Source organism: Triticum aestivum, chromosome 6B (assembly GCF_018294505.1).
Source record: "Triticum aestivum cultivar Chinese Spring chromosome 6B, IWGSC CS RefSeq v2.1, whole genome shotgun sequence".
Lineage (NCBI taxonomy): Eukaryota > Viridiplantae > Streptophyta > Magnoliopsida > Poales > Poaceae > Triticum > Triticum aestivum.
The window spans coordinates 564,851,738-564,923,826 of NC_057810.1; the positions used below are offsets into that span (position 1 = coordinate 564,851,738).

The 72,089-nt window shown below is 45.5% G+C and overlaps 2 protein-coding genes across 34 annotated transcripts; both read left to right on the top strand.

The window, feature by feature from the left end:
- Positions 1 to 4,778: 4,778 nt before the first annotated feature.
- On the top strand, positions 4,779 to 9,669 carry LOC123138025 (fimbrin-4). The gene is made up of 15 exons (XM_044557915.1): positions 4,779 to 4,964; positions 5,065 to 5,192; positions 5,314 to 5,484; positions 5,610 to 5,878; positions 5,987 to 6,158; positions 6,559 to 6,597; positions 6,709 to 6,777; positions 6,860 to 6,976; positions 7,288 to 7,499; positions 7,658 to 7,816; positions 7,899 to 8,098; positions 8,197 to 8,363; positions 8,446 to 8,542; positions 8,664 to 8,755; positions 8,976 to 9,669. The coding sequence occupies exons 2-15, from the start codon at positions 5,106 to 5,108 to the stop codon at positions 9,360 to 9,362; spliced, it is 2,238 nt and encodes a 745-aa protein (XP_044413850.1). The 5' UTR covers positions 4,779 to 4,964; positions 5,065 to 5,105; the 3' UTR covers positions 9,363 to 9,669.
- A 5,161-nt stretch (positions 9,670 to 14,830) lies between these two features.
- On the top strand, positions 14,831 to 22,905 carry LOC123138026 (uncharacterized). Of its 33 annotated transcripts, none has more exons than XM_044557916.1 (10): positions 14,832 to 15,608; positions 15,715 to 15,822; positions 16,250 to 16,628; positions 16,712 to 18,093; positions 18,223 to 18,245; positions 18,314 to 18,350; positions 18,984 to 19,070; positions 20,311 to 20,374; positions 21,774 to 21,846; positions 22,416 to 22,905. In XM_044557916.1, exons 4-10 carry the CDS (start codon positions 18,062 to 18,064, stop codon positions 22,439 to 22,441), a joined length of 342 nt encoding a protein of 113 aa, XP_044413851.1. In that variant the 5' UTR covers positions 14,832 to 15,608; positions 15,715 to 15,822; positions 16,250 to 16,628; positions 16,712 to 18,061; the 3' UTR covers positions 22,442 to 22,905. The 33 variants fall into 33 exon arrangements, 3 of the variants coding, with proteins under 3 accessions (XP_044413853.1, XP_044413851.1, XP_044413852.1); XR_006468764.1 differs by having other exon boundaries at positions 14,833 to 15,608; positions 18,314 to 18,383; positions 20,311 to 20,420; XR_006468761.1 differs by having other exon boundaries at positions 14,833 to 15,608; positions 18,979 to 19,070; positions 20,311 to 20,420.
- The last annotated feature ends 49,184 nt before the right edge of the window (positions 22,906 to 72,089 follow it).

The following is a 72,089-nucleotide window of genomic DNA, read 5'->3' on the forward strand; positions in this document are numbered from 1 at the left end:
TGTCTACTTGCGGGTCAAGACGAGCAGTAGGCTGTTGCTAGGCATCTCCTAATAACCTATGGTATATAGACTAACCTAAAATACTAGGGTGGGCGGCAGCTACCCTGCCCACCCTAGATCCGCCCTTGAGTACATGCATGCTTTGTGAACAATAAATTGAGGTAGAGGACCAAGGGATGCTTCGCGGACTGGCCCAATACACATCTTAGAGGCGTGTGACCGTTTGGCATTGGGCCGTCAAGGACGCGCGAAAGTAGTGCTCTTACAAAAAGGCCAGTGAGGTTCTTTTAAGAAAAAAGAGGTGATTGCAAGGAGCTTCTATTCAGCGGTTAAGGTGCAAAACAACCACTATAGTGTACACATGGACGAGCTCTTTTGCGCATTGGCTCAATCATCTGCGTGCTCGCTCGACTATTCTAACCACCTTGCTCTCTCAGTCACTATTCAGGAAAATCCAATAGTGATGGTTTATGAAAAAAAATGACCCTGGTTTGTATAGATTAAACAATTATAATTTGAAAAGCTATTTGTGAATTCAAAAAAATACAGTTTGAGTAAAACTTAAGATTTAAAAAAATCACAAATTCAAACATGTTCATGAAAATGAAAAGGTTCATGATTTTTTAAAGATAAACAAGAATTAAGAAAGAAGCGAAAACATGAAAAGAAAAACTGCTCCCTCCGATCTGAATTAATTGATGTAGTCTCTATACAATGTAAGTAAGACATTGTATAGAGGTTGCGTTAATTAATTCGGAACAGGGTGATAAAAAACTGTATAAAAGAAAGAAAAAAAGATAACGAGCCAAAAGAATCTAGAAGCTTCCCAAAAGCATGAGGGGCTGGAAGCTTGCATGGGCCAGCCCATATAAAACATGTGTGGGAAGGTTTGGGCTCTGTCTACCAACAAGGTAGTATTTGGCACCTTAAGCGCCAAATAGGATATTCCATGTCTCCACGGCTTAAAGTGAGCATAGTTCCCCTAAATCCCCCTGAAAAAATTCCTCTAAATAAAAAAAGAATTAAAAGTGCACGCGAGAAAAGTCACGAGATCCAGGTTTAAAGGAAAAAAGTAGCGAGCACGTTGAGGTTGCCTCCTCCATGTCGTCGGTCGCACGTGCTCGGAGTAGCATACCATCGAACAATTTTACAACCCCTTTGGATCCTTTGCCCTCGCATCACATGGCATATAAATAAGTCCCCGCTTAATAGTAAGCCAACGGATGTACTGCGATTCATTCAGCCGTGCCCGGTCGGCGCAAGGGTCCGCGTACTCCGTAGTACATCTTCCATTCGTCATTTCGTCCCATACTCGTGGGCCGGCGTTTTGTTTCGTGCGGCCGTATGACGCCACGGCACCGCACTTGGGTGGACTGCATGCCCGGTCATGCGACCCGCGCTGCAAACTTCAGTTCGACCAGTCGTTCCGGATAGACGCGTCCTTGTCCTTGGCAATGAATTCAGGCAAATATGAGGTTCTCCCGTGGCGGCGGATGAACACATCGGCGCCATACGCGTGCGCACCGGCCGCTGGGTCACGCGTGTCCGCGCGGTGACGGGCGCGTGGGCGGTGGGAGGATGGACCGGGGGACATGTGTCTGTACAGGTACGCGCTGTTGGTGTGTTCCGGCGGCAATGGCACCAGGTAGCAACGCGCCAAGCCGAAGGCCGGTGACGTGTTTTGTATCTTCCTCTTCTTTTGGAAGCGGCGGTGACGCTTTCGTCTCGCCGATAGAAACATGGCGAGGACGCATCGTGGACCGAACAGGATTGTCGGCTCCTCTTGCACGGGAAGAAGACGCACACTGCCCCTCGCCGTATTACCACCCATCAATACCGGTGCAATTATCCTGATTTTCGCAGGGCACGCCGGTGCGGGAGCAACTGCAAGCACCTAAATTTTAAGTTTTAATCTTTGAAATTTATGATTTTGCATACGAGACTTTTAAGAGATATTTTTCCGGTCGCAATTACTAAAGTTGTGCTCGTACTAAGTTTCAAAAGCTAAAACTTCACATAAATTTTAAAAACTCATCAAAACGTATTCAAAATGAATCTGATGTGAAAACCCTTGTAAGGGGAAACATGAATAGGTAACTGCCTCCTCCCCAAGAAAAGCTTAGGATTTCTCTGCCTCCCACCAGCGCCGCCGCCGGTCCGCCTCGTCTTCAGTGGTCTTAGGGCCATGATGGTGCAGTGGATCCCGGCCCTTGCCGGCGAGAGGGCTACGTTTTTAGATGTTTCTTTAAGTTTTGTTAGGGGTTGTGTCCTGCTCAAGAAGACGAGACGGTGACGGCTCCATGAAGGTAGAATAAGGTTCTTCCTACCTAGCCCCCGTTCCGGTGGTGTGTCTAGCATTGTCGGTGGGCGTGTGGAGGTGTGTCTCCGGTGGATCTGTCCTTGGTGGATTTGCTCGGATCTGGTCGTAGTTCGTCTACATTTGTGTTTCTTCAGGTTGGATTCTTCTGAAATATGCTATTCTTCATCGGCGGCGGCTGTTGTTCTGTTGCGCTGGTCCTGTGGGGCCTTAACACGACGACTTTTCCACTGCCTACTACAACAAGTTTTGCGCAGCTCCGACGAGGAAGGGGCGATGGCAGCGGTGCGCCTTCGGCTCACTTTAATGTTTGTAGTCGTCGCTAGGTGGTCTACGGACCTTGATGTATTTTATTATTAGTTTTGGTGTTCGTTATATTGCCATGATTGAACATGAATAGAGTGAAAGTTTTCTAAAAAGAGAAAAGAAACACGAGTAGGGAAACACAACTTAATTTGGACTTTCCGTTCAAAATATACGAAGATTAAAATTCAAAAGCCAAAAGAAAAAACACGCGCGAGAGGCTCGGTGCCCCGCACATGTATGCCACAAATCCTCTCCCCTTATTTTACCCCCTTTTTTGGCAGTATGTGCGTTTAACACTGTAATATATCCAATGAAACAATTGTTCTTTAAAAACAATAGTAAAAAGTACGCTAACATTTTTTAATAGAGATAAGGGGCTCAAAGGCCCAGCCTACCATTTCATATGAAAATTAATACAACACTACATAGAGGACCTAAAAATAAAATAAGATTTTACAACATGGTCCTCTCTTTTTGCAAATAGAACCCCAACCCATATAAGAGGAGCGCAATTGAGCGTTATCGCACGTAGCAATATCGTTGAAGACTCCATGACCATCATCTTTGCTAACAAGCATTGGCAATGACGAGCAAGGGGATAAGGCCTCACGTCGAGGTTGAAAATGGCACACCACAAGCATACCTATAATCTGCATCTTTTTGTGACAGATGTTGATGCAAATGAGATGAAGGGAACACTAGATCCATAAGGCAGCTTGCAATCCCCAAAGAACCCCATCTCGGCGAAGGCTGCCACCGGATCCACCTATTACCATTCGCCCGCCATCACACCGGCGAAGAAGAAGAAGAAGAAGAAGAAGAAGAAGAAGAAGAAGAAAGGGTGATCCAATATCCGGCCGGCCAGGGGCTCTCCCGAGCTTATTGAAAGTCCTTCAGCCAAAACCACCACCCGCTGTTGTCGTCCATCATGCAAGTGGGCCAGAGGAGGAGGAAGGTGGGATCCATACACCATTCGTTGGCAACGGAGCAAAAGCACACCAATGTCATGCCACCAAACCACGACATAACGCCAAGACTACCGAGGACTACTACTACCGCTCTAATATACACAAGGAAGCCATGCACGCCTCTCGGCAGCCATCGATGTTGGATTAAGCGTTGGATCGAGCAGGGAAGTTCTGGTAGAGTTTCAAAATGGGGGCCGACGCAAGAGGGGAAGGGTGAGGGAAAATAAAGTGAGTCACTCCCGATAATTCTCTAACTATAATATGTGCATGTGGGGAAACAACAGAGTACACGGCTTACTAGAATCTATATTTAAACTTCTTCAACTTTGACAATATATTCACTGAAACTTATTGCAAACATCATTAGTACTCTCTTTGTCCGAGTTTATTACGCTCCCTCGCATTTTAAGTCAAAGTTTGACAATACATTTGTGTAATAAATATATGAGTTATATGTTGGAAAATAGTATATCTAATAATTTCATTAGTATATCTGATAAATTTCATTTGAATATGAATCCAACAATTTTTTATGACATGTCACTTATATTCTGCAAATCAATTATACGGTCAAAGTTTAAACCAAAATATAAGATAAAGCTGGACGGAGGTAGTAGACCCAAAATGAATAATATTTTTGTGGTCTCCCTTTTCCTTTATAATTTTGTACAACACATAAACACACACTAAAAATGTTTGCCGGTAATAAAACTAATCCGCTAAAAAGAAACAAGGAAACCCCACAAAACCCCTTGTGACAATGTAAATATTTTTTAAGAGAAACTTTTGATTTATTTATAATCAATTATGACGGTACAAAGAGCATAGAGCTAACAAAAATTACATCAGATACATGTAAACCTTAAGCCGCCCTAATGCGAGGATTCGGCCGTCACACGTGTTAGATAAAACAGGTCTTCGATGACTCTTTTCGGCGGTTGTGAGCATGCGGCAACTAAACACATCATCAATCTCTCCCCATCAAGAAAAAAATCAAACAAAAAAAATCATCTTCGTATTTTTTTTGTCAAAATTTTGCTCCATTGTTTATTGAAGTCCATTTTGCTTGCTTGCTTGTTTTTTTTTTTTTTTGGTGGCTTGCTAGCTTGCTTGCTTTTACCCTTTCCATCCAGTGCCTTAACCCCGAGGAAACCTAAAGCGAAGACACAATAAACTAACGAAACAAGCAGACCCCACCCTTACCTCCTCTCCTCGTCTCCGCCACTTCCCCCTTCCCTCCCTCCCGCCCCCACCAAATCTGGGAGTTCCCAGACGCCATTGCCCACCTTTTTCCCCGAGCACAAGGAAAGCACGCCAGCAAGAGAAGGAGCAGCAGAGGCTGCACGGCAGAATTACCGTGAGCAATTCGGAAGGTATCTCGATCTTCCTCCCCGCAGCCCCCCACCCGCGCGCGGACGATCTGTTCCTTCTTTTTCCCGGCTCCCTTGTCCCTGATCTGAAATCTCCCCGCAGCCGCGCCGGAGCCCGGTCGAATCGGGCCGCGGCGAGGGGAAATGTCCGGCTTCGTCGGGGTCGTCGTCTCCGACCCCTCCCTGCAGGGCCAGTTCACGCAGGTGGAGCTCCGATCGCTCAAGGCCAAGGTGACGACCCGAATCCACGGCTTCCTTGCTCCTCTGCGCCGAAAACCTCAGTTTATTGTTAAGAGTCTCCTCCGTCGCATCCGCTCCAACTCGAGGTTTATGTCTCGTTGTGGTTTTGCAGTTCGTGTCTCTGAAGAGGGACTCCGGCCATGTCACCACCAAGAACCTCCCGGGGCTGATGAAGAAGCTCAGGGGACTTCACGAAGTGGTCCCTGAGGAGGAGATCGCCGCCTTCTTGTCGGAGTCGTACCCTGACAGCGACCAGGAGATTGAGTTCGAGTCCTTCCTCCGGGTACATCTCGGTGATCCTCATAGTTCCTGACTACTAGTATTACTAGTATTACAGTGGAGGGGAAGAGTGTGTCATTGTCTTACAGATTCGGTTCGAATGGGGAATTTGCTGTGGTGTTTTTGCAGGAGTACCTGAATCTGCAAGCAAGGGTGAGCGCCAAGGAAGGAAGCGCCGCTGCCGGCGGCGGCGGGGCTGGCGGCCGCAAGAACTCGTCGTCGTTCCTCAAATCCACCATCACTACGCTGCTGCACAATCTCAACCAGGCGGAGAAGTCTTCTTACGTGGCGCATATTAACACTTACCTTGGTGAAGACCCATTCTTGAAGAAGTACTTGCCAATCGACCCATCCGGCAACCAGCTATTCGATCTTATTCGGGATGGTGTCCTGCTCTGGTGAGAAGGCTTTCTAGCTAGCTACACGGCGCATGCCAATTTACTCTTTCAACAGAAACTGCCTGCTAGTTGTAGCTGATGTTAATTCTTTGCTGGATCTTTTGTCAGTAAGTTGATCAATGTAGCTGTACCTGGGACCATTGATGAGAGAGCAATAAATAAGAAAAGAGTTCTTAACCCATGGGAGAGGAATGAAAACCACACACTGTGCCTCAACTCTGCAAAGGCCATTGGATGTACTGTTGTCAACATTGGCACCCAGGATTTAGTGGAAGGAAGGGTATGCCTTGTGTTCCCTACTTGTTATCCTTTCTTGTAGCTCATGATGCACTGTCACTATATAAAAATGTTGCAGCGCTCTAAATTATCCTTCTTCTTCTGCAATGAGATAAATCATTCGTCTCCCTTTAATTCTTCCATGTCCTGTATAGTGATATATAATTTTTTCTTTGATGAATTTGTTGGTAAATTTAGGTATAAATACTGTTATCATTATTAACTGCTGCCTGTCCTTTGTCCCTGTTCATTTTATCACTTAATAGTAGGTAGGACATCTCATATTTCTTTGTTTATTTTCACCTAATGGAAAAATGCTCCCAATTCCCATATTCAGTTCTATAAATTCCCTTTAAATAAATCAAGTGGGGACTTACACATACTTCTATTGTTTTGTTTGGCAGCCTCATTTAGTTCTTGGATTGATATCTCAAATCATAAAGGTAAGTATTGAAATGAGATTCACATTTTTTTATGCAATTCAATGGACACACTATGGTTGAACACTTGAACTCCTGCTTCATCACCTAAAGAGTTGCTTCACTTATTACCAGATTCAACTTTTGGCTGATCTTAATCTTAAGAAGACACCCCAGCTTGTGGAATTGTTTGATGACAGTAAGGTAAGTAGAAGTGTTTTGCCTTTGTTTCAACTCCCAGTGTACATCGTTGCTCAAAACAAAATCTATTTTATTGATTGTACAGGATATAGATGAAGTGTTGAGCTTGTCACCAGAAAAGATGCTGCTTCGATGGATGAACCATCATCTGAAAAAGGCTGGCTACAAGAAAACTGTCAACAATTTCTCTTCGGATGTGAAGGTGCATATGACAGAACATGTCACAACACTTACTAATCACTTAATTATATGCAATTTTGATACACCTGCAATGATACAAAAATCTGCCTGTCACACATTTGGTTGATCTTGTTGAATTTGAGTCTTGTGGGCAAAGCAACAGCTAGCTTTTCAACATTGTTTATCCAACACTTTATGTTATTTTCTTCCTTTTATGTAATAAAGCGTACGTTATGTCGCCCTGTACTTGATCCATCATTATGTTGTTCTTTGACATGCTTCTGTTCCTGCTCTGTTCAACTTCCGATGGTCACATAAGTTAATTACTTACAGGATGGTGAAGCCTATGCTTATCTTCTAAAAGCTCTTGCTCCAGAGACTTCCCCTGAAACCACACTGGTGACCAAGGATCCTGATGAAAGGGCAAAAATGGTACTTGAACAAGCAGAGAAGTTGGACTGCAAAAGATACCTTACACCAAAGGATATCACTGAGGGTTCTGCCAACTTGAATCTTGCATTTGTTGCACAAATATTCCAGCATCGGTAAGTGCCGAATTTCCTGCTCTCAAAAAGGACCAGAAATTTAAGATATGATCAAAGTCATACGAGCTATTTTAAATTGAAAGTTTCTTGGGTTGATTTTAACGATTTTTCCATGCTGACCATTGATCACTTCAATGATATTATTCCATGATGTGCAGGAATGGTCTAACTAGTGACATTAAACAAGTTACACTCACACAGACAGCATCACGTGATGATGTTCTAGTATCCAGAGAAGAAAGGGCCTTCCGAATGTGGATCAACAGCCTTGGGGTCGAGTCATACGTGAATAATGTTTTTGAAGATGTTCGCAATGGGTAACAAGAATATTTTCATAATGTCTTGTGTTATTGTGTTATATCAATTGCTGAGTTGATGATTTAGTTTATGATCTTGCAGATGGGTACTTCTTGAAGTACTTGACAAAGTTTCTCCTGGATCTGTCAATTGGAAGTTGGCATCAAAACCTCCAATTAAGTTGCCATTTAGGAAACTGGAGAACTGCAATCAAGTTGTAAAAATTGGGAAGGAGTTAAAGTTTTCATTAGTAAATTTAGCTGGGAATGATATTGTTCAGGGAAATAAGAAATTGATAGTTGGTGAGTTTGATCACATCTAACTTTGCAGTGAATGCTAATGCGCTGTTCTTGATAACTTAGTGGACATATAATTTGAGTTTCTCTGTGTTGTCTTTCAGCACTTCTGTGGCAATTGATGAGATTTAATATCCTTCAATTGCTAAACAGACTGAGATCCCACTCCAAAGGATCCCAAGGAAAGCAAATTACTGATGCAGATATACTGAACTGGGCAAACAGCAAAGTGAAAGCATCAGGAAGAACATCTCGAATGGAAAGCTTCAAGGTGACTTTAATATCCATAGCTTTCGCGTGACCATATCAGAAACTCCAGCTGTTAATGTTTTTCTTGCCATTTTCCCCTTCAGGATAAGAGTTTATCAAATGGAGTGTTCTTCCTCGAACTTCTTAGTGCAGTTCAGCCAAGGGTTGTGAACTGGAAAGTAGTTACAAAGGGAGAAGCTGGTCTGTTCTTGGTCCACATGTGCTATTTAATTGGTTTCTGATTAATTAATTATGTGCTTTCTTTACAAATAGTAGAAGAACCATAGTACTGGCTGATAGCTAATTTCTTTTGATTTTGCAGACGAGGAAAAGAAGCTAAATGCTACCTACATCATTAGTGTTGCAAGAAAGCTCGGATGTTCTGTGTTTCTACTGCCAGAGGACATTATAGAGGTAAAGGGCCATTGTTACGAATATGGAACTGAGCCTGTAATATTTCCATTTTTCATTGAATTAAACTGGATCGGAGCTAAATTCTAGTATAGCATATTCCTCTACTGTTTTGAATATTTTCCTTTTAGAAATGTTGATGATGCTTGTTGATTGAGAATTGGAACTGTGCTGTGCAAATTGTTGGTTTTATACCCTCTTTTTGCTCATGTTGATTGAACAGGTGAACCAGAAGATGATCCTAACTCTTACAGCTAGCATCATGTATTGGAGCCTGCTGAGACAACCACAGCCTGAAATATCTGAAGCATCAGAGCCATCTAGCATGGCTTCGGACGCAACTTCTGACATTGGCTCGGAGGATGGTGCCTCAACAGCAGCACCGTCCGAGAGCGAAGAGGCAAACTCACTGTCCGATAGTCTATCCACCCTGACCACAGACGACGCCACCTCAAATGCTCCAGCTGCAGAAAACGGGAGCGACACCACCTCGAATGCTCCAGCTGCAGAAAACGGGACCGGCGCCACCCCAGATGCTCCACCTGCAGAAAACGGGAACAACGCCACCCCAGATGCTCCACCTGCAGAAAACGGGAACGACGCCACATGATCCTGATGGTTATATTTTCATCCGTAGCACTGTCCATCAATTAGCTTTATATACAAGGGTTGGTACCAAAAGTTGCTGCTGCTACCAGAAGTGATTTTTTCTCTTTTCAGGTAGCATAATAGGTACACACCATCATACAGATAGATCGTAGCCGCCGTTTGTTCATTAAGTTAAATTTTGCTGAATAGTAAGTACTATACGGGAGAAAGAGAGAGAAATACAGACACATACATATAGTAGGCCGCCGGTTGGTTTGGTTGGCTGGCCATTTCCTGTACACTCTTTAGTGCACAGCTCCATTGCTCAACTCGTGCCTTGTCGGTCCGTCCATGTGCTCCGTATTTTTTTTCCTTCCAGTTTGCTGTACTGCTTGGACCATTATCGTTTTTGTACCAAACTGTCGTCGCTGCTGTGGAGTGTGGACCATGCATGGTGAGCTGTACATAAACATGTTGATTTCTGGCATGCCAAGGTATCGTTGTACACATTATGGTAGCACAGTAGTACTCCCTCTTTAAACTAATATTAGAGCTTTTAGACTACTAAGACTAGCCATAGTGGAGTAACTTCGATAGTAACATCGAGTCTAACTTAGCAAATTTTCTTATGTGGCAATGAGTTAATGAGGAGAGATGTAGTACTGGTAACTTAGTTAGTTACTGTAACATCACATGTCTCAATGCTATATGAGTCTATAACCTAATAAATGAAGCTTTGCATGTTATCACACTTATGTTACTACCCACTATTAAGGTAGTAACATAGTCTAGGGGTATGTGTATGTTACTCTTCATTGTGACTGGTCTAAAGTAGTGATCTAAACGCTCTTACATTAGTCTACCGAGGGAGTAGTATTCTTGGGGCATTCTTGTTCCTTTGCGTGCAATGTGACGTGTCGGATAGCGATTTGTAAATGAGTGAGCGCGAGGTGCACCGGGAATTATTATAAGTAGCTGTTTCAAATGGATCAATCACGCATGCCTGGGAATTAATTAGCTGTTTTTCTTCTTCTTGACAGTAATGGATTTGCACCGCACTATTCGTTGGTCTGCATGAATGAGACCCAGGACGTGCATTCCGCATGAGCAATACGAGTACTATTAGCTGTTGGAAAATTACTGGCGTTCTTTTTCTTGGAAGAGAAAGACAACGGCGCTGCGGAACATGGCACCGAGATGACGAGTCGCGGGACTGCACTGCGTGTGCGTCTTCCGATGAGCCTGCGTTGCGCAGGCAGCAGGCTACATAAATTCGCGGGCACACACACAGCGGCCGAGGTCACCACCGGGCCGGCCGGAGACAGCAGCATAACCATGCAGGGCTGGGCTCCATGCCATTTCCTCCTCTTGCCCTCCCCTCCTTGATACGCACCGCACTGCTCCCTCCCTTGCTTGCTCCCCGAAGTCAAGTTGTAGTAAAGCCGGGGTGAGGCCACACCGCCACCACCACCACCCCCCGCCCCACCACTGCACACCATCGATGGTTCCATCCGTTCCCTGCCGTGCACACGCACGCCGTCTTCAAGCTGGAACCCGATGCATCGTCGTCCAGGTCGCTCCCGGGTGGCACCGGCCATTGCCGCCGGCTTCCTCCTCCGTGCACGTCCCCCGGCGGTGGAGGATAGCTGCTGCTGACACGGCGGTGACGTGGCGGTCGAGGAATTGAGCCGGCCAGCTTTACCACCATTCCTATCATCCGCGGCGACATGGCATACATGGGGCACGCCAGGCATTTCATCTCCTACCTTCTCTACCTAGCTAGTTACTATACTAGTTAGTAAGTACTCAGTAGGAGTTATATTAGCAGTAGTTAGTTTCTTGCTCTTCGCTCTCGTTTTAGCTTTTCTCTGCAGCCGACCACGATTGCTGTTGCTGTGAATAACCTTGGCTATTGATTTGTATCTGTTTTCGGGGAAGAGAAATCAGCCGATGGGTTTCGATCCTAGTGATGAACTGCTAGATGATGATGGTGATTCTAATTCCTCCTCCTCCTCGTCTGTTTGTCTGTTTGTTGGTTTGTTTGCGCGTGAATGAATGAATGAATGAAATCTTCTCTTCTTCGAGGAGCTTGTATGTTGTGGCTGTACTTGCATTGCACCTCCAGCTGACGCAGGACGGCGGCAGGCACAGTAAGCTAGCTCGGTGTCGAACCGAGTTCTTCTTCAGCTTGCTCTGCCGAAACAGTACGCGGCATAGTGCGTCACTGCATGCGGCCGGCTACAGTGCGCCTCTTGGTGCAGGCGGCCGTGATGGAAAAACTAGGGGACATGTTTGCGGACAGGGAGAACCTTTGCTCCGCCTCTGTCCCTCTTCCTTTCGCTCCCACGGAGGAAGGCCAACATATGCACTGGCATAGTAAGAACAAGGAACGTCGCATCCCGCGGGCATAGCGCCAAAATCAACCATCGATTTATTGCTTGCTGTATAGTACGGTTTGATTGATCATACAAGCTCGATATCCGCGACCTGTCAAATCTTCAACGGAGGTGCCGTATCATATCATATGCAATAATACTGCCGTTTTGAATTTTGATCGTGCGTCTGTTCGGAGTTCAGACCGTTCTGTAATGGTGGTCGATAACACACGCGTAGTGTGTGTGTGTGTGTGTGTCTCGGAATCAGTCACACTCGCCGCGTGCATGCCGGCGAGATGGCATGGCAAGATCATTTTCTGCCGGCCGGTAGGCTGCTACACTAGCTAACTACTGTACTATAAGTGCTTAGATTAATCTAGATCACTTTGCCTGCGTCCCAACCCAGATACTACATCATGGCCGCCGTTACTTGCATACAAGTCCTTTGCGCGGCCAGGACTAGCTAGCTAGGAGGACCATGGTCTGCACTGCATCTGCATGCCATGCCCCCAGTCAACAGTGCACACAGCATCATCAGCAGCGGCAGCGGCAGCCTAGACAGGAGGAGGACTCCAGTGTCCAGTCTACGCTGCGCGCGCGGCCGGGAAGACGACGAGCCGCTCGGCGCGCGCGGGCACAACCTACGAGCAACCTGGCCCTCTTGCAGTTGCAGTCTTGCCAGCCAGGGCCACACCTTGTCCGGTTCTGCGTGCATGTGCCCTAAATCCTGGGTGTCGCCTCGTTTCATGGTTTCACTAGATAGATATGGGTGATTTGATCTGGTTCACGCGTGTGTGATCACTGGTACGTGCTTGGCATTCGATCGTACTGTTAAGGTTCTACAGGTAGTAAATCATGCTAACCTTGTTTAGAGGTGTGGTGGAAGAGACGGCTTGAGGAACGAGCACCGGCTGCTGACTGTTCCTTCCTGAGCTGCGCGTGTTGTTTTCTAGGCCGGGTACGTGAACGGATGTGGAGTTGTGCCATGCCTCTCTTGTCTCGGATCTCGCGGCTTGCATCGCTGCCGAGAGAAGGGTACATGGACCACCTAAAACTTGGCAATGACCCGAGGGGGATGCGACCATCCAAGCGCCAAGACTGGCTTACTCGTGTTCCTTGTTCTAATCCTACTCGTGTTCTTAGAGGTGTACTACTAATAAAACATTCCATTTTTGAGGCAAAAACCGGCCTGACAATTTGCAGTAATAAATTAGACAAACAAAGTTATTTACAACCTCAAGAAACCGATCAAAAGGAGAAATACAAACTGAAAACTGAAAACTAATTGTATAAGTTGCAGAAAAACTATACGGGCACAATCCGTCGGAGAACTCTCTGACCAGGATTGTCGGAAGATGGATTTGATGCCTTTATTTTAGTTGTTTATTAAAATCTTAGTCGAGGCCTCGAGGGTTGCGTCATTTTCATAGATTTTAGAGGATGGAGATTAGTTTACACCGAAGGAAGAATTGAGGTGTGCTATCCCATAGAACGCAGTTTTTTTCTCTTTTCTTCTTCTTTGAAACACATAGATCGCGAAATTCTGCACCACCGAGTACTCAGAGTGAAGTAACATCAAGCAAAAATTGTTGAACCGGTAATGCACAAGGACGTACTTTCACTTAACTAAGCCCTATATGTGGATGGAGGAGTAGCGTCTCCCAAAGAGTGCATAACGAGCTTGCATGGAGGACAACTCTTCTAAAGAGCCACGGGTTTGCGAACAACCGCTCACGGTCTGCAAGCCAGAAGAACATGCGACAATGATCCGTCGAGCAATTTCTTCAAATCGGCTGGGAAAGGAACAAGATGTCTCCGGGAATTCGAGGGGGCCGTGAGGAGATGAAAATAGGGCATATTTTCTTTATAATTCATATAACAGAGAAAATAATATAGAAAAATATAATCAAAGCATACTTTCACTTAGTTATATCACTTCAAATATGTTATTCCACATAATATTTAAAAATATACTGAATTTTTAATTGTTAGTGATTAAACAAAATGCGACTAGTAGACATGATGATGACTGAGGAATAAAACAAAATAAACAATAAGCAATTAAATAGAATATTATTAGTTTTAAATACTAACTATCGCAAGATCATTCAAACATATGGAAAAAATATATTAAAAAATAGCACACATATGACCTTAGGGCATCTCCAACGATGTTCCTCAAACAAACGACAGTCGGCCATGAGATGCCCTTAGGGCATCTCAAACGGCGTTCCTCACGACACATACATCCAGTGGTGGACCCAGGAATTGAAGTTAGCCGGGGCGAACATTTACGGTCTAAAAAAATTTCGGTACAAAAGCAACTCTATTCAACCAAAACTCACGATATTCAATAACAAAAGTATAAAACATGTCTTAAACACTAGTAAACTAACATATCGTGTGCAATCCAAAGATTTTTTCAACCTGTAAAAAAATTCAGTGTCCTGCTGCGAGTCTACTGTTCCTATCCAACTAACATATCCAGTACTGAACATATCAAAGAAGACCAGAAGAACTGAAGAGGATACATGCTGGTGATCGTTGTTCTTGGAATCATGTGGTCGCTTCCGGTTGGTTGATCTGCCTGTACCATCCGTTGCCACCGCTGGCACCAAAGCTAGAGCCCCAGCCTCAGCTTCAGCTTCTTCAGCAGCTAGCCAAGCTGCCTCTTCATCAGAAATTTCGAAATCCATCACTGCAGGCGGCAGACACTGAGACAGGAGACAACAGCAGCATGGAGCCGGCAGCACGGAGCAGCGGGGGGTGGCGCCGCGGCGGTACCGCACAGAGTGGTGACGGAGCGGCGGGGACGTCCGACACTGGCGGAGGTCGCGAGGCAGCGGGGCGCCGGGCGTCGACGGAGGCGCGGAGCAGCGTCAGGCGGTGGCGCAGCACCGCTGCAGTGGCTAGGTCGTAAGGGGAATTGGGGAACGACAGGGGGTCGATTGGGGATTTTTTTTGTTTGACGAGGAGACCAGTCGATTGGGCATTTGGGCTTGCAGTAACGCAGCCCAGTTCTGCAGTCCAGCCCAAATCTCTTCCTCCCTCAAACTGCTGACGTACCCCTTCGATAGAGTCACGCATTGAACATATAAATGATGATAGGGTGGCAGCCATTCTCAAGCTATCCACGCGTCCAACCTTTGGAAATCCCGTCCGTTTTCACCTCGCTCCTTGCCTAGCCTGTGTCGCTGATGGGCGGGCCTGTGGCCGAGGGTCCGTGCGATGGAGAGAATGAAATAGTGCGTAGCCTCTTTCCTGGATCCCTTGCCTTCTCTTTCCCTCGACCTCCCCAATCCCCGCCTCCTCCCCGACCCCCTCATTCCTTCTGGCCGCCGCCGCCTCCTTCTCGGCGATGCCGGCGAGCGTGTCCATCGGGGGCACCTCGTGTTGGAGGAAGTCCTGGCCGTCCTCGGGCGAGGAGCAGGACGTGGGCGGCGGCGGCGGCGATGACGGGGGCACCCGCTCCGGCAGCCGCCTACTTCTCGGCGATGCCGGCGAGCGTGTCCATCGGGGGCATCTCGTGCTGGAGGAAGTCCTGACCGTCCTCGGGCGAGGAGCACAACGTGGGCGGCGGCGGCGGCGAGGACGGGGGCGCCCGCTCCGGCAAACAACTGCAGCGCGCTGCCCACCCCGGGTCAAATCGCACAGGGGAGGCAGATCCCGGCGGCTGGGTGCCGCTCATCTCGTAGGCCCTCGCTCCAGGTCACCGAGGAGGGGATGTAGCCGAGTCTGTGTAGTTGAGGGTAAGGAGGGCTGAGGTGGGAGGGGAAGGAGATGGTCATGGATCTGCTCGAGAGGTGAGAGGACGAAGACAGGGGGTGCTCGAGGTGGTCAAGGCAAGGCGGAGCAGCAGAGGACGGATGGTCCACGAGCTCAAGTTTAAGGCGGTGAGATCCATTCCACATCTCTCATTATCTCTGTTTTTTTTTTCACACCAAAACACTCAGCCTCCTGTGTGCGCTTCACCTTTTCCTCCTTGCCATCGCCTAACAGGATGGCGGCCTCAACGGGTGGGTGACGACATCTGCACCTGGTTCCTCCTTGCTGTGGCAAAATAGGAGGCAATTCGCGCAGTCATGCAGCGGATGGAGGCCTCGGCAGGTGGGTGACGGCGGCTATAGATGGTGCACGATGACGACTCCCAGCGAGTATCCTTCTCTCTGTACTAGATTTGATTCTTTACGTTTTGGGTTTGCATATGCTGGGATTGCCTTCTATTTGCGCTGAATCGGCATATGTATGTGTGATGGTAGAAGTGGGACCAACAACTTCGTTAGGAGCAGTCTATTTTAACTCGCACATTCCTTGAACTGAACAAATACATTTGAGTTCTTCGATTTCTGAATTTATGCTTCTGTAATGTCATACCTTCAGTTTGGATCAGTAATGACCGGCTCACCAATCGATTAGGTTCAGAACAAAGTGTACTAGATCTTTGTTAGGCATCGTCCTTTATATGCATCCAACTATAGCCTATGCCTGACCTTCATGTTTATCTTTTCATGGTCATGGAAAAATTAATGCTCAGCGGATTCGTCAAGGCCACGTCCGCGGCACGGCGAGACGCCCGCGAAGCATTGCTTGCTTCCATGCCGACGCGAGCTGCCAGTCCACCCAGCTCACGAATAGCCTCACGGGTCTCCGATCCAGCACCCTCCCTATGGCACAGCTCCACCATGCTAACTGATGCTGCCTACGCCATGGAAAGGGCAAGTATCTTCTTACCCTTTTATCTCAGTATGTGTCCTAATGTGGTGGATGGACTTGGTAACATTGTTTGCTACGATCGAGGACCCAGCACAGCTTGTTGTCGAGAGACGTGAAGAAAGTCTGATAGTAGTTGCTGCATTCGAGTTGATTTCTATCCCCAAAGCATCAATCTTGGCACACTCTTTGAGAAGCAAACAGTATGCTCAACATCTCAAATTGTTCATGCATTAAGATTTTACCATGATTACTTTTCCTTAATTTGGAATATTTCTATTAATAGGGTTTTGTTAAACGTGAACACGTTTGTGTCAAGGCTTTCTTGATGGTGGAAGAAGAAATCGAGGTCGCGAAAACTCGGGTGCTGCTGAATTGCTAGATTACTCCACTGCTGAATTGCTAAACTACTAGCCGTTTTCCTCTCCTTTGTCGTTCTTTGATTTGTCCATGGTCACAGACCAAGACGACAGGCAGCAGTGAGTCAGTGACTGGTTGGTTGGGAGATAACACTCGTTCTTTTCTTGTTCTCGGTTTAGAAAAAAGAGGTCGGAGGTTCTTTTTTATATGCAGAGAAAATACCATGTTTTTGGGAAAACTGCAGTATTAATGCTACAGTTCTTTGTGGTTGTCAAACAGGTCACAGTAATTAAAACCATGGTATTCCTAAAAACTATAGTATATTTAAAATACATAGAAAATACTGAGCTACCAAACAGGGCCTAACTTCTTTACCAAGTACAAATAACACTGCATAGTACTTTGGCTGTTGCCTGTTGGTATCAACCGTTTAACACGTGCTAGCTTCATACATGTGACATCTCATGTTCCTTATTTAGTTTTAGCTCATATCGTTCCAGCTTTTAGTTTACAATTTAAATCTGAGTATACACACTTTCCTTGGTTTGTATTAACAGGAATATTAAAAATACATATATAGTACAACTCACAATAAAATAGTTGTCGGGTTCAGTTTTCACTGCTGATAGATACCTTCTTCATGACCCCTCTTTGCATTATTTCTAGACCAGTATATTCTCTTAACCGTCCTTGTAGCTCTGGTAGATGACATATGGAGAACTGCTCTCAATTGTGAGACTCATTCTTGCTATCTTCCGAGTGTGTGGTTCATCGACCAGACTGCTGCTTTGCTGTAGGGAAAACTGTTTTGAAACCAAGTCTGAATTACAATGGTAAGATATAGTGCCGCCAAGCATATTGTAGTATCATTTGGTTGCATTGTATATTTAATAGTATTTTGATCTCTGTAATATGGATAGCTGCTTTTAGGTGTAACACATACATATATATTGTCTGTTTGAACCAGCACAACAGCCCAATCTTATGCTTCTGATGCTACAGGATTTTCCGGGCTACGAAAGAAAAATAGTTGCTATGATTCTTCATGATTTTAAATATAAAAAATTCTTTCCTGGGTTAGTGCCATCTTGCAGCATGTTTGTGCTTATACGATGATACCTTTGCTCCACTTATATCTTGCAATGTGTACTTCCTTTCTAAATGCCGCCATAAGTTGCAAGGGGCAGGGGAGATAGGTGCCGAGGACAGGGAGCAACGGGTTGGTCGCGGTGGGCTTGAGCTGCTGGGGAGATGGAGGAGGCCGTCGTGATTCGTGATGGAGGCGGCGCCGCCGGCAAGCTGGTTGAGGTACGTGTCAGATCCGTTGGTCCTTCATGACTGTAGTTGTTCGTTCTCCTCACAGACCATGTGTTTCTCCTTTCCTCCCTCAATGTGCCCGGGAATACATCGTTGCTACCTATATTACTGGATTGCAAGCTTTAAGAAGGAGATTTTAATAGGTTGGTCATTCATATCTCTGGCCATGTGTGATGAATTTTTTTTGTTAATTGCTAATGCTTTATTTCAGAGAACCAAATCTGCACCATGCCTCCTCACCCTCTCAGGTTATTGTTTCACCCCTTTTGATAGTTTTTTAGGTTTGTCCTTGTCCTTCTTCCCTAAGCGCTGCAATTTTCTACCCTATTTGTTTACTGCTTATTATCGCGTTAATTCCTTTGTATTCCTGGTTTTTCCGGGTGTCGTGTTTGTTTTTGTGGTGCTGCTTATACGTGTGACTACCGTATGATCGTATATATATGCTCGAAAGTAAAATGATTTTTCCTTGGCACAATACATAATTTGCAATGAGATGGTAGTACATCAGTGTATTTACAGGAAAAATCAATGGTTATATATATGCTGAAAAGAATTAAGGCTGAAAAGAATATTCATCTACTATTTCTTGATGTATGCTATCGTATATTGCTTCTCTACTTGCTCAAAATCAAATTTCCATCTATGAAAAGGTAAGAAATTAAGGCCAGCGAGATGGCAGTAGATTGGCATGTTTACAGAAAAAACAAATAGCTGTGCAAGTTTGAAAGAACATCTGTTTACTATTCCTTGCTATATGCATATTTCCCATCTTCTTCCTTCGGAATCAATCAATCAAATGTGCATCTACTAAAGGGTAATACATTAAGGCTGCAATCTAAGAATACTTTTATTTGTCATTCTGAATTTCTATCACAGCACAGAGGAACGAGGAATGGATACATGAGGCATAGCGTAAGCGTAGGGGTCAGCCAGAGCACGACGCAAGAGTCTGCCCATCTCCTCTCAAAGTTAGTTCTTGCTCTTGTCCCTACTACCTCGCGTGCCATCTCTCTGATAGAGTATTTTATTTCTGCAATGTATTATATTCTTCGGAGCAATTGCAATTTTTTCATAGATTCTTGGCATACTATGGATTGAATTCTTTGCGATAACAAGCAAAACATGGTAGCAGTCTCTTTCAGATACGATTTCTGAAAGGTTTGCCGACTAAACGTACCAAATATGAGCAAAAAGGACCAATCCTCCCCTTCCTCGAGTAAAGTTATACATATTTTGATTGCAAGTTATTTTGTCCAGCACGAAAGGCACTAATGCGTCCCGAAAACCTAGCGCACAAAGGACCAATCCTCCCCTTCCTCGAGCCCCATTCGAGTCTGCGCCGTTTAGCATCTCCAGTCTCCACTGCTCGTCAACTCTTCGTTGTACGGCCTCTCGCGCCGCCGCCTTCTTCCCTAGACGTCTTCCCCGACACTCGTGGTACAGCAGCAGCCATTGCAGTAGGTTAGACTAAGCTTGCTTGCCTAACCTGCTATGGATGAATGGTGTGTCTCACCAGGAAACATTAGGTTGTTGAATTACTTGGCCTTTACAAATTCCGAAATATTGGTTCGGCATATATTAATTTCCACTCCTTATTGTTCATGGCATAAACGAGCACTATAAAAGGTCAAGAGTAGAAACTTAGGTCAAGTTATTGCTGGATGTAGCCTGCTTTGTTCAATTGAAATATATTTGCAACATGAGCTGGTTGTTGATCGTTACTCTCGATGTTGAAGATGCTATTGATTGAGGAACGGGAAAAAATCTCACATCTTGTGGTGTTTACTACTTTTTGCATTGTCAAATTGAAAATTTTCTGCAAAAAAATAGTAGGTTTCCCTTTCAATAGTTCATTTCGTCAGTCCAGTCGTATTGACAGTTCATTTTTTGTTGGTCTGGGCATAGCAAGGGAGGTCCCCTATATGTGATGAGTGGCTTGAAGCTGAACATCTGTATTTACCTGTGCTTCCTATGCATCTAATATGACCTGTAAATTTAAATAAAATTTGATGAGTTGCAAGTTGCAGCTTATTTTCTTGTACAGTCTTGCTATTTGATTATTCTCCTTCTGCCTCCACCTTGTAATATTCTCCCAATGGCCGATCCATGAACTCACAGAAAAACATTAGGTTCTATGCCAAGCTGTTGGCACCGTATATATACTGAAAGTGGAGTGGTAATAGTTGAACGTTTTTCTTCCCCTTGTAGGAACACAGACGTCGGTAGCAGGAGAAAGTATGTGACTTGGTTGAGTCAGCCAAGAAATATGGTGGTATAATGCACATATTTCCTTCAATGCATGTCTCCGGCGACCCTGAGTATACATAGTGCTTTCATTTCTTACTGCACACTCTTTATTCATAGATGCTCTGAATTACAACTCCCCATTGGCATATCTGCAATTCCATGCTATACATCCCCCCAAATGACCAATATTAAGTTCAGGGGCATTTTTTTATATGCTTGACTTAACTGGAGCTTAAATTTGTCATTTGTTTAATTACCAATTTGATTTATTCTTGACTCTTGATTGCTGCCGCTGGAACTGAGGGATATTGACACGGGTAACAAAATAGTTGAAAGATTTCATACTGATCAGGCTCTCGAGACTACAGTTCCATGCTATACATCCCCCCAAATGACGAAAGGATTCTAGGACTAAGTTATAGGATTTTATATTTTAGTCTGATTTTCCTTCTGTTAATATGTGCTGCTATGCAATTTTTCATAGGCTTCTTTTTCCTTTTTATGGTTACGATTTACAAAGCTGAGCAATAGTTTCTCTACTAATATAGCTTGCGTGAAAAACATCCGTCTTTAGTATGCTTTTGCGGCATGTGTAACTGCCTCACATTAGCCTATGCTTCTATCCGAGTTGCTTACTACTAAGACCATAATGGATCATGCTTTTTAACTGGTATATAAGCTGCCGAGACCAGATGTATTGAAATTTTTTAAAATATACCAACGGTAGGAGTTGACCAATAATGCTGAATTGATTCAGTCTTCAGCATAGTTCAAAAAAGCGTTAGGCGTTAATTGTGCATTTTGCCACCGCCTTGTGCTTTACTCCACCAAAGCGCATGCTTATGCGCAGTTATGCATAGATTAAACGTAGTTATGCGCAATGCGTTTTTCCAACGCCTGGAGCCTAGGCGCGCTTAAGCGCTCACTTAGGCGCGCCTTTTTTAACTATGGTCTTCAGGCCTTATGCGCAATTTCCACAATGTTAAAATAATATATGCTTTAATGCTCCTGTCAACTGCTTTAATGCTTCTGCTTGTTTGTCTGAATCTTGTTGTTGTTCATTAATTTCGTGTTGCCTGCTGTTGCCCGTGAGGGGGAGTCGGATCCATCTTGGATAACCATCCCTGATGAGCTTTTAATACACACTAATGGTGACAAAATCGATGCCATTGTTCAGGCTGTATACAAAGATGTTCCTACTAGACATTCTGACGTTGATTATCTAAAAGAAAGAGCAATTCTAACACCAACGAACCAAGTAGCTGAAAAATATACGAGCGTGTTCTATCTATAGTGCGTACCAGTGAGAGAGTACCTAAGCTGTGTCAAGTGTCCATGCCTATGTTTTATATGCAAATAACTTTCCTCTTTTGCACAAACCATGCTTCCTGTACAATGATATTTAATAGCAGCAAACTAAACAGGTTGGTCAGGAAACTGAAGCTGCAGCTACGAAGAGCCAAAGAACATTCTTGCTGAACAGGCTAAAGCCAAGAGGTAAAGACTCATAGTCTGTTACATCCAACCAGTTCAACATAAGATATGGCGTGCCACCTCTTGTTCATCCTTTACCTTGTCTTCTTTGACAACCAAAGCATCCTTCTCTGTGGCTCTCAAAAATGCTTTCTTCTTCACACGATGCATGTTATGCCATTTGATCAAACTATCTTTTCTGCCACAGCTATATTCAAATTGATCATAGGCCCAATAAAACATCATTTTACCTTCAAAATCTAATATACATTTTATTTTTTTCCTGTTAGCATATACAGGCAACTCTTCCTGTTGCATCAAAAGTAACTTGCTTCGTACATGCAAACTAATTAGCCATATAGTTAAATTAGCTACGTATTAAGATTTGGTATATCTACTGCTTATTTATGTTGTGTTCTATTTGCTGTTCCAATCTTATGTGCTTGTTATTTTTATCACACTGTAACCAAGCTTCTGTTCTTATAGCAATAAAAAACCTTGTGCAATCAAGCTTCTTTTCTTATAGCAATTACAGTTTTGATACCTCTGTTTCTTTATATCATCTTGTTGGGTTTCTGTTTCTCTTCATATAGGAGGCAGATATGTGATTCTCATGTGATCCTTTTGCTGGAAACTTGCTAATCTTAGGGGTGCTGCTACTGGTGTAAAAACCATTTTATCAAAAGAACTAAAGTAGTAGCTAATGCAAGCATTGAAGAACTGACGCAGAGGTTACGCTATATTGGCATGAAGTCAGAGCAGTGCCTGAATACTACATAAGATAGTTTCTGGTGACCTTGAGTCTATATGTCCTAACCAACAGCAGCCACCTTTTATTTCGTATCAATCGATCCAGTATCTTTCCCCTTTTGGCATTGCTCTGAGCAAGATATGTATAGCCTTTACATTTCCACTCGTGTACACTTTAGACCTCATTACTGTCTCTGTGGGGAAGTTTGTGATCACTTGTTCTATATAAGTAATCAACTGCCCTTCTACTAATATTTTCAGAAGACTATTTATGTATGTTTATACTGGTTAGAGAGAATCATGACATTGCCAGCAACAATTTTTATTTCCACATGTTTCAATCTGTCTCTAAATATTTTTGTGTGTACTCTTTCAATATTTGGCTTGCTCTTGTCCTTTGCGCCATTGGCGCAATGGGTCATCTAGTAAACAGAGAACAACGCCAACGCCTCCGCTACCATGAATCGCTCACCGGAGGAAACGAGGAGGAATGATATGTAACGGGGGTTCGATTTTTCGCCACCGGCGACCCGGGGCGGCCGCCCCAGCTCGCCCCAATGGTGTATCCGCCACTGCATACATCCACCACCTTGAGTATGTGGCAGCAGAGGATGTCGACACGATTGAATTTGCATGCACATGTAGACCCTATTTGCAATGTCAACCCTGACGGCGTAGTTCATGCCATTTTCCGGCTCTCGCTTTACGAGTCCAGGCCCTGACTTTGTACATTCATTCGTCTAGCCATGAGAAGTAGTATGATATACTCCCTCTGTAAACTAATATAAGATCTTTTAGATTACTAATTATCTAAAAGATATTATATTAATGTACAGAGGGAGTAGCAGATAGCTTGAGCTCATGCTTGAATCTCTTCGGTTTTTAACATGAATAATTGTGTACAGGAGATAGTGCAACCATTTTCATTCTTTTTTGCTACACTAGCATTAGCTGGCAAATAATACACACACAACCTTGCAACTTCTTTTTTGAGAATCACCGGGGGAGGAGTCCCTCCACCTGAATATATTATTCAAAGTGGCCATTATGCCAAAGAGAGATTCAGTTTATAAGGGAAACCGGATCGAAAACCTAAACAAATTGACCTGTTTATCTGAAAACCGTACAACAAGGTTACAAGGAGAAGAGAAGAACAAGACACCCTACAAGGGTGGGAGCTAGCTAGCAGACTAAAAGGACCATCACCATGAAAGACACAAGTAGTTGTGGGGTGTCGTCGAGGGATCACAATACTTAGACTTTGCGAGGAACCTAACGCACCGCATTGCATGCATACCGAGCCCCACGGCACAACTCAGGAGCATCCACAATCAACGAGTGCAAAAAACACGAACCTTGACTGGGTGCCCCGCCACGAAAGATCGGAACGATTAACAATTTGGGGAGGCATATGGCGCCATCAAAGTGCAAAGATGAACCAAGACATCACCAAGAGCACGACACTCGCCGCAACACATCGGCCGCCAAAGGAGACTCTTGAGCATGCATAGCGAGACACCTTCACGAGGGGGAAACAGATGGCTGCCCTGCGGCACCAAAGGCACCGTCACCAAACCCCAGAGAACACCACCAAACAACCACTGTCCAAGCAAGTCACACAACCACCACCACCATTGGACCCTTCGACTGATCCCAAGTTGGCCACACCACCAAACGCGGCACCCTCAACCACACGCAGGCACAAAAGCCGTCGTTTGGGTCTCCAGTATGACGCCTCCAAGGAGGTAGTGCTGACAAGGACACAAGACCGTCATCTGATCCAACAAGCTGGATCTTAGGTTTTCACCTGGAAACCACAAAACAAAGTACTGCAGGTGCTGGAGCTCCAAAGCGACACCTCCTACGAGGAAAACAATGTCCACAGACACCATTGCCGCCGACATCGACATAGTCGATGCAAGGTTCTCACCCGGAGTTTGAGCACATCCCTACAACAAGATAACAGCTGACCACCACCACCATCGGGCCCCTCCGAGACGAAGAGGCATGACGAACCGTCGCAGCCAACCGCACCCCGCGGAGACCGCAGACAGCCAAACATCAGCACTAGGCACTGGATCCACTAATGGTCGTCCGAACGCAGGGTCACTAGAAGCAGCGCGAGCCGCCGAACCTAACGGAGCACCATGCGGCGAGGAGCAGAGGAGCGCTGCCCGAGGCTAGGAACGACCATGGTCCCGGGCTGCAGCCCAACATCAGGAGCACCAACACTCCACGCGCGCCATCGTGCACCTGCCGGAGACCAGATCCGAAGCGCCACAACACCAACCAAAGGCGGGGGGGATCCAAAACCGGATGCAGCAGTCCCACCTCGCACCACCAGAAACACCCACCGCCACCAGCCTCCACCACTCCCGCCTCCACCACCCCAGCGAAGCACCACATATGCACCTCAAGCTCCATCAGCGCGAGCACGGGCATGACGCACGTTGCAAGGGACCCAGATCCGACCCCCTGCCAGCACAGAGAGGCCCTCGCCGCGAGCTACGGCCCCCGACGCCAGTTGCCACCCCGTCCGGGCCAGCCTGCCGCCCCTGGTCTGCGAGGAAGCCAACACCAAGGGAGCCCCGCCGCCACCATTAACATGTGGCAACTTTATTCATTAACATGTGGCAAATTAGGCAAAATAGGTTTGGCAAGTTTTTCCGTTCTTCATTTTTGAAGTTAGAAACACATCTCCTCGTGCCAATACAAATCACCTCAAAACACCCTCCCACATGGCAAATTTCCCCAGCATGTGGGTCAACCTGTACCCAATTGATTTATCATGGCAATTAGTACACACATTTTGAGGTAATATCATCGGTGGTGCTTAAACTTGCCACCAATGTTCACTTTAGTACATGAACTTGAAAAATACACTGAACTGATTCTAGAACTTGGCATGAATATGCAAATACGGTCATAATCTCATTCATAAATGTATAATGCGCTGACATGACATTGTATCTCTACTACTATTAAACAATCGAGTTGTGACAGAAACATTACATCTCAGCCACACATCCGCCATCTCTCAATGGACCAGATTGCCTCAATGTTGTATCACATCATTTACCATAATTAATTAGCTATAATTACCATGATCTACGCCATCATAATTACGCAATAATTACCACGATCTCGCTCCAACCTGAGCCTATTTTAATCATATCAATTATGCAAGAATTACCATGATCTATGCCATATTTTTTTTAAAACCCAGCCTTGTGTGCTGCATACATAGAAGGAAAATATCAATTAGCAATAATTACCATGATCTACGCCATCGCCATGTTCGCATGTAGGCAGAGAATAACGTGGAAACCAAATCGCTCTTTTTTTTCAAACTCAGCCTTGTGTACTGCGTACATAGAAGGAAAAAAGAAAAAGGCCTGGCAATGTTCACATGTAGGCAGAGAATAACGTGGAAACCAAATCGCTCGTTTCCTGTTTGTTCGGATCAATGGATCGATCAGCCCCTGACCTTGATTCCGATCGTTCTTGACTTCCGTCACTTCCTTCTTTTCGTTTACCTGTTTGAGTGTTCGTCGTCTTCGACGGCTCGACTTTGGTTTGACTCTCTTGTCTTCTCGTCCCGAGGAACAACGTCGACGTGGGCCTGCAGCGCTACGCGGCCACGACAGGTACGAGCACGTCTCCTTATGCAGTCGCGCCCAGCGCCCTATGCCTTCGCATGTACTGTTAATTACTCAAACTTGTCTAGAACTGGGGTTCAGAGATCGACCATCAATTCATCGTCGATCAAATCCATTTTCGAGGAACAAAATGACTAATCAGCGCTAGGCAACTAATTAAAGCCTGGTCCCATTGCAACTCCACTTAAACGCCTGCTCGCTCTGGGGAGATTGGACGTACCTCCCGCTAAGGATCCACCCGATCGATCCGGGCCTGCAAATTCGTACGCCACGCACGTAATCTCCATCCAGTTAAGATGGGAATCCCTTCGCAGCAAGCGGAATAATAGTAATTAAGCCCGGTGTAGCTGGTTCGTATGTTGTACTGTGGTACGAGCAGAGCCCCATACTTAGCATCAATCCCTACTGCCTGCCTGCTGCCAAACTTGATGATAATCCTAATTAAACTGCTCGTACATGCTGATTTCCTGTAGCATATGCTTAATCAGCTCGCTCAGTATGCATTGAGGTGTTTGCTTTTATTTGTGTGTTTATTAAATAAACCTTCTTTCCCCTCTCATTGTTAGATCTCAAGCACGTCTCTTACGTATGTTAATTACTATTACACATTTATATTAAGAGCCTCGAAGGGCCCTGGGCCCTGAATTATCAGTTCGGGCCCTGTCTATAATATATCAATTAACCCGCCTCTCTGCTTGTTTGAGCGAAGCTTTGCGTACGTGTGCTTCCGCTCCTTTGTGAATTGGTTCTGAATCCAACATATTTTGTATATTGATCTTTTGCCAGATGTTTTGACAGCCCTGAGCGGCTACATCGACGAGCGAGCGGGCAAGCGGACGTGTTACGTAAGATATGCAGTCGGGGATCAAATCCACTGGTTTCCGATCAACATAATTCGAAGGTGCGGGTATTGACCAAATAAATTCAAACCGAATTGTCACTGTCATTGTTAGCTCCCTCAAATTGTTAGATCTTTCGGAATGTGCTGTACTGATTATTAAAGGTTTTGGAGTGTGCTAACCGGAAGCAGGTGATTACTAATAATAGTTTGAAAATATTAATTAAAAAGGTAGTAGTGTGATAATTTAATCTACCTAACAAACTGACATAACGTCTATGAACAGTACATGAGATTTTTTTTTCAATTCAGAAGTGCTACTTTATGTTCTCCATTGCAGAAAACCAGTGATAATTTTTTGTGCACTATCAATTTTTTTAACTTTGCAAAATCCATCCATGAGAGCATTATTCAAACCTGAATCCGAGTGGGCTCACAGCCAACTAACGTCCTATATGTTCCCTTCTTCAGTGCTTTTCGGTGATAACTATTCTCTGTTTGCTAATCAAGATTCAAAATCCATTTGTTGTAGAATTCGGAGTCATGTGGTGATCGGATTGGTAAAAGGATTGTGCTCCCAAGGACATTTCTTGGTGGTGATAGAAATATGCAGAGAAGGTTCCTAGATGCAATTGCTATAGTGCAGCGATGGGGTAAACCAGATTACTTCATCACAATGACATGCAACCCATACTGGGAGGAGATAACAACAGAGTTGATGCCTGGACAGCTACCACAGGATCGACCAGACCTGGTTGCAAGAGTGTACAAAGCAAAGCAGTGAGATTTGATGGACTTACTCATCAAGAAGAAGCATTTTGGCGAGGTTGTGACCTATGTTCATGTGACCGAGTTTCAGAAAATAGGGCTCCCACACGAACATATCCTTCTAATCATGAAGGCAGGTAGCAAGTTAAAGACTCCAGATGACTATGACAGAGTCATATCAGCAGAAATACCTGATAAAGATAAATACCCTTTCCTGCATGCTCTGGTCATAAAACACATGTTGCACGGGCCATGTGGTGTCCTCAATAAAAAATGTGCTTGCATGATTGAGGAGCAGTGTCATTTTCACTATCCTCGGGAGTTTTGCCCTGCTACACAACAGGGAAATGACTCATATCCCATATATAGGAGGAGGGATGATGGACGTCGAGTAAAAGTGAGAGGAGCAGAGTTGGACAATAGGTGGGTGGTGCCTTATAACCCCTTTCTTCTCATGAAGTACAACTGCCACATCAATGTAGAAGCTTGCTCGAGCATCAAGGCAGTGAAGTATTTGTTCAAGTACATTTACAAGGGACATGACCGAACATCATTTTCATTTGAGCAGGATATCATCGACAATGGGGGGGGGGGGTCATTAATGAGACCCGCCAATACCGAGATGCACGATATGTATCACCTCCAGAGGCTATCAACAGGATTTTACGCTTTAAAATGTTTGGAATTAGTCCTTCAGTCTTGTAGTTGCAACTTCATTTGCCAGACATGCACATGGTTGCATTTAAAGCCGATGATAATCTAAAAGATATTGTTGATAAGCCATCTTCTTCGAGAACCATGCTTACTGAGTACTTTGAAATGAATCGAAAGAATCCTTATGCATGACAATGGTTGTACAGAGATTTTCCGGAACACTTTAGATGGGATGCATCAAAGAAGAGATGGTATAAAAGAAAACAAAGGCCATAGATTGGTAGAATTGTGTATGCACACCCTGCTGAGGAGGAGAGGTACTATTTGCGGGTGCTCTTGAATCATGTCCGAGGTGCGACATCATATGATGATTTGAAAAAGGTGCGAGGCATTATGTGCTCTACTTTCAGAGAGGCATGTGAACAATTAGGATTAATTGAGCATGAAAAATCACTTGATCACTGCCTGACTGAAGCTGCCACATTTCAGATGCCTTGTGCTCTTAGACGCTTCTTTGCCACTATCTTAGTATTTTGTGAGGTTACAAAAATCCGAGACTTGTGGGACAAACACCTGGAGTCGATGTCTGAGGATTACCGATGTTCCCAGCCCAACGAGGCAATACTTGAACAGATGGTCCTTAGAGACATCAGGGATTTGCTGCATTCCATGGGGAAGGATATTAAAACCTATGGCCTTCCGAAGCTGGTTGATACAAATACTTTTCTAGGCAATGAGTGCATGGAGGTTAGAGAGGAGAGGGAGGTCGGTGTGGACCAAGAACAGATTGATCTTATCAACTCTTTAAACAGTGAGCAACTAGCTGGGTTCAATGACATCATGGACCATATCATGAACAAAAGAAGTCAAGTCTTCTTTCTCGATGCTCCAGGAGGCACTGGGAAGACATACTTGTTCAAGGCATTGCTTGCTAAGGTGCGTTCGATGGGTGAGATAGCCATTGCCACCGCTACATCAGGTATAGCAGCCTCGATATTACCTGGAGGGCGTACTGTGCACTCTAGGTTCAAAATACCCATCAAACTTACCGACAACAGCATGTGTGGTTTCACAAAGCAAAGTGGTACGACAGAATTGTTGAAAGAGGCGGCCTTGATAATTTGGAATGAAGTTGCCATGGCAAAGCGTCAAGCCGTGGAGGCGCTTGATAGGTCACTCCAAGACATAATGGGATGTGCTTTGCCGTTTGGGGGGAAGATTGTCATTTTTGGTGGAGATTTTAGGCAGGTCCTTCCAGTGGTTCCAAAAGGGACAAGAGCATAGATCACAGATGCTACAATACAGAGATCCTATATATGGTAGAAGATTCATAAGATACACCTTGCACGTAACATGAGATCACAAGTTGACCCTTTGTTCTCTGAGTATCTCTTAAGGATTGACAATGGCCGAAGAAACGATAGGTGATGACTATGTGCGTCTCCCTGAGGACATTGTGATCGGTCATACTGATGATGAAACCGCAATCAATAGGCTAACCAAAGAAGTTTTCCCCTCTCTTAGTGATAATGCTAAATCGGGAGAGTACATGAGCTCGCGTGCTATTCTCTCCATGAAGAATGACTATGTTGATGAGCTGAATTCCAAGATGATTGACATGTTTCCTGGCCAAGAAAAGGTATACCATAGCTTCGACTCTATTGAGGATGACTACTCGAACAATTACCCGATTGACTTTGTGAGTTTGCTCACCCCAGATGGATTGCCACCACATGTGTTGAAAGTGAAGGTCAATTGCCCCGTCATTCTGCTACGGAACCTCGACCCTCACAATGGCCTCTGCAATGGAACAAGGCTAATGATTAGAGCCTTTCAAGATAATGCAATTGATGCAGAGATTGTTGGTGGGCAACATGTTGGGAAGATGGTCTTTATACCGAGGATCCCTTTGTCACCATTGGAGGACATCTCGCTTTCCTTCAAGCTTAAGAGGAAACAATTCCCCATCCGCCTAAGTTTTGCGATGACCATTAACAAGGCGCGGGGCCAGACCATCCCAAATGTTGGCATTTATCTTCCCGAGCCGGTGTTCTCCCATGGTCAGCTGTGTGTTGCCTTGTCAAGGGGTGTATCAAGGCGGACGACGCGAATTTTGGCCAAGCCGAACAAACAGATTGATAAATCAGGAAAAAGCACCAAGAATATTGTCTATAGAGATGTTTTAGAGGGTTGATGCAGGTTCGTTCTTCTTTGATTGATATTCATTCAAGGTATTTTTTTAGTCAACCATACTTTGTTAGCTTTTGTATTTTTTATTTGAATCATCATTTTATTTAAATCCATATGGGCACGCCAACAAATTCTGAAGTGTTTTTAGATGGTTTTTGATTTATGAAATGTCTTTACAAGTCTGAAATGGTTTCATGTTATGAATTATGAAGTAGTTACCTACCGCTTATGGAGATATGACCTTCCTAACTACTGATTAGCCACATACATGACTTTCCTAACTTACTACTGCTATTAATCGATTTATATTCCAAAAATAATCTGTGGGGTCAGGTATGTCTTTCACTCCTAAATAATATCAGTGTTTTCCTAAGAAATAAATTTGGATTCTATAGTTAATGGCTTGGTAGAACTCTTGCTAAATTACATATAAATACTACAATATGATCCAACTTTACACAATGCATATATGAAAGGGAAAATCCAAATTGATGTGATATGGCATTCACATTGACGTTTCATGACCTTTGGTCCCTGTAATACTGGAAGCAATCCAATCGCTTGTTCAGGTGTCAAATAAGAAGATGTGCATGTTTCCAACACTTATCTTCAGGAGTGAAATTGTTTTGCCACTGAAAAGGAGCATGTGTCATTTGTCTTCCCTGTCATGTAAAAAACATGTTTTTTCCCCTTAAATTAGAGTGAAAAACAGGGTAGACTGTTGGTTAATGTGATATTCTATTTTTGTCAGATGGCTTGAAATTTCTTTAACATTACTTTTAATGTTAATGCCATGTACCATCATATTTATTTCCAAACGGTGGCGTGAGGTTATATTGCCAGTTTATGTCATGTTCGGTTCACAAATATATATTGTCAGTCTGTGCCTTTAAGCTTTGTTGGTAGATTCTGTCATTTACAGTGCATAAAATCTATTTCTACTTTTAGTGTAAAATTGACTTGTACACAGTTTGATATTTTAAGACATTGTGCTTGCTTTTTCGCTATATTTATTATAGATGGTGTTCTGAGAGATTGTATAAAGTATGTCGATAGTTGGACCATTTATCCTTAACTTGATAGACAAGTTCAAAGATTTACATTCTTCATAGTGCATAACTGACACGCTAGATCCTAACTTCAACTGCTTGCATAACCAACATTCAGTTCAAGGAAGCTTCAGGTCTTACCTTGAAAATTTCTTTTACCTCTTCCATGCTTTTTCAATTATTGATTATTAATTTTACACAAAAAATTTCCAAATAATCTTTTCCACAATAGTCCAACATAATCAAAGGAGTCACCAAAATTAGCTTGGAAATACCAAGGAAACCTGCAGGCATGGCCACCGCAATAATCAATCCTCCTCCCTCGACACTTATGCCACCGCTCCCCGTCCTGCGATCCAATTTTCTCTCTATTTCCTAACTATATGATACGTGTGTTGCACGTGCATACTTACTAGTTTTAATTAGCATGCACATGTGGCGCGGGACCCACTTCCAACAGAGGGCTTGCTTTATATACGTCTCTATGACCAGTGAGCCCCACATATCATAGTAAATGAAATCAACGGAAAAATTGGCGACGCTGGGAATCAAACTTGGGATGTCGTGGGTGCAAACGACCAGCGCTAACTAGAAAAACACGATAATGACGTACTACATTGCACGGGAACACGCCCGTGTGGTTTAAATGGGCCGGTGTATGTGCGGCCCATATTGCACATGTTAGCATTCATTTATTTTTTAAGAATTTATTTAAAATACGTAAATTACAACGATAGTAATGTAAATAAATCGCGAGCATTCGTCTATTGTGGATACTAGTATAACGCCCGTGCGTTGCCACGGGCTCTTCAAAATTTATAATCAGCATTTTTCATTTATCATTCCCTCATATTGGGTGATTATGGGGTGCTCTAATTAGAAACATAACAATCAAATATTAGGAAATTTCACCGAACGAACAACAACGAATAATACGATATCTATCAAACGAATAAAATGAGGTCATATTTTTGGTCCGTCATGCACTTCTGTAGAAAAGTGCCTATCCCTTTTAGAATCAACCAACTGTTTGCTCGCACGCAAAAAAATACATCTCTAAAGTGGGGAACCGATCGGTGCCAAAAAGAACTCAAACTCCTATCCAATCTCGACTTCGTGCTCTTCCACTTCCATTGATAAAGATGGTGTTGGAAATATGCCCTAGAGGCAATAATAAAAGTATTATTATATTTCAATGTTCATGATAAATGTCTTTTATTCATGCTATAACTGTATTATCCGGAAATCGTAATACACGTGTGAATACTTAGACTACAATATGTCCCTGGTGAGCCTCTAGTTGACTAGCTCGTTGTGATCAACAGATAGTCATGTTTCCTGACTATGGACATTGGATGTCGTTGATAACGGGATCACATCATTAGGAGAATGATGTGATGGACAAGACCCAATCCTAAGCATAGCATAAAAGATCGTGTAGTTCGTTTTGCTAGAGCTTTGCCAATGTCAAGTATCTCTTCCTTCGACCATGAGATCGTGTAACTCCCGGATATCGTAAGAGTGCCTTGGGTGTATCAAACGTCACAACGTAACTGGGTGACTATAAAGGTGCATTACAGGTATCTCCGAAAGTATCTGTTGGGTTGACACGGATCGAGATTGGGATTTGTCACTCCGTATGACGGAGAGGTATCTCTGGGCCCACTCGGTAATGCATCATCATAATGAGCTCAATGTGACCAAGGTGTTGGACACGGGATCATGCATTACGGTACGAGTAAAGTGACTTGCCGGTAACGAGACTGAACAAGGTATTGGAATACCGACGATCGAGTCTCGGGCAAGTAACGTACCGATTGACAAAGGGAATTGCATACAGGGTTTGATCGAATCCTCGACATAGTGGTTCATCCGATGACAACATCGAGGAGCATGTGGGAGCCATCATGGGTATCCAGATCCCGCTGTTGGTTATTGACCTGAGAGCGTCTTGGTCATGTCTGCATGTCTCCCGAACCCGTAGGGTATACACACTTAAGGTTCGGTGACGCTAGGGTTATTAGGAAGACTAGTATGTGACTACCGAATGTTGTTCGGAGTCCCGGATGGGATCCTGGACGTCACGAGGAGCTCCAGAAGGGTCCGGAGGTAAAGATTTATATATGGGAAGTTGTCAAACGGACACCGGGAAGTTTCGGGGTCATACCGGTATTGTACCGGGGCCACCGGAAGGGTTCCGGGGGTCCACCGGGAGGGGCCACCCCTCCCGGGGGGCCACATGGGCTGCGTGGGGCAGGGAGCCAGCCCCTGGTGGGCTGGCCGCACCCCCTCCCTTGGGCCCATGCGCCTAGGGTTGAGGGGGGGGAACCCTAGAGGGGGCGCCCCCTTGGCTTGGGGGGCAAGCCACCCTCTCCCCCTCTCCCCTTGGCCGCCGCACCCCCCCTAGATGGGTTCTAGGGGGCCGTCCCCCTTCTCCCTTCCCCCTATAAATAGAGGGGTGAGGGGAGGGCAGCCGCACCACCCTCCAAGGCGCAGCCCTCCCCTCCCCAACACCTCTCCTCCTCCGTTGTGTGCTTGGCGAAGCCCTGTCGGAGTACTGCCTCTCCACCATCACCACGCCGTCATGCTGCCGGTGGAGCTGTCTTCCTCAACCTCTCCTTCCCCCTTGCTGGATCAAGAAGGAGGAGACGTCTCCCGTCCCGTACGTGTGTTGAGCGCGGAGGTGCTGTCCGTTCAGCACTTGGTCATCGGTGATTCGAATCACGTCGAGTACGACTCCATCATCACCTTGCAAGCTTCCGCACGCGATCTACAAGTGGTATGTAGATGCAAACTCTCTCCCTTGACTCGTTGCTTAGATGAACTCATAGATGGATCTTGGTGAAACCGTAGGAAAAATTTTAATTTTCTGCAACGTTCCCCAACAGTGGTATCAGAGCTAGGTCTATGCGTAGTTCTCTTTGCACGAGTAGAACACAATTTTGTTGTGGGCGTGGATTTTGTCATCTTACTTGCCTCTACTAGTCTTTTCTTGCTCAACGGTATTGTGGGATGAAGTGGGCCGGACCAACCTTACACGTACGCTTACGTGAGACCGGTTCCACCGACTGACATGCACTAGTTGCATAAGGTGGCTAGCGGGTGTCTGTCTCTCCCACTTTAGTTGGAGCGGAATCGATGAACAGGGCCCTTATGAACGGTAAATAGAAGTTGACAAAATCACGTTGTGGGTATTCGTAGGTAAGAAAACGTTCTTGCTAGAACCCAATTGCAGCCAGTAAAAGATGCAACAACAATTAGAGGACGTCTAACTTGTTTTTGCAGCGATTGATCATGTGATGTGATATGGCCAGAAGTTGTGATGAATGATGAATTGTGATGTATGAGATCATGTTCTTTGTAATAGGATTCACGACTTGCATGTCGATGAGTATGACAACCGGCAGGAGCCATAGGAGTTGTCTTTATTTTTTGTATGACCTGCGTGTCATTGAAGAACACCATGTAAACTACTTTACTTTATTGCTAAACGTTAGTCATAGAAGTAGAAGTAGTCGTTGGCGTGACAACTTCATGAAGACACGATGATGGAGATCATGATGATGGAGATCATGGTGTCAAGCCGGTGACAAGATGATCATGGAGCCCCGAAGATGAAGATCAATGGAGCTATATGATATTGGCCATATCATGTCACAACTATATAATTGCATGTGATGTTTATTATGTTTATGCATCTTATTTACTTAGGACGACGGTAGTAAATAAGATGATCCCTTACAAAAATTTCAAGAAGTGTTCTCCCCTAACTGTGCACCGTTGCTACAGTTCGTCGCTTCTAAGCACCACGTGATGATCGGGTGTGATGGATTCTTACGTTCACATACAACGGGTGTAAGACAGTTTTACACAACGAAAACACTTAGGGTTAACTTGACGAGCCTAGCATGTGCAGACATGGCCTCGGAACACGGAGACCGAAAGGTCGAACACGAATCGTATGGAAGATACGATCAACATGAGAATGTTCACCGACGATGACTAGTCCGTCTCACGTGATGATCGGACACGGGCTAGTCGACTCGGATCGTGTAACACTTAGATGACTAAAGGGATGTCTGATCTGAGTGGGAGTTCATAATTTGATTAGAACTTTATTATCATGAACTTAGTCTAAAACCTTTGCAAATATGTATTGTAGATCAATGGCCAACGCTAATGTCAACATGAACTTCAACGCGTTCCTAGAGAAAACCAAGCTGAAAGATGATGGCAGCAACTATACGGACTGGGTCCGAAACCTGAGGATCATCCTCATAGCTGCCAGGAAACAATATGTCCTAGAAGGACCGCTAGGTGACGCTCCCGTCCCAGAGAACCAAGACATTATGAATGCTTGGCAAACTCGCGCTGATGATTACTCACTCGTTCAGTGCGGCATGCTTTACAGCTTAGAACCGGGGCTCCAAAAGCGTTTTGAGCATCACGGAGCATATGAGATGTTCGAAGAGGTGAAACTAGTTTTCCAAGCTCATGCCCGGGTCGAGAGATATGATGTCTCCGACAAGTTCTACAGTTGTAAGATGGAGGAAAACAGTTCTGTCAGTGAGCACATCCTGAAGATGTCTGGGTTGCACAACCGTATGACCCAGCTGAACATTAACCTCCCAGATGAGGCGGTCATTGACAGAATCCTCCAGTCGCTCCCACCAAGCTACAAGAGCTTTGTGATGAACTACAATATGCAGGGGATGGAAAAGACCATTCCTGAAGTGTTCTCGATGCTGAAGTCAGCAGAGGCTGAAATCAAGAAAGAACATCAAGTGTTGATGGTCAATAAGACCACTAAGTTCAAGAAGGGCAAGGGCAAGAAGAACTTCAAGAAGGACGACAAAGATGTTGCCGCGCCTGGTAAGCCAGTTACCGGGAAGAAGTCAAAGAATGGACCCAAGCCTGAGACTGAGTGCTTTTATTGCAAGGGGAAGGGTCACTGGAAGCGGAACTGCCCCAAATACTTAGCGGATAAGAAGGCCGGCAACACCAAAGGTATATTTGATATACATGTGATTGATGTGTACCTTACCAGTACTCGTAGTAACTCCTGGGTATTTGATACCGGTGCCGTTGCTCATATTTGTAACTCACAGCAGGAGCTGCGGAATAAACGGAGACTGGCGAAGGACGAGGTGACGATGCGCGTCGGGAATGGTTCCAAAGTCGATGTGATCGCCGTCGGCACGCTGCCTCTACATTTACCTACGGGATTAGTTTTGAACCTTAATAATTGTTATTTAGTGCCAAGTTTGAGCATGAACATTGTATCTGGATCTCGTTTGATACGAGATGGCTACTCATTTAAGTCTGAGAATAATGGTTGTTCGATTTATATGAGAGATATGTTTTATGGTCATGCTCCGATGGTCAATGGTTTATTCTTAATGAATCTCGAGCGTAATATTACACATGTTCATAGTGTAGATGCCAAAAGATTTAAAGTTGATAACGATAGTCCCACATACTTGTGGCACTGCCGCCTTGGTCACATTGGTGTCAAGCGCATGAAGAAGCTCCATGCTGATGGACTTTTGGAGTCTCTTGATTATGAATCGTTTCACACATGCGAACCATGCCTCTTGGGCAAAATGACCAAGACTCCGTTCTCCGGAACAATGGAGCGAGCAACCAACTTGTTGGAAATCATACATACCGATGTGTGCGGTCCAATGAGCGTTGAGGCTCGCGGAGGATATCGTTATGTTCTCACTCTCACTGATGACTTGAGTAGATATGGGTATGTCTACTTAATGAAACACAAGTCTGAGACCTTTGAAAAGTTCAAGGAATTTCAGAATGAGGTAGAGAATCAACGTGACCGAAAGATAAAATTCTTACGATCAGATCGTGGAGGAGAATACTTAAGTCACGAATTTGGTACACACTTAAGGAAATGTGGAATCGTTTCACAACTCACGCCGCCTGGAACACCTCAGCGAAACGGTGTGTCCGAACGTCGTAATCGCACTCTATTGGATATGGTGCGGTCTATGATGTCTCTTACTGATTTACCGCTATCATTTTGGGGATACGCTCTAGAGACAGCTACATTCACTTTAAATAGGGCACCGTCTAAATCCGTTGAGACGACACCGTATGAATTATGGTTTGGAAAGAAACCTAAGCTGTCGTTTCTAAAAGTTTGGGGATGCGATGCTTATGTCAAGAAACTTCAACCTGAAAAGCTCGAACCCAAGTCGGAAAAATGCGTCTTCATAGGATACCCTAAGGAAACTGTCGGGTATACCTTCTACTTAAGATCCGAAGGCAAGATCTTTGTTGCCAAGAACGGATGCTTTCTGGAAAAAGAGTTTCTCTCGAAAGAAGTAAGTGGGAGGAAAGTAGAACTCGATGAAGTACTACCTCTCGAACGGGAAAGTGGTGCAGCTCAGGAAAATGTTCCTGATGATGATCAAGGTACTTCGGATCAAGTTACTACTGAACTTCGTAGGTCCACAAGGACACGTTCCGCACCAGAGTGGTACGGCAACCCTGTCCTGGAAATCATGTTGTTAGACAACAATGAACCTTCGAACTATGAAGAAGCGATGGCGGGACCGGATTCCAACAAATGGCTTGAAGCCATGAAATCCGAGATAGAATCCATGTATGAAAACAAAGTATGGACTTTGACAGACTTGCCCGATGATCGGCGAGCGATAGAAAACAAATGGATTTTTAAGAAGAAGACGGACGCGGATGGTAATGTTACCATCTATAAGGCTCGACTTGTCGCTAAGGGTTATCGACAAGTTCAAGGGATTGACTACGACGAGACTTTCTCTCCCGTAGCGAAGCTGAAATCCGTCCGAATCATGTTAGCAATTGCCGCATACTATGATTATGAGATATGGCAAATGGACGTCAAAACGGCATTCCTTGACGGACATCTTAAGGAAGAGCTGTATATGATGCAGCCGGAAGGTTTTGTCGATCCTCGGAACGCTAACAAAGTATGCAAGCTCCAGCGATCCATTTATGGACTGGTGCAAGCATCTCGGAGTTGGAACATTCGCTTTGATGAGATGATCAAAGCGTTTGGGTTTATGCAGACTTATGGAGAAGCCTGCGTTTACAAGAAAGTGAGTGGGAGCTCTGTAGCATTTCTCATATTATATGTAGATGACATACTCTTGATGGGAAATAATATAGAATTTCTGGACAGCATTAAGGCCTACTTGAATAAGTGTTTTTCAATGAAGGACCTTGGAGAAGCTGCTTATATATTAGGCATCAAGATCTATAGAGATAGATCGAGACGCCTCATAGGTCTTTCACAAAGCACATACCTTGATAAGATTTTGAAGAGGTTCAAAATGGATCAGTCCAAGAAGGGGTTCTTGCCTATGTTACAAGGTGTGAGACTGAGCTCGGCTCAGTCACCGACCACGGCAAAAGATAAAGAAGAGATGAGTGTCATCCCCTATGCTTCAGCCATAGGATCTGTTATGTATGCCATGCTGTGTACCAGACCCGATGTAAACCTTGCCGTAAGTTTGGTAGCAAGATACCAAAGTAATCCCGGCAAGGAACACTGGACAACAGTCAAGAATATCCTGAAGTACCTGAAAAGGACGAAGGACATGTTTCTCGTTTATGGAGGAGACGAAGAGCTCGTCGTAAAGGGTTACGTCGACGCTAGCTTCGACTCAGATCTGGATGACTCTAAGTCACAAACCGGATACGTGTATATGTTGAATGGTGGAGCAGTAAGCTGGTGCAGCTGCAAGCAGAGCGTCGTGGCGGGATCTACATGTGAAGCGGAGTACATGGCAGCCTCGGAGGCAGCGCATGAAGCGATTTGGGTGAAGGAGTTCATCACCGACCTAGGAGTCATACCCAATGCGTCGGGGCCGATCAAACTCTTCTGTGACAACACTGGAGCTATTGCCCTCGCCAAGGAGCCCAGGTTTCACAAGAAGACCAGGCACATCAAGTGTCGTTTCAACTCCATCCGTGAAAATGTTCAAGATGGAGACATAGAGATTTGCAAAGTGCACACGGATCTGAATGTCGCAGATCCGCTGACTAAACCTCTCTCGCGTGCAAAACATGATCAACACCAGAACTCTATGGGTGTTCGATTCATCACAATGTAACTAGATTGGTGACTCTAGTGCAAGTGGGAGACTGTTGGAAATATGCCCTAGAGGCAATAATAAAAGTATTATTATATTTCAATGTTCATGATAAATGTCTTTTATTCATGCTATAACTGTATTATCCGGAAATCGTAATACACGTGTGAATACTTAGACTACAATATGTCCCTGGTGAGCCTCTAGTTGACTAGCTCGTTGTGATCAACAGATAGTCATGTTTCCTGACTATGGACATTGGATGTCGTTGATAATGGAATCACATCATTAGGAGAATGATGTGATGGACAAGACCCAATCCTAAGCATAGCATAAAAGATCGTGTAGTTCGTTTTGCTAGAGCTTTGCCAATGTCAAGTATCTCTTCCTTCGACCATGAGATCGTGTAACTCCCGGATATCGTAAGAGTGCCTTGGGTGTATCAAACGTCACAACGTAACTGGGTGACTATAAAGGTGCATTACAGGTATCTCCGAAAGTATCTGTTGGGTTGACACGGATCGAGATTGGGATTTGTCACTCCGTATGACGGAGAGGTATCTCTGGGCCCACTCGGTAATGCATCATCATAATGAGCTCAATGTGACCAAGGTGTTGGACACGGGATCATGCATTACGGTACGAGTAAAGTGACTTGCCAGTAACGAGACTGAACAAGGTATTGGGATACCGACGATCGAGTCTCGGGCAAGTAACGTACCGATTGACAAAGGGAATTGCATACAGGGTTTGATCGAATCCTCGACATAGTGGTTCATCCGATGACAACATCGAGGAGCATGTGGGAGCCATCATGGGTATCCAGATCCCGCTGTTGGTTATTGACCTGAGAGCGTCTCGGTCATGTCTGCATGTCTCCCGAACCCGTAGGGTATACACACTTAAGGTTCGGTGACGCTAGGGTTATTAGGAAGACTAGTATGTGACTAGCGAATGTTGTTTGGAGTCCCGGATGGGATCCTGGACGTCACGAGGAGCTCCGGAAGGGTCCGGAGGTAAAGATTTATATATGGGAAGTTGTCAAACGGACACCGGGAAGTTTCGGGGTCATACCGGTATTGTACCGGGGCCACCGGAAGGGTTCCGGGGGTCCACCGGGAGGGGCCACCCCTCCCGGGGGGCCACATGGGCTGCGTGGGGCAGGGAGCCAGCCCCTGGTCGGCTGGCCGCACCCCCTCCCTTGGGCCCATGCGCCTAGGGTTGAGGGGGGGAACCCTAGAGGGGGCGCCCCCTTGGCTTGGGGGGCAAGCCACCCTCTCCCCCTCTCCCCTTGGCCGCCGCACCCCCCCTAGATGGGTTCTAGGGGGCCGGCCCCCTTCTCCCTTCCCCCTATAAATAGAGGGGTGAGGGGAGGGCAGCCGCACCACCCTCCAAGGCGCAGCCCTCCCCTCCCCAACACCTCTCCTCCTCCGTTGTGTGCTTGGCGAAGCCCTGTCGGAGTACTGCCTCTCCACCATCACCACGCCGTCGTGCTGCCGGTGGAGCTGTCTTCCTCAACCTCTCCTTCCCCCTTGCTGGATCAAGAAGGAGGAGACGTCTCCTGTCCCGTACGTGTGTTGAACGCGGAGGTGCTGTCCGTTCAGCACTTGGTCATCGGTGATTCGAATCACGTCGAGTACGACTCCATCATCACCTTGCAAGCTTCCGCACGCGATCTACAAGTGGTATGTAGATGCAAACTCTCTCCCTTGACTCGTTGCTTAGATGAACTCATAGATGGATCTTGGTGAAACCGTAGGAAAAATTTTAATTTTCTGCAACGTTCCCCAACAGATGGGACGTCAAGGGTTTCATCATGATGACCTCGAGCAGCCGCCGACATCCCTCCCTACATTTACCCCTACCCCCTGCTGCCGCTTGCACTGTCCTTGCTCCTCGAGAGAGCTAGGGACACAATGTTCTCTAGGATGGGCATGACCAGATCCACGAGGAGGCCACATTCTTCCATGGGAACCCAACCAAGCACACCACCCTCCGCAACCATCCAATCCCAGCCTAACAAAGTCAAGACCCGCCATCGATCCACAAATCAGGCTCGCCGCATCCAGGTTCACTGCAAGTCTGCGACGAGTCTGTAGTCGACATCTTGACTTTGGCTATCCCCACGGAAGAATCATCAGATCCTGCTTACTTTTACCATCACTTCGTCTCTTTCCAAGGCAGCGACACCACCCAGCCAATCACCACCACCGCTTGCGGCTTGCCTACATAAAATCATATGAGAAATCCCCACGGCGGTGCTGTAAGATCACCTTGGCAACCTCGACAGTGACCGACTGGTCTAAGATATAAGCTAGCCGCTCTTTGTAGAAACCAATAGAAGTAGGCATGTGACTCAGATTTGTTCTTTGGTGTGCATGCGTTTCTTGCTGCCCACCAGCTCTTGTCTACAACTCGCCTATATCTGTACCAGCTCTTGGTCTACAACTCGCCTATCTCCATGCTCGAGAATCTGGAGTGTAGTAGTTAAAAAAAAGACCAACTTTATACTCATTTGATAATTCAACGTGCATGGGCATGCACCGGATGGAATTCACGCTCTATGTAAAATCTGGAGTGTAATGACCGTGGTTGATGAATGAAAGTCTTATTTCCGCAAAAAAAGAAGTTAAAGGTGAATATATTCCTCATGTGTAGAGTACAAACAGAGCATATAGTGATTGAGGTGAATACATGCCAGTACTAAAATCTTCTAATTTCTTTTGATTAAATCCAAGTTGTCTCTTTTCTTTCGATTCAGCAAAGCTAGTTCGAATAAATAGGATTGTCTATATCTTAACTCCTTTGCCAATTAAGCTTCAAAATTGCAGTCTGATTCAGAAACAATCGAACGATTGTGTCGTTAACTCCAGGAGATTCTCGTTAGATCTTAGGAACGCTGCAAGCCATCATATCATATAAGAATAAGATCGACAATTGATATGGACATATCTTACTACAATCATATTACTACTACTCGCACACTGATATGGACAGATCATACAAGATCGAAGGTACGTAAGACAAGATCCTCTAGATTACGAAAAACTGTTTTCTTCGCCTCATGTGAGACGGACCCCGAGCTATTCTTCAATGGCGCACCGCGCGCACATATTTGGCGGCGAAGTAACTCGTTATCCTAAGGACGTCCCCGTCAAGCCCGTCGACAGCGTCACCCTTTTCCATCTCCCCGGCTGGACCTCGCCGAGTTTCCACCGTCGACGGCCTGCCGCTGCCGCATTCTGCTGCACGAAGGAGATCAATGACGATTTAGACGTGCACGGGTGCAGCAAAGCAGATCGACCGACGGATCGGTTGACAACACGTACCGTCGCAGGCCGCGTGGCCGTGGTGGGGGGCGGCGGCGCTCGAGGTGCCCTGCGCCTCGCATTCGCAGGGCGAGACGGTGCTCGTGGCGCTGGTGCCGATCTCCTCCTCCGGACGAACGAGGAGCCAGCCGTCCAAGCTGGGCGAGGGAGCCAACGGTGGCCTGCAGCGCTGCCGGCTCGACTCCTTGCAGTAGGCGATTGCGCTCGCGACGGCCTCCTCCCTCGCTCGGGCGGTGCCGTCCTTGCCGGCGGCGACCCTCCCGTCCGGCTTCGTCGCCCGGCCCTTCCGTCTCCCGCGCCCGTCTGACCGCTCGTCCGCAGCACCGGCGCGCTGCAGATTTCTGGCGAACCTGTGCAGGCACCGCCTTAGCGCGTGGCCCTTCCGTGCGGCCGTGTCACCGCCCTCCCTCACCGGTGAGCGCGCGCTGTTCGACGAGCTGCTTCAGGCGCCGAGCAAGGAGGAGGAGGTGGAGGACCTCGACGCCGGGGAGGAGCCCGGGTTAGAGGCCACCTTAGCGTCGCCAGGGCCGAACGCCGGCGACGTGGAGCTGCCCTGCTCAATGCTCGAAGCGCCGTCCGTGGTCGCTGCCGTCGCCACGGCCGGCGCCATCGCCGCCCACACGGCGCACGGGAACATCCACGCCATGACGACCTGGAAGAAATGCATGGTGATCAGGAGCACTGGGGTTTTCTTGCAGGCCCTTGTGCACGTAGTACGTCCTTGTATATATATACACGTCGCGATTGCGATCGCGTTCGCCTCCGACTCCGGCGGTGGTTGCAGGGGGGGGGGGCACGGCGGCGTCTGCGGGCGCGTGATTTCCGAAATTCGAGATGCCACAGCGAGATTGCCAAAATCCTGTGGCTAATCTATGGAATACTCCGGTGGTTCCTTCCATATACGGAGGGAGTACTAATTACTGCACGGTTTAATTACTCGATCGCTGATTTATCGGATGAGCTAGTAATGCGGACGAATCACTGATTTATTACCATATTCGATATTTCCTGAGTTATGGCCTTACCATACCTGGATTGATTTATTACTATACGTGGATTAATTATGATTTATTACTATACGTGGATAGCCTTACCATATCTAGTGGTAATTTAAATTTATTACCATATTCGATATTTCCCGAGTTATGGCCTTACCATACCTGGATTGGTAGCCTTTGGGATAATTTAAATTTATTACCATATTCGATATTTCCCGATTTTTGGCCTTACCATACCTGGATTGATAGCCTTTGGGGTAATTTAAATTTATTACCATATTCAAAATTTCCTGAGTTATGACCTTAACATACCTGGATTGATTTATTACTATACGTGGATTAATTATGATTTATTACTATATGATTTATTACTATACGTGGATAGCCTTACCATACCTAGTGGTAATTTAAATTTATTATCATATTCAATATTTCCCGAGTTATGGCCTTACCATATCTGGATTGATAGCCTTTGGGGTAATTTAAATTTATTACCATATAATTGCCATATTCAAAATTTCCTGAGTTATGACCTTACCATACCTGGATTGATAATTAATATACGTGGATTAATTATGATTGATTACCATAAATACGTTGGGTATTGCCGGTCAGACGAGAAAAGAGAAAAACCGGTGGGAGGGGCTGGTGGGAGGTGGGACGAAGAAAAACCGGTTGAAAATAAACCGGTTGAAAATAAACCGGTTGAAAGTGGGGGGGACTATTCAACCAATTCGTCCATTAGGAGTAGAGATTATATAGACAAAAAAGTAAATTATTTAGCAAAATGTTCAAGTAGTTTTAAAAAGTATTGATGTATTATTTTTGGAAAAATCATATAAATAAAATAGTATTTATGATTTTAGAAATATTTATACGTTAGAATACTACAAATGTTTTCCAAGATTAATTCATAAATATTATTGTAGAAGTTAATATTCATATGCACATTTTTATAGTTCATAAGTTTATTTTTTATGAAACTGTGTAATCTAAAAATATTCATAATTATGCAAAACTTAAAATTTAAATTGTTTTTACAAATATATACATCTGGCTATATTTCCATCATAGAGAAATTAACAATATATGCCATGAGTGAAAGTTATAACAAGTGAATATTAATAAAAATGTCTGTCTTTATAATTTTGTATAATTTAAATATAATCCATGAGCTATATTTTTTACATTTACTACAATTTATACTTTTGTATTTACTAAATGTTTTAAATTTGATCCACATGTATATAAGTAAATACTTTTAAAAATTACATGTATGTTTTTTAAATAAGTTATTTTATTTGCACGTATCATGTTTATGACACACAAATATTTTAATTTACTTTCATTACTGCATTTATAATTTACAAACTTCTTACAAATTTCTAAAAAAGAAGCTAACATGTGCAAGTGGGCTGCACGGACTGCACGCCATGTGAAACCCACGAACGGGTTCCTAAATAAAATATCAAATTTTGTTGTCATTCCTGGACATGAAAATACGAATGGCTCTATGGATACGGCAGGTTGTTCGCTATAGCGACGTCCCAAGTAAAAGTCTTTATTGCGAATCAACCTGTGATTGGATGGTTAGAGGGACTGTGGTATCCCCAGCCCACCAGGGTTCAAATCCTGGTGCTCGTATTTATTCCTGGATTTATTTCAAGATTTCCGGCGATGCGCATTCAGTGGGAGGAGACGTTCCCGTCGATGACGAGGTGCCTACGGCGACTTCGTAAATTTCAAGATGATATGCCGGCTCAGTCTTTCGGAGGTGCTCATAGGGGTAGGGTGTGCGTGTGTGCGTCCATAGGCATGAGTGTATGCGCGTGTATATAAGCGCTTGTGTCTGTACTGATGTTCAAAAAAAGTAAAAGTCCTTATTCAATTTAGTGGGTCTCATTTTTTTTGCGGGTGAATTTAGTGGGTCTCATGCCATGTGTGCATGCTAATTAAAATATGGTACACATGCTAATTAAAATATGGTGTCACATCAACACATTATATGTCAACGGATGAGATTAACACCGTATTTACACGCTGGTGCCGAGTTCTAGAACCAGTTCAACATATTTTTCAAGTTTAGGCACTAAAGTGAATATCAGTGACAAGTTTAAGCATCACTGGTGATATTACCTTCATCTTTTTTTATTAGCACGTTCGCTCAACTAACAAACCAAACTTTATGTGATGGCAAATAAATCGATTAATGCATGGCAACTTTTTCCCCTTATCACGACAACCCTTACAGCCTTGTTCGGTTGCATATGAATCCGAGTGGATTGAAAAGGTTTGAGGGGGATTTAAACCTCTTCTAAATCCAAATACAAACCAATCCTTGCCAATCCCCTCCAATCCTTTTGGGGAGAGGATTAACCAAACAAAGCCTACATGTTCAATGTACGCCTAATATACATACGGATAATTTTTCTTCTCTTGATGAGAGGGACTCGACTTGGTCACACTCGCGCGCCAATCATGCGCTCACGCTCCTCGCGCTGGGCAAGGTACTTTTTTTTTGCATGGTAATACGTGTCTCATTTATATCATAAGGATCATATTACAAGCCACGTACATACCGACCTGACAATACTGAAAAGACAGCAGAACACTAGCCTTTGCACATAGGAGCACCAGCCAAGAAGTAAAATTACAAACAAGACTGAAGAATCCTCTGAGCTTGACACCAACATCCGTCACCTGCCTCTGGCACCACCATAACAGCCACCAAAGGAGAAAATGACGGATCACCTTCACACCCGAGCTCGACGCGGCTCCATCGCTGATATGCAGCTTTGCGGACCTCCAAGGTGGCTCGCCAATAAAGGCGAAGCCATTGCCGTTGAACGAATCAGACCGGGGCAACACCCCGGACACGCCATCGAACTCCAGATCTGGCACCCCTGCCCAACTAAGATGTTGGAGAAGAAAACCATACCTACCTACCACAAACCACGAATCCAGATCCACCATCTTCCAGATGCCGTCGATGCAGACCACAGTCTGCATCCGCTCCTGGACTACCTCACAAACTCCGCGTCGACGCTGGAGCAAACGTCGTCGCAGCGGCGGAGCCCGAGGACAAAGGTCCACCACAAGGATGCCGCCGCCGCCGCGCCATCCTTGCTTGAACAATCTGGTTTCCAAATCCACCCCAAAAACGGATCGCCTCATTGAGGAAGGATCTGAAGATTTATTAGTCGGCGTCGTCATCACCATCGCCGAAGCCATGACGATAAACAACCCAAAACCCTAAGAAACTAATGCCTAAAACAAACCACACGCATGGATCCGGCGACTCCCCTCACCACCGACAACCGAGGTCGTCGGCGGAGGGGAGCCGCCGGAGGACGGCGGCGGAGTAAGGCGCCCTGGCGGCGGAGGCGAGATCGCCTTTCTTTCTTCTCCTGGAAGAAAGGAAGCGACCGACCAAGGATACGATGAGTTGACCAGTTCCGCTGGGCAAGGTACTCGCGCGCACGACGTCAGACGTTGGGTTGATCCTGACGACGTGTACGGTTGTACGTGCCATGGATGCCTGTGAGCGAACGAACGCGCCGTATTCACGTCTATAAAGAAACCAAAGAATCCATACAGGATGCAAAGCATGCTCGGAAAATGAAATCGCGAGAACTAAAAATAAATGCAGTAGCAACAACTTATTATAGCTGCAGTCCATCAACTAAGACATCGGAGAGACAACAGAAACACAAATACAACAACGACTGGTTTGGCGAGCATGGCAGCTCAAGCTGGGTGACCGGGCTGGGCATATAGAGCTTCGGGTTCCACAAGCCCAAGCACCTCGGTGGTGTCGCAGGTGCAGAGTATTGTGCGTCCGACGTTCCTGATCGGAGCCATGAGAGGGTGATGTACAGCAAATGTCGAACGAAGCGTATGGATGTTGGGTGAAGTGGATGATGAAGACTGGCAATGGTACCGAGGCCCCAAGGCTGCCCACAGACATCTAGCCAGTGTTAGTAGACAAACACCGAGACTCAAAAAAGAAGAAGACAAACAACGGGTTGTCTAAAAGAAACTAGACAGACATGGGTAAAAATATGAGTTACCTTATCATGCATAAGACGTGAAATCCTATTTAGCGCCGGTTGCCTTTCCTAGATTTAGTTGACTGGCCCATCTACGCAAACATGTTTCTATGAAACTCTCAAACAGTTTTGGGAAGCTTCCGGTCTTGGTTTTTTCGATACTGGTTTTTTGGCCCGGTTTTCTTCTTTCTCTTTTCATTTTTTTCCTTTTGTTTTTCTTTCAAATGCATAAAAAAAATCAAAATCGTGAATTTTCAAATTTGTGAAAATTTTCAAATTTTACGTATTTTATAAAGTTGGGAATTTCTAAAACTTAATGAACATTCCTCAAATTCTTGAACTTCTTTCAAATATATGAACATTTCCGAATTCTGATTTTTTTTAAAATCCATGAATTCCCTTCAAATTCATGAACTTTTTAAAAAGTCAGAAACATTTTTAAAATTCATTAACTTATTCCAAATTTGTGAACTTTTTCAAACTAACAAACTTTCTTCAAATTTACGAACATTTTTATACGAAAAAGTATATATTTCAAACTTAATGAACATTATGTTCTGGGTTTTTTCCATACTATTTTTAGCCCACTTTTTTTTTCTTTCATTGTTTCATTTCTTATTTTGTTTTTCTTTCAAATGCATGATTTTTTTATCAAATCCACAAACTTTTTGACATTTCCGAACTATTTTCAATTTTTGTGTTTTTTTAAATCATGCACTTCTTCCATATTCTTGAATTTACAAAATTTAACGAACAATTCCCAAGTACTTGAACCTTTTCATATTTATTCCCTTTTCCAAAATTCTTGAACTTCTTTCAAATTCATGAACTTCTTTCAAATACAAAACTTTTTAAATATTTATGAAGTTATTCCAATTTTTTGAAAATTTATCAAACTCAAGTTTTTAAAAAAAAATTATGATCATTTTTAAAACCCGCATAAAAATGTATTTTGAGAAATTTAACAATTTTTAAAATTTTGTTTTTGTAGAAAATTGGGTGCCTCTTTTATTCCAGAATGAACACCAACAGTTTTTTTAACGGTGAGCTAGTGAGCGAGGTGGCCGACAAGCGGGGCGAGCAGAGCCGAGTGATGATCCTAGCGGGCCAGCCCAAGTGTTGTCATGAACAAGCACCGGTTGCCGAACAAGAAGGCATTGGGAGGAGGTCACGACAAATCTTATGCGGTGCCCGTTATAAGTGCGCAAACAGGCGCACACTCTCGCTCCATCGATGTAGCATGGGCCGGCCCATTAGAAGGCGTATGAGGGAGTTCCATTGCTGGTTGAGGAAAGTATCCTCCCCCCCCCCCCGAAATCCTCTCTAATAGACCAATTTCCCCCTCAACTCTAATATCGGAGCAATCAACCCCTCAAATCTCTAAAACCGGATCAATTCCCGCCTTTGGTGGTTTCAGACTTTATTTTAAGTGGTTTTGACCCATACTGTGCATTTCTCTGGGTTGACCATGAAGGAAATATGCCCTAGAGGCAATAATAAAGTTATTATTTATTTCCTCATATCATGATAAATGTTTATTATTCATGCTAGAATTGTATTAACCGGAAACATGATACATGTGTGAATACATAGACAAACATATAGTCACTAGTACGCCTCTACTTGACTAGCTCGTTAATCAAAGATGGTTATGTTTCCTAACCATAGACATGTGTTGTCATTTGATTAATGGGATCACATCATTAGGAGAATGATGTGATTGACACGACCCATTCCGTTAGCCTAGAACTTGATCGTTTAGTATATTGCTATTGCTTTCTTCATGACTTATACATGTTCCTGAAACTATGAGATTATGCAACTCCCGTTTACCGGAGGAACACTTTGGGTGCTACCAAACGTCACAACGTAACTGGGTGATTATAAAGGAGTACTACAGGTGTCTCCAAAGGTAGATGTTGGGTTGACGTATTTCGAGATTAGGTTTTGTCACTCTGATTGTCGGAGAGGTACCTCTGGGCCCTCTCGGTAATGCACATCACTACAAGCCTTGCAAGCAATGTAACTAATGAGTTAGTTACGGAATGATGCATTACGTAACGAGTAAAGAGACTTGCCGGTAACGAGATTGAACTAGGTATTGGATACCGACGATCGAATCTCGGGCAAGTAACATACCGATGACAAAGGGGACAACGTATGTTGTTATGCGGTTTGACCGATAAAGATCTTCGTAGAATATGTAGGAACCAATATGGGCATCTAGGTTCCGCTATTGGTTATTGACCGAGAATAGTTCTAGGTCATGTCTACATAGTTCTCGAACCCGTAGGGTCCGCACGCTTAACGTTACGATGACAGTTTTATTATGGGTTTACAAGTTTTGATGTACCGAAGTTTGTTTGGAGTCCCGGATGTGATCATGGACATGACGAGGAGTCTCGAAATGGTCGAGACATAAAGATTGATATATTGGACGACTATATTCGGACACCGGAAGTGTTCCGGACGTTTTCGGAGAAAACCGGAGTGCCGGAGGGTTATCGGAACCCCCCCGGGAGAGTTAATGGGCCACATGGGCCTTTGTGGGAAGAGAGAGGGGCGGCCAGGGTGGGCCGCACGCCCCCTCTCCCTCTGGTCTGAATTGGACTAGGAGGGGGGGGGGGGGGCGGCGCCCCCCTCTCTCCTTCCCCCTCTCCCCCTTCCTTCCCCCTCCTAGTAGGAGTAGGAAAGGAGGAGTCCTACTCCTACTAGGAGGAGGACTCCTCCTCCTTGGCGCGCCCACAAGGGCCGGCCGGCCTCCCCCCTTGCTCCTTTATATACGGGGGCAGGGGGGCACCCCATAGAGACACAAGTTGATCTACAGATCGTTCCTTAGCCGTGTGCGGTGCCCCCTCCACCATATTCCACCTCGGTCATATCATCGCGGAGTTTAGGCGAAGCCCTGCGCCGATAGAACATCATCATCGTCACCACGCCGTCGTGCTGACGGAACTCATCCCCGAAGCTTTGCTGGATCGGAGCCCGGGGATCGTCATCGAGCTGAACGTGTGCTGAACTCGGAGGTGTCGTACGTTCGGTACTTGGATCAGTCGGATCGTGAAGACGTACGACTACATCAACCGCGTTGTGCTAACGCTTCCGGTAACGGTCTACGAGGGTACGTGGACAACACTCTCCCCTCTCGTTGCTATATCATCACCATGATCTTGCATGTGCGTAGGAATTTTTTTGAAATTACTACGTTCCCCAACAGTGGCATCCGAGCCAGGTTTTATGCGTTGATGTTATATGCACAAGTAGAACACAAGTGAGTTGTGGGCGATACAAGTCATACTGCTTACCAGTATGTCATACTTTGGTTCGGCGGTATTGTGAGATGAAGCGGCCCGGACCGACATTACGCGTACGCTTACGCGAGACTGGTTTCACCGTTACGAGCACTTGTGCTTAAAGGTGACTGGCGGGTGTCTGTCTCTCTCACTTTAGCTGAATCGAGTGTGGCTACGCCCGGTCCTTGCGAAGGTTAAAACAGCACTAACTTGACGAACTATCATTGTGGTTTTGATGCGTAGGTAAGAACGGTTCTTGCTAAGCCCGTAGCAGCCACGTAAAACTTGCAACAACAAAGTAGAGGACGTCTAACTTGTTTTTGCAGGGCATGTTGTGATGTGATATGGTCAAGACGTGATGCTATATTTTATTGTATGAGATGATCATGTTTTGTAACCGAAGTTATCGGCAACTGGCAGGAGCCATATGGTTGTCGCTTTATTGTATGAAATGCAAACGCCCTGTAATTGCTTTACTTTATCACTAAGAGGTAGCGATAGTCGTAGAAGCAATAGATGGCGTAACGACAACGATGCTACGATGGAGATCAAGGTGTCACGCCGGTGACGATGGTGATCACGACGATGCTTCAAAGATGGAGATCATAAGCACAAGATGATGATGGCCATATCATATCACTTATATTGATTGCATGTGATGTTTATCCTTTATGCATCTTATCTTGCTTTGATTGACGGTAGCATTTTAAGATGATCTCTCACTAAAAATTATCAAGAAGTGTTCTCCCTGAGTATGCACCGTTGCCAAAGTTCATCGTGCCCAGACACCACGTGATGATCAGATGTGATAAGCTCTACGTCCATCTACAACAGGTGCAAGCCAGTTTTGCACACGCAGAATACTCAGGTTAAACTTGACGAGCCTAGCATATGCAGATATGGCCTCGGAACACGGAGACCGAAAGGTCGAGCGTGAATCATATAGTAGATATGATCAACATAGTGATGTTCACCATTGAAAACTACTCCATCTCACGTGATGATCGATTATGGTTTAGTTGATTTGGATCACGTGATCACTTAGATGACTAGAGAGATGTCTGTCTAAGTGGGAGTTCTTAAGTAATATGATTAATTAAACTTAAATTTATCATGAACTTAGTACCTGATAGTATTTTGCTTGTCTATGTTTGTTGTAGATAGATGGCTCGTGCTGTTGTTCCATTGAATTTTAATGCGTTCTTTGAGAAAGCAAAGTTGAAAGACGATGGTAGCAATTACACGGACTGGGTCCGTAACTTGAGGATTATCCTCATTGCTACACAGAAGAATTACGTCCTGGAAGCACCGCTGGGTGCCAGGCCTGCTGCCGATGCAACTGACGACGTTAAGAACGTCTGGCAGAGCAAAGCTGATGACTACTCGATAGGTCAATGTGCCATGCTTTACGGCTTAGAACCGGGTCTTCAACGATGTTTTGAACGTCATGGAGCATATGAGATGTTCCAGGAGTTGAAGTTAATATTTCAAGCAAATGCCCAGATTGAAAGATATGAGGTCTCCAATAAGTTCTACAGCTGCAAGATGGAGGAGAATAGTTCTGTCAGTGAGCATATACTCAAAATGTCTGGGTATAATAATCACTTGATTCAACTGGGAGTTAATCTTCCGGATGATAGCGTCATTGACAGAATTCTCCAATCACTGCCACCAAGCTACAAGAGCTTCGTGATGAACTATAATATGCAAGGGATGAACAAGACAATTCCCGAGCTCTTCGCAATGCTAAAAGCTGCGGAGGTAGAAATCAAGAAGGAGCATCAAGTGTTGATGGTCAACAAGACCACTAGTTTCAAGAAAAAGGGCAAAGGAAAGAAGAAGGGGAACTTCAAAAAGAACGACAAGCAAGTTGCTGCTCAAGAGAAGAAACCCAAGTCTGGACCTAAGCCTGAAACTGAGTGCTTCTACTGCAAGCAGACTGGACACTGGAAGCGGAACTGCCCCAAGTATTTGGCGGATAAGAAGGATGGCAAGGTGAACAAAGGTATATGTGATATACATGTTATTGATGTGTACCTTACTAGAGCTCGTAGTAGCACCTGGGTATTTGATACTGGTTCTGTTGCTAATATTTGCAACTCGAAACAGGGACTACGGAATAAGTGAGCACTAGCGAAGGACGAGGTGACGATGCGCGTGGGAAACGGTTCCAAAGTCGATGTGATCGCGGTCGGCACGCTACCTCTACATCTACCATTGGGATTAGTTTTAGACCTAAATAATTGTTATTTGGTGCCAGCGTTGAGCATGAACATTATATCTGGATCTTGTTTGATGCGAGACGGTTATTCATTTAAATCAGAGAATAATGGTTGTTCTATTTATATGAGTAATATCTTTTATGGTCATGCACCCTTGAAGAGTGGTCTATTTTTATTGAATCTCGATAGTAGTGATACACATATTCATAGTGTTGAAACCAAAAGATGCAGAGTTGATAACGATAGTGCAACTTATTTGTGGCACTGCCGTTTAGGTCATATCGGTGTAAAGCGCATGAAGAAACTCCATACTGATGGACTTTTGGAATCACTTGATTATGAATCACTTGGTACTTGCGAACCGTGCCTCATGGGCAAGATGACTAAAACGCCGTTCTCCGGAACTATGGAGCGAGCAACTGATTTGTTGGAGATCATACATACTGATGTTTGTGGTCCAATGAATGTTGAGGCTCGCGGCGGGTATCGTTATTTTCTCACCTTCACAGATGATTTGAGCAGATATGGGTATATCTACTTAATGAAACATAAGTCTGAAACATTTGAAAAGTTCAAAGAATTTCAGAGTGAAGTGGAAAATCATCGTAACAAGAAAATAAAGTTTCTACGATCTGATCGTGGAGGAGAATATTTGAGTTACGAGTTTGGTCTACACTTGAAACAATGCGGAATAGTTTCGCAACTCACGCCACCTGGAACACCACAACGAAATGGTGTGTCCGAACGTCGTAATCGTACTTTACTAGATATGGTGCGATCCATGATGTCTCTTACTGATTTACCGCTATCGTTTTGGGGTTATGCTTTAGAGACGGCCGCACTCATGTTAAATAGGGCACCATCAAAATCCATTGAGACGACGCCTTATGATCTGTGGTTTGGCAAGAAACCAAAGTTGTCGTTTCTTAAAGTTTGGGGCTGCGATGCTTATGTGAAGAAACTTCAACCAGATAAGCTCGAACCCAAATCGGAGAAATGTGTCTTCATAGGATACCCAAAAGAGACTATTGGGTACACCTTCTATCACAGATCTGAGGGCAAGATTTTTGTTGCTAAAATCAGATCCTTTCTAGAGAAGGAGTTTCTCTCGAAAGAAGTGAATGGGAGGAAAGTAGAACTTGATGAGATAACTGTATCTACTCCCTTGTTGGAAAGTAGTTCATCACAAGAACCGGTTCCTGTGACAACTACACCAACTAGTGAGGAAGCTGATGATATTGATCATGAAACTTCAGATCAAGTTTCTACTGAACCTCGTAGGTCTACCAGAGTAAGATCCGCACCAGAGTGGTACGGTAATCCTATTCTGGAACTATGAGGAAGCGATGATGAGCCCAGATTCCGCAAAATGGCTAGAGGCCATGAAATCTGAGATGGGATCCATGTATGAAAACAACGTATGGACTTTGGTTGACTTTCCCGATGATCGGCAAGCCATTGAGAATAAATGGATCTTTAAGAAGAAGACTGACGCTGATGGTAATGTAACTGTCTATAAAGCTCGACTTGTTGCGAAAGGTTTTCGACAAGTTCAAGGGGTTGGCTACGATGAGACTTTCTCACCCGTAGCGATGTTTAAGTCTGTCCGAATCATGTTAGCTATTGCTGCATTTCATGATTATGAAATTTGGCAAATGGATGTCAAACTGCATTCTTGAATGGATTTCTGGAAGAAGAGTTGTATATGATGCAACCAGAAGGTTTTGTTGATCCAAAAGGTGCTAACAAAGTGTGCAAGCTCCAGCGATCCATTTATGGGCTAGTGCAAGCATCTCGGAGTTGGAATAAACGTTTTGATAGTGTGATCAAAGCATATGGTTTTATACAGACTTTTGGAGAAGCCTGTATTTACAAGAAAGTGAGTGGGAGCTCTGTAGCATTTCTGATTTTATATGTAGATGACATATTATTAATTGGAAATTATATAGAATTTCTGGATAGCATAAAGGGATACTTGAATAAAAGTTTTTCAATGAAAGATCTCGGTGAAGCTGCTTACATATTGGGCATCAAGATCTATAGAGATAGATCAAGACGCTTAATAGGACTTTCACAAAGCACATACCTTGACAAAATTTTGAAAAAGTTCAAAATGGATCAGGCAAAGAAAGGTTTCTTGCCTGTGCTACAAGGTGTGAAGTTGAGTCAAACTCAATGCCCGACCACAACAGAAGATAGAGAGAAAATGAAAGATGTTCCCTATGCTTCAGCCATAGGCTCTATCATGTATGCAATGCTGTGTACCAGACCTGACGTATGCTTAGCAATAAGCTTGGCAGGAAGGTACCAAAGTAATCCAGGAGTGGATCACTAGACAGCGGTCAAGAACATCCTGAAATACCTGAAAAGGACTAAGGATATGTTTCTCGTATATGGAGGTGACAAAGAGCTAGTCGTAAATGGTTATGTTGATGCAAGCTTTGACACTGATCCGGACGATTCTAAATCGCAGACCGGATACGTGTTTTTATTAAACGGTGGAGCTGTAAGTTGGTGCAGCTCTAAACAAAGCGTCGTGGTAGGATCTACATGTGAAGAGGAGTACATAGCTGCTTCTGAAGCAGCAAATGAAGGAGTCTGGATGAAGGAGTTCATTACCGATCTAGGTGTCATACCTAGTGCATCGGGACCAATGAAGATCTTTTGTGACAATACTGGTGCAATTGCTTTGGCAAAGGAATCCAGATTTCACAAGAGGACCAAGCACATCAAGAGACGCTTCAATTCCATTCGGGACCAAGTCCAAGTGGGAGACATAGAGATTTGCAAAATACATACGGATCTGAATGTTGCAGACCCGTTGACTAAGCCTCTCTCACGAGCAAAACATGATCAACACCAAGACTCCATGGGTGTTAGAATCATTACTTTGTAATCTAGATTATTGACTCTAGTGCAAGTGGGAGACTGAAGGAAATATGCCCTAGAGGCAATAATAAAGTTATTATTTATTTCCTCATATCATGATAAATGTTTATTATTCATGCTAGAATTGTATTAACCGGAAACATGATACATGTGTGAATACATAGACAAACATATAGTCACTAGTATGCCTCTACTTGACTAGCTCATTAATCAAAGATGGTTATGTTTCCTAACCATAGACATGTGTTGTCATTTGATTAATGGGATCACATCATTAGGAGAATGATGTGATTGACATGACCCATTCCGTTAGCCTAGCACTTGATCGTTTAGTATACTGCTATTGCTTTCTTCATGACTTATACATGTTCCTGTAACTATGAGAATTATGCAACTCCTGTTTACTGGAGGAACACTTTGGGTACTACCAAACGTCACAACGTAACTGGGTGATTATAAAGGAGTACTACAGGTGTCTCCGAAGGTACATGTTGAGTTGGCGTATTTCGAGATTAGGTTTTGTCACTCCGATTGTCGGAGAGGTATCTCTGGGCCCTCTCAGTAATGCACATCATTATAAGCCTTGCAAGCAATGTGACCAAATGAGTTGGTTACGGGATGATGCATTACGGAAAGAGTAAAGAGACTTGCCGATAACGAGATTGAACTAGGTATTGGATACCGACGATCAAATCTCGGGCAAGTAACATACCGATGACAAAGGGAACAACGTATGTTGTTATGCGGTTTGACCGATAAAGATCTTCGTAGAATATGTAGGAACCAGTATGGGCATCCAGGTCCCGCTATTGGTTATTGACCGAGAATGGTTCTAGGTCATGTCTACATAGTTCTCGAACCCGTAGGGTCCGCACGCTTAACGTTACGATGACAGTTTTATTATGAGTTTATAAGTTTTGATGTACCGAAGTTTGTTCGGAGTCCCGGATGTGATCACGGACATGACGAGGAGTCTCGAAATGGTTGAGACATAAAGATTGATATATTGGACGACTATATTCGGACACCGGAAGTGTTCCGGGAGATTTCAGAGAAAACCGGAGTGCCGGAGGGTTACCGGAACCCCCCCCCCCGGAGAGTTAATGGGCCACATGGGACTTGGTGGGAAGAGAGAGGGGCGGCCAGGAAGGGCCGCACGCCCCCTCTCCCTCTGGTCCGAATTGGACTAGGAGGGGGGCGGCGCCCCCCTCTTTCCTTCCCCTCCTCTCCCCCTTCCTTCCCCTCCTAGTAGGAGTAGGAAAGGAGGAGTCCTACTCCTACTAGGAGAACTCCTCCTCCTCCTGGCGCGCCCAACAAGGGCCGGTCGGCCTCCCCCCTCCCTCCTTTATATACGGGGGCAGGGGGCACCCCATAGACACACAAGTTGATCTACGGATCATTCCTTAGCCGTGTGCGGTGCCCCCCTCCACCATATTCCACCTCGGTCATATTGTCGCAGAGTTTAGGCGAAGCCCTGCGCCGGTAGAACATCATCATCATCACCACGCCGTCGTGCTGACGGAACTCATCCCCGAAGCTTTGCTGGATCGGAGCCCGGGGATCGTCATCGAGCTGAACGTGTGCTGAACTCGGAGGTGCCATACGTTCGGTGCTTGGATCGGTCGGATCGTGAAGACGTACGACTACATCAACCGCGTTGTGTTAACGCTTCCGTTTGCGGTCTACGAGGGTACGTAGACATCACTCTCCCCTCTCTCGTTGCTATGCCATCACCATGATCTTGTGTGTGCGTAGGAATTTTTTTGAAATTACTACGTTCCCCAACACTATAACATATTAGGGATAGATGATCCTTGAAATATTTGTGATGTTTGACACCGCGAAAGTAGAAATCAAGAAGGAGCATCAATTGTTGATGGTTAGTTAAAACCACTAGTTTCAAGAAGGGCAAGGCCAAGAAAGGGATACTTCATGAAACGACAAATCAGTTGCTGCTCGAGTGAAGAAACCCAAAGTTGAACCCAAGCCCGAGACTAAGTGCTTCTGTAATAAGAGGAACGGTCACTGAAGCAGAACCACCCTAGATACTTGGTAGATGAGAAGGCTGTCAAGGTTGAAAAAAGTATGTATTGGACATACATTATATTAAATGTATACTTTACTAGTACTCCTAGTAGCAGCAAGGTATTAGATGCCGGTTCGGTTGCTAAGAGTTAGTAACTCGAAATAAAAGGCTATAGAATAAACGGAGACTAGCCAAAGGTGAGACGATGATATGTGTTGGAAGAGTTTCCAAGGTTGATGTGATCAAACATCGCACGCTCCGTCTACCATCAGGATTGGTGTTAAACCTAAATAATTGTTATTTGGTGTTTGCGTTGAGCATAGACATGATTGGATTATGTTTATCGCAATACGGTTATTCATTTAAGGAGAATAATGGTTACTCTGTTTATTTGAATAATACCTTCAATGGTCTTGCACCTAAAGTAAATGGTTTATTGAATCCCGATCGTAGTGATACACGTGTTCATGCCAAAAGATATAAGATAATAATGATAGTACCACATACTTGTGGCACTGCAATTTGAGTCACATTGGTATAAAATGCATGAAGAAGCTCCATGTTGATGGATCTTTGGACTCACTCGTTTTTGAAAAGTTTGAGACATGCAAACCATGTCTATTGGTGTATACACATGAAGAAACTCCATGCAGATGGATTGTTTGGACTCACTTGATTTTGAATCACTTGAGACATGCAAATCATACCACATGGGCAAGATGACTGAAAGGCCTCATTTTCAGTGAGATGGAACAAGAAAGCAACTTGTTGGAAGTAATACATTTTGATGTGTGCAGTCCAATGAGTGTTGAGGCACGCAGTGGATATCGTTATGTTCTTGCTTCACAGATGATTTGAGTAGATGCTAAGTATATTTACTTGATGAAACACAAGTCTGAATTATTGAAAGGTTCAAGTAATTTCAGAGTGAAGTTGAAGATCGTCGTGACAAGAGGATAAGATGTCTATGATATGATCATAGTGTTGGGGAACGTTGCAGAAAATAAAAAAATTTCCTACGGTTTCACCAAGATCCATCTATGAGTTCATCTAGCAATGAGTGATAGTAGTGCATCTACATACCTTTGTAGATCGCGAGCAGAAGCGTTCAAGAGAACGGGGTTGAGGGAGTCGTACTCGTCGTGATCCAAATCACCGATGACCAAGTGCCGACGGACAGCACCTCCGCGTTCAACACACGTATGGAGCGGATGACGTCTCCTCCTTCTTGATCCAGCAAGGGGGAAGGAGAGGTTGATGAAGATCCAGCAGCACGACGGCGTGGTGGTGGATGCAGCAGAGTTCCGGCAGAGCTTCTCGAGCTTCTGCGAGAGGGAGAGGTGTAGCAGGGGAGAGGGAGGCGCCAAGACTTCAGGGTGCGGCTGCCCTCCCTCCCCCCGCCGTATCATTTGCATCAATCCGACAAGTCGTTTGCAAAAAATCACAAAAATACATTTCGCTCAGAATTTCACTATTTTTCAAATTACTTTTAAATCGTATCGAATTAGAAAAAACAATAGATATATGAAAGATGCATATTTTCACCAGCTTTCCAACGCCATCTTTTTGCTCAATTCCGACAAATTGTTTGAAAATTAAGTCCGAAATATGATTCATGTTTTAAGTTTTGAAAAAAACGGTTTTTTCAAAACTGCTCTTAAACCATGATGATTTTGCAAAAATGTTTAATATACTCAAAATATAGTTGTCAAGAGCTTTCCAACGATATATTACACGCCCCATTCCGATAAAAAAATTACAAAAAAATTGAACTAAAGAAAACGATCTGTTAAATAGAAATGAAAGCATTAGTTCAACCGCTCGAAATTAATCAGTACAACCGCCTGAAATCGCCAGTTCAAGTAGGGTAACAGAATAATATTCTATTACGCATAACAAAATAGCCCAGATGTATATATATATATATATAATATTAATTGTTCATTAGTTCATCACAGAATATATATAATATCATCACATATACATGATGATACTTATCTACTAGGTACAATGCATAAAATTGAAAACGAACAGTACTAAAACTAATAATCCCTCCTAGGGCAAGGATTCCGGCAGCGCCTCGCCAACAGCTTCCTGGTGCACGGCGTCTTCCCAGAGCAGAGGCAGTACTCCGCCTCCTCCGCCTCGCAGTGCTTGACGTGCTGATCTGCCTCTTGCAGGCGGGCGCGCACAAACGATCTTGCCATTTCGTTGGGCGCCCACTGGAGCTCCTCGTCGGTGGCACACTGGATCTTATCGGCCCAGCTCCACGCAGCGATGAGGCGCCTAGCACCTCTGGCCTTCCTCGCAAAGTACCCATCTTCGTACACCTCCTCCGCACGACGACGTGCCCGCCCCCAAAGCTCCGCCGCCTCTTTTTTCTAGGCGGCATCACGGGCTTCACAGGCCGCCTGGTACCTGGCATCCTCCTTCTCCATCTCCTTCTTGAAAGCCACGCGCCTGGCTTTCTCAGCCGGCGGCAGTAACTTCCAAAGACAAGATCATACTGGCACCAAAGCTAATCCAAAGTTGGGGCATTCGGCGGAACCTCGTCCGGCGGCGTGTAGGTGTCCTCTTCGCATCTCTTCGAGTGAGCATCCTCGGGTGGTGGCGACTCCTCGTCGGTGCGTGGGCAGACCGGCGGCATCATGGCAGAGATTTGAGAGAGAGAGAGAGAGAGAGGGAGGGCGAGCAAGGGGAGGATCTAGATGAGAATGCAGGCGGGACGACATAAGCAAGGTAGTATTTATTGGTGGCCGGAATCTAGATCGACGGGAACAGTACACCTGCCAGTTGTCGGAATTTACGAGTACTGTAGTGTGAATTACACGCGAATCCCGCAACAAATTCCGTGTGCGAACATAATAGCTGGCGGTTCCTAATGCAGAACCATGTGTGATTGATAGAGCCGCCACTCACCTTCCAAACCTCGAGGCGCGAAATAGAGTGCCAATCGTGTGGGGCCGGTTGTCTTGCCAGATTTTACATTTTATTATTTGAACACCAGATATTTACATCGTCTGATGATTTTTTTAACTCGCACACAAGTACACAAATATGATTTTTCAAACCGTTATGGTTAGCCGTTGCATGTAGACGTAGTTTAAATTTGAATTACGATCATTAAATGGCTAGAAAATCACTTAAATGTCTTCAGAAGGTCAAATGACCCCTGAAATTTTCAAATTTTCACATCACAGTTGTATTAGTGCATGTTACAAGTAGAAAAAAAAATTTGAAGGCCGTAAGAGGAAGCTATCTGACGTTCGTCATCAAACATGCATTGTTCCCTTCTCAGAACCACGAGCCTTCTAGTGAGTTGCTCCGGTTTGTGAGGGGTGTGTGTCCAAACTTTCGTCAAACAGGCCAATTTTTGTACCACATCATCTTGGTAGCATGACATTACATCAAGCAAGGTTTCATGTTTTTCTGATCATTTTTTAATTTTTTGGAATTAAAATTCCATGGAACTCCATGCAATGTCCATGCCGTCAGACCAATATGTTTGAAAATTCCTTCTAATTTACTGCACATGGAATTAACTCGCACACAAGTACACAAATATGATTTTTCAAACCATTATGGTTAGTGGTTGCATGTACGTCTAGTTCAAATTTGAATTACTATCATTAAATGGCTAGAAAATCACTTAAATGTCTTCAAAAGGTCAAATGACCCCTGAAAGTTTCCAAATTTTCACATGACAGTTTGTATCAGTGCACATCACACGTAGAATTTTTTTAAGGCCGTAACAGGAAGCTATCTGCTGTGCGTCATCAAACATGCATTGTTCCCTTCTCAGAACCACGAGCCTTCTAGTGAGTTGCTCCGGTTTGTGAGGGGTGTGTGTCCAAACTTTTGTCAAACAGGCCAATTTTTGTACCACATCATCTTGGTGGCATGACATTACATCAAGCAAGGTTTCATGTTTTCCTGATCATTTTTTAATTTTTTGGAATTAAAATGCCATGGCAGTCCATGCATGTGTCCATGCCGTGAGACCAATATGCTTGAAAATTCCTTCTAATTTATTGCACATGGAATTAACTCACACACAAGTACACAAATATGATTTTTCAAACCGTTATGGTTAGCCGTTGCATGTACATCTAGTTCAAATTTGAATTACAGTCATTAAATGGCTAGGAAATCACTTAAATGTCTTCAAAAGGTCAAATGAGCCCTGAAATTTTGCAAATTTTCACATGAAAGTTTGTATCAGTGCACATTACACGTAGAATTTTTTTGAAGGCCATAAGAGGAAGCTATCTATCCTTCGTCATCAAACATGCATTGTTCCCTTCTCGGAACCACGAGCATTCTAGTGAGTTGCTCCGATTTGTGAGGGGTGCGTGTCCAAACTTTTGTCAAACAAGCAAATTTTTGTACCACATCATCTTGGTGGCATGACATTACATCAAGCAAGGTTTCATGTTTTCCTGATCATTTTTAATTTTTTGGAATTAAAATGCCTTGGCACTCCATGCATGTGTCCATGCCGTGAGACCAATATGCTTGAAAATTCCTTCTAATTTACTGCACATGGAATTAACTCGCACACAAGTACACAAACATGATTTTTCAAACCATTATGGTTAGATGTTGCATGTACATTTAGTTCAAATTTGAATTATGGTCATTAAATGGCTAGAAAATCACTTAAATGTCTTCAAAATGTCAAATGAGACCCCTGAAATTTTCCAAGTCTTCACATGACAATTAGTATCAGTGCACATTACACGTAGAAATTTTTTGAAAGCCGTAAGAAGAAGCTATCTGCCGTTCATCATCAAACATGCATTCTTCCCTCTCAGAACCACGAGCCTTCTAGTGAGTTGCTCCGGTTTGTGAGGGGTGTGTGTCCAAACTTTCGTCAAATAGCCAATTTTTGTACCACATCATCTTGGTGGTATGACATTACATGAAGCAAGGTTCCATGTTTTTAATTTTTTGGAATTTAAATGCCATGACACTCCATTCTTAATTGTGTCATAGCCGTTAGACCAATATGTTTTAAAATTCCTTCCAATTTACTGCACGTGGAATTAAATCGCACACAAGTACACAAAATATGACTTTTCAAACTGTTTTGGTTAGCTATTGCATGTACATGTAGTTAAAATTTCAATTACGGTCATTAAATGGCTAGAAAATCACTTAAATTTCTGAAAAGGTCAAATGACCCCTGAAATTTTCCACAATTTGACATGACAGTTATATTAGTACTAAAAAGTTTCTCGTACATTTAGAGCACCAGCCGTTGCCACTTTACTACCAATTCGTCTTTCACAGCTAATAAAAAATATCTACCTCATCACACACAGTTGTTTTGTAGGAATCGTTTGCGATGAAAAATTATGGGTCTATTTAAGCCTCCTTAAGCCTCTCGGCTCGTCTGCTCTAGTGCCAGCAACACAAGAATGCCCAAATCCTGATGCCCATGCCCGCACCCCCTTCTTGCAAAGATGATGCTTCGTGAAGGCCCGTACGATGGCCGCCCCTCCCCCCTGAGTGCCGCCGCCTGCACCGAGAGCGCCGCCACCTACGCCAGGAGTGCCGCTGCATCTGCATTGAATGCGGCCGCTTCCACCGAGAGGGCTTCTGCGGCAGCCGACGGGGTAGCTACAGCAGCCGAGACGGCTGCACCTGCTACCGTGACTGCAAACGCCGAGAGTGCTTGATTTGTCATTCGTGCCACCGATGTCACCCTCGCCTGAGTCGAGGCCATCCACGCCAAGATATTCTAGGCCACCTTGGAATCCAGCACACAACCCATGTCCGAAAAGGCGGCGGTGGCCATGGAGCACATGCTTCCTCATGAGGTCGTCGAGGAGGAGCTGGAGATGCAGGAGACGGCGGAGATCGAGGACCGCCGGGAGGAGGAGTTGCACGTGGCCCAGGTCGATGTAGAGAAGAGTCTGTCCGTTGAGGAATCGGCGGTGGAGTACCAACACGAGCTCTGGCGCAACCACTACTACGAGTACTACAACCTTGAGGGCGGCGCCGAGGACGAGGACAAGGACACAGTCAACTTTAGCAGGGGGGACGCGAAGTCCACCAACAGCGGTGTCATGGAATTGTCACGGTAGATGTCCTAGTGAAAGGACTTAGTCGTGGAGCCATCGCAAATAGGAAGCTTGAACGGGTTAATCGGGACAAAGGACACGAGGTTTATATTGGTTCGGCCCCTTATGGTGAAGGTAAAAGCCTACGGTCCAGTTTTGAGAGGGATTGCTTATGTCTCGATAACCAGGGAGCAAATCACTGACCTAGTTCTCGAGTTGATGTTACTTGCCCTGAACCGCCGCCGGGTCGTCGCTTTATATACAAAGGCCGACGCCCAGCGGCTCTACAGAGTCCCGGCCGGCTCATAAACAGTTTCCGGCTCGGTCTCTTAATATTTCCTGTCTTACAATACAAGTCACGCATACATGGAGGTTTATCACTAGGCCTTAAGTCGCCTCTGGGCCATGGGCCTTAAACTAAACCGCCATCCATAGCCTGAGTCTTGGACTTCAAGAATATTTGCAAGTATGCCCCGACCCCTCCTGGGCAGATCATACCAATAGTTATATCCCCAACATTAGGCCCCAGATTGATTTGAACTGGTTTCATGTCAATCTTCGACACTTAAGGAAAAAATCTTCTGCCTTTATGAAATTTTTGTAACCCGCCATGACGTCATCTTCTGGATTTATCGTAACCCACCATGATGTCATCTGTCATAAAAGCGCCCTTTATCCAATGTATCCCAACGGATCTTTGTCTTGATAACCATCCCAAAAATTGAGGTGTCTTTGTAGTTGGATAACTCACGTTTTTCGGCCTCCTCGTTTTTCGCGCTCTTTAGTGTCCCTTCCTTATAAATAGACCCAACTAGGTCTTTGTCGGTGTCAAAACCGACGGATCTCGGGTAGGGGGTCCCGAACTGTGCATCTAGGCGGATGGTAACAGGAGACAAGGGACACGATGTTTTTACCCAGGTTCGGGCCCTCTCGATGGAGGTAAAACCCTACTCCTGCTTGATTGATATTGATGATATGGGTAGTACAAGAGTGGATCTACCACGAGATCCAGGAGGCTAAACCCTAGAAGCTAGCCTATGGTATGATTGTTGTTCTGTCCTATGGACTAAAACCCTCCGGTTTATATAGACACTGGAGAGGGCTAGGGTTACACAGAGTCGGTTACAATGGTAGGAGATCTACATATCCGTATCGCCAAGCTTGCCTTCCACGCCAAGGAAAGTCCCATCCGGACACGGGACGAAGTCTTCAATCTTGTATCTTCATAGTCTTGGAGTCCGGCCGATGATGATAGTTCGGCTATCCGGACACCCCCTAGTCCGGGAGTCCCTCAGTAGCCCCTGAACCAGGCTTCAATGATGATGAGTCCGGCGCGCATATTGTCTTCGGCATTGCAAGGCGGGTTCTTCCTCCGAATAATTTATAGAAGATTGTGAACACCAGGATAGTGTCCGGCTCTGCAAAATAAATTCCACATACCACCGTAGAGAGAATAATATTTACACAAGTTCAATCTGCCGACGTATTTTGTGGCGTGACGTCACACCACAACCAAGCTTTTACTCGAATCGTTTTCATTATACCACCTCAGTGCGTTTAGCGAAGCGGTTTCCTTGGCACGTCTTGTCGAAGCAGAGATCGTGTTCCCCTTATCCCGGGATTCCCATCAATACGGACGTGGGTAACCCAACCGCGCCATTGATTGCAGCGCTTGGGAGATAAGCGAGTTTTACCAGGCCGGTGGGGATGCATAGTTTTGTCCGCCCATATATAAGGGGATAAGGATCCACCTTTTTACCTATGCCTTCTTCCCCCTTTGCTTATCCATCTCCGCGCACTCGAGATCCAGCGCCCAAGTCCGCACATCTCACCTCAACCTTCTCCAATCATGTCCAGAGCGGGAGGCAAGTGGATGGCCTCCTCCGTCACAGAGGGGCACATCAACAAACTGCGCAGTGCCGGATATTTGCCCAGCTATATCGCGCACCGGCTCCCCGATGAGGGGAAGCTCATCCCCACCCCCGGGCCCCATGAGAGGGTGGTATTCCTTCCCCATTTCCTCCGCGGACTGGGCTTCCCACTCCACCCCTTTGTCCGGGGGCTCATGTTCTACTACGGCCTGGATTTCCATGATCTGGCCCCGAATTTCATCCTCAACATCTTGGCGTTTATCGTCGTGTGCGAGGCCTTCCTCTGCATCCAGCCCCACTTCGGCTTGTGGCTCAAGACCTTCAACGTCAAGACGAAGGTTGTGAAGGGCATCCAAGCGGAGTGCGGAGGCGCCATGGTGGGCAAGATGCCCAACGTCACTTGGCTCGAGGGCACCTTCGTGGAAACCATCAAAGGGTGGGAATCGGGGTGGTTCTACATCACCGAGCCGCGTGACCCTAAATGGGCAGCGGTCCCCGAATTCAGATCTGGCGTCCCCATGCGGCTCACTTCCTGGAAGGAGAAGGGCCTACTGTGGGGTTGTTCGGAAGAGCTAACCGGACTCCAGTCCTGTCTCCAAACCCTGGTGAACAAGAAGCTCAAGCTTGTCAACGTGATCCAGGTCATGCTCGTCCGCCGGATTCTCCCCTGCCAACAACGGGACTTCAATTTGTGGGAGTTTGATCCGGCACAGCACCGGACCTTGAACGGGCTCTTCGACACTACGTATGAAGATGCCTGGAGGGTGCTGTTCAAGGGCGCCGAAGCTCACGCATCCGCTACCGAAGATCGCAGATTCAGCTCGCAGCGTCCGGCTGGCGAGGTAAGCCATGTTATCCTTTATGGGACACTTGCTTTTCATGTTTTGACTTTATGCGGGGTCTAAACTCCCAATACCTTTAACAGGCCTGGCAGGCGACGTCCGGACAGGTTAACTGTCCGGCTCCCCTTCCAGAAGACCCAGCGGATGCCCATTTGACAGGGTTGCTGGTCCCGGAGAAGAAGGCCAAGAAGAAGGCCACGGGAACCCGAAGGAGTTCCCGGCGTCAGGTGGTATCGGACTCATCGTCCAATGACTCCGAGGTGGAATCCTCCCACGAGGACGAGGAGGAGAAGAAAGATGCCTCTCCCCTAGCGGGGGGAGAGAGGAAGAGGAAGGCCTCCCCAACGAGGGAGGCCGAAGGGTCCAAGAAGGGAAGGACCCTTCACCCGGACCGTTCTACCAACGTCGGTGACGGCGACGAGGAGTGGCCCTCAAGGGCCAAGCCCCTGGCGAGATCGTAAGTATCCGGACCCCCTCATAATTTTTCTTTTTGTCGCATGGTGCCTTTCTAATGCCGCATACAACCCTGTAGTCCGCCCAAGGATGATCTTCCCGCTTCGACGAGTGGGTCCTTGGGCCCGTCGGATGTGGATAGTACTTCACTTCCAACAGCCTCCACCCCCCGTGACACCGATGACGCCGAGGTGGGATCCCAGGAAGGGACCCGCCAGGAGGAGGAGGCCCCGGAGGTGCCACAGGGCAACCTCCTGGACTTTGTGCTGGACACCGCACCGGAACCTGCAGTGGTTCCAGAGTCCGGCAGGTGGCCCCTTCGTAAGAAGGGCAAGACTATGACGCCAGCGGCCTCCGTCCAACCGGAGGCGCCGGATACTTTGCTGGAGGCGGTCAACGGCGCTTCCATCGAAGAGGGACACCGCACTGTCATGAGTGCGGTGATTTAGAAGGCTCAGCTCGCCAAAAGCGGGCTGACCGAAGCCTGCAGTAGCCTTCTAACAGGCTTTGAGGTAAGAATTTTAATATATGTAAAATAGTACCGCATAGACAGTAGCCCCTGATGCTCGGTTCGGTGTTCGGAAAGAAAAACTGGAGGGAGGATCTAAAAAGATATACACAGGAGTCTTAAAAAATATGTCGATATGGGAATGCAGGCTGCGCTGCTGACCTCTGCCGCACTGACTGCGGAGGTCAATGCTTTGAAGCAAAGCCTTGAGCGGTGTGAGAACGAGCTCGGCCGTGCCAAGAAGCAGCTCGAGGACAAGGAAGGTGAGTAACACCTTATTAAAGTTGTACCTTACAGAAAAGGATTTGGTTGCCAGAGGAATGACAAGGATAATGTGGGTACTCCAGGGGCCACGAACAAGGTGGCGACCCTGAAGGAGGCGGTGTCCGCGGCCGAACGTAATGCGGCCGCGGAGCATGCTGGGCGAGAGAAGTAGGAGGCGCGGGTGGCGGAGGTACAGCAAGAGCTCCAGGCTCTCGTGGAAAAACATGAGAGTTTGGAGCACGACTCGAAGACTCGAGAGTCCGAGCTTGCATCGGCTCTTGAGAGTGCCAAAGCCGCTAAGGCCGAAGCCCATAAGGCCCTCCAGGAAATCGAGGCGTTGAAGAAAATAGCGGCGGGTAAGGCATTTTTCATGCAAAGCAAGCATGTGAATGTGAATTACCTATTACTTACCCGAATTCGGAGCTCTCCAGGAGCGTTCGCAGATCTGCCCCACAGCGTGTCTGATGCTGCCGCTTTCTACAGGGCCGAGGAGGGGAGCTCGACGGAGAAGGTCTTCTGGTCTCAGTATGCTGAGGCCGGACATCCGGTGCCCCTTAGCGACCTGCTGAAGCAGCTGGTCGAGCTCCACAAGGTGGCCGAACAGGCCATGAAGGGCCTCATAGTTCGGCTGTGGCCCAAGAAGGCCATGCCTGGGAGCTACTTCGGCCTGGTGCGGCGGCTGGTGGATGCTTGTCCCTGGGTTGAAGTCATCAAGCACTCCGCCTGCATTGAAGGTGCCCGTCGGGCCCTTGCCCGTGCAAAGGTGCACTGGGGCAGGATGGACGCTGAGAAGCTTGTGACAGACGCGCCACCGACGGGCAAGGAGTATCGCACGCCCGAGATGTATTATAAGGGTGTCCTGAAGGGTGCCCGCATGATTGCGGGTGAGTGCTCCAAAGATGTAATATTTGAGTAGACTCGCATTTTGTTATCCTGTGCGCTGAAAACTTTGTTCATGTGCGCTAAGCAACGCTTGTTAATTTAAAATATTACCTTCTGTGCGGCCGTTTATCAAATCTGAGAGATGGCAAGTTGTCGGCTTCAACCCCCATGCCACGAGCGCTGGGGTGTTCGGGATAAACTTGAGCACTCTTGTTCCCATTTTTGGGTCCATCTAGGGAGGCGCTCAACACAACAAATGAGGCAACTGGACTTATAATGCTTGAACACTCTCACTTAGCCATAGAATTCTATAATTTTAAATTTCGGCGAAGCCCCTAGTGTTCGGAAGGCCGAATTCGGGGCGCTATCCACGCCTAGGCCGGACAAAGCCGGTTCCTCGCTCTAAGCGGCATAAGTCTTTAGGGACTCGAAAAAACCTCTCGAACAGCGACCGGCTCTCGCCTCATCATGACGGTCAGTTTTAGCTTTCTCCACTGAGGCGCTCGCGCAACTCAACTGGGGCGCAATCGCAGTGGTTCTCCTAGCGCTACCTTAGCTGATACAATGGAACGTAAGGTACCAAAACATGGGAGCCGGGCGAACCCAACTATTGACCCAAGACATGATTCAGAGCCGATGCATATAATGCTATAAGTTCGGGGTGCCGCACTTGTGAAAGTGTTTGGACTTATCACACCATAATGTGGGGAACTTAAGCCCCTGGTATATTTAGCCGTACCAAAGTGTACGGATGCAACATGTCATAAATGAACATATGTATAAGAAAGGAATGCAATTATAAGCAAAAAAGTGATGCATTGTTTATTCAAGAAATACTGCCATGAATGCAGAACGATACAAATAGTGTGATAAGCAAGGGATGGGACTATTAAACATGTCCCCCTCCAGGGGTAGGCTGCGGAATGGTGTATAAAATAGATTTAATGCTCGTAATGGAGACCACCTGGATACTCGTCGTAGCCTTTCTCCTTCCCTGGCTGTTGCATCGTGAGTTCGGCAGGTCTACTACCGGACAGGGCCTCTGGTGAACGGAGTCCTGTGGATAAGAAAAAAGGAAAAGGAAAAAAAAAGGATGACACACTTGGGAGCCCCTGGTGTGGTTAAGCCGCATTCTGGGCCTGTCGTGGTCGTGCCCCTCCCCCTATGCCCATGGTATCTCCAGAGCGTAATGATGTACGCGAAGGACCAGTCTTGCAATTTTGCAAGGGCTGGGGTTGGGGCCGTGTTGCTACGCGTGCTCGGAACGTGCCAGGTGGTCCTGTTGTAGGTTACTCCGGGCGCGTTTAGCCGTGTCCGGTCGCTTAACGGCCAGACTCGAGAATTGCCTTAAGAGGCTGCACTGTACTTCTGCCGCGAGAGCCGCTGTATGTTCCTCCGTTCGGAGAGAGCGTTCAGTGTTTCTGTTGACCATGATGACTCCTCGAGGGCCTGGCATCTTGAGCTTTAGGTATGCGTAGTGTGGCACCGCGTTGAACTTTGCAAACGCGGTCCGTCCGAGCAGAGCATGATAGCCGCTGCAGAATGGAACTATGTCAAAGATTAACTCCTCGCTTCTGAAGTTATCCGGGGATCCGAAGACCACTTCCAGTGTAACTGAGCCTGTACAATTGGCCTCTACACCTGGTATGACGCCTTTGAAGGTCGTCTTTGTGGGTTTAATCCTTGAGGGGTCCATGCCCATCTTACGCACTATATCCTCATAAAGCAGGTTCAGGCTGCTGCCGCCGTCCATCAGGACTCTGGTGAGGTGAAATCCATCAACGACTGGGTCTAAAACCAATGCGGCAAATCCGCCGTGGCGGATGCTGGTGGGGTGGTCCCTTTGATCAAAAGTGATCGGGCAGGAGGACCATGGGTTGAACTTCAGGGCGACTGGCTCCATCGCGTATACGTCCCTGAGTGCACGCTTCTGCTTCCTCTTGGGTATGTGGGTTGCGTATATCATGTTCACCGTCCGCACTTGTGGGGGGAAACCCTTCTGTCCTCTATTGTTCGGTGGTCGGGTCTCTTCCTCATCATTGCTATGCAGCCCCTTGTCATTGTTTTCGGCAATTAGCTTGCCTGTCTGCTTGAATACCCAACAGTCCCTGTTGGTGTGATTAGCTGGCTTTTCGGGGGTGTCGTGTATCTGGCACGAGAGGTCGAGTATTCGGTCCAAATTGGACGGACCCGGAGTAGTTCTTTTGAATGGCTTTTTCCGCTGACCGGGTTTGGAGCCTCTGAATCCGGCATTGACTGCCGTATCCTCAGTATTGTCGCCGTTAATGCGGCGTTTGTGCTTGTTGTGACGCGACCTGCCGTTGCGGTCCTTGGTATCCGGACTGCCAGAATTTTTGCTGAGGTTGTTTCTGCGGGCTAGCCAGCTGTCCTCTCCCGCGCAGAAGCGGGTCATGAGTGATGTGAGGGCTGCCATGGATTTCGGCTTTTCCTGTCCCAGGTGCCGGGCAAGCCACTCATCGCGGATGTTATGTTTGAAGGCCGCGAGGGCCTCCGCATCCGGATAGTCGACGATTTGATTTTTCTTAGTTAAGAACCGTGTCCAGAATTGTCTAGC

Bases quoted from the DNA above. Each gene is read 5' to 3' on its own strand.
- LOC123138026 (XM_044557916.1), top strand. From the start codon at position 18,062: ATGGAGGCGGCGCCGCCGGCAAGCTGGTTGAG. The intron at 18,351-18,983 runs GTTATTGTTTCA...ATCACAGCACAG, and splicing joins ATGCCTCCTCACCCTCTCAG to AGGAACGAGGAATGGATACA. The intron at 21,847-22,415 runs GTAAAGACTCAT...CTCTTCATATAG, and splicing joins GAACAGGCTAAAGCCAAGAG to GAGGCAGATATGTGATTCTC.
- LOC123138025 (XM_044557915.1), top strand. From the start codon at position 5,106: ATGTCCGGCTTCGTCGGGGTCGTCGTCTCCGACCCCTCCCTGCAGGGC. The intron at 5,879-5,986 runs GTGAGAAGGCTT...ATCTTTTGTCAG, and splicing joins CGGGATGGTGTCCTGCTCTG to TAAGTTGATCAATGTAGCTG. The intron at 7,817-7,898 runs GTAACAAGAATA...ATGATCTTGCAG, and splicing joins TTTGAAGATGTTCGCAATGG to ATGGGTACTTCTTGAAGTAC.